A 65,130-nucleotide genomic window follows, 5' to 3' on the forward strand; every position below is an offset into this window, starting at 1 on the left:
AGGCACACGGGCGCCATCCGTGCTTTGCGGATCTGCAATTTGCGGACCGCAAAAAACGTCATGGTCATGTGAACGAGCCCTAACACAGTACCAGCATTTTCTTCTGTGCAGACTTTGAAATGTGCAGCATGTCAATTGTTTGTGTGATTTCTTACCTTCTGTACACTGGTTTTCCCTATAGACTTCAATGGGGTTGTTAACCTAAACTAAACATCTGCAGCGCCCGGGTCCGCAGGGGCAACACATGAGGCACTGTGGGCTGATGGGGGTAGTAGTAATTTTACTCACGGTTAGCAGCACTCCCTGTGTCGGTGTGCAGTGAAGGGAAGGACCGCACCAGTTCCTTCGGGGCACACTCTGTTGTCCAGGGATTCCCGCCAGACGGTGGTCTAGGTGCCCTTAATGGAATGGGTTTTTAGGTGCCTTGGAGGCAGGGTCCCCTGTTCGTGACGCCAGCACCGTTGGGTGCAAAGGAAGGTGATAGTAAGGATGAGAAGTCAATGATTGAAAGCAATGGAACCTTTACGTAATCACTTGCCTCAGTCATCAGTACAGTTCATTTATATGGCAACGATGATGATCCAAATGTTATCTCGGCTGTAATCCTAGTAACAGGCTCGGCAGTGGGTTTCTTAAGATTGTCCTTCAGTAGGCAGGAAAGGTTCTTTATTATATCTGTCTACACTATGTCCACACTCTAGCACTCAGGTACTGGATATAATAACTTCTTAATTGTAATTAGCCATCCACAGGGCGGTCTCCCTAATGGCAGGCAAAATCCTCTGCTCCGTTCTTTGTACAGGATGCTTTCCTAAACTCTGTTCCACAATGTGGTAATACACAACCACGCTTATAGTCGTCCGGTTGTGTCCAGGCGCTTTTAGGCTTCTCGCGGTCACTGGTGCTTGTGGATCCCATGAGCTAATGCTGCTTCTATCTCCACTAGACTCGCTCTATATCCATAAGAAACTCAGGTCTGTGCTAGGTAAGGCCTCATGCACACGACCGTTGTGTTTTGCGGTCCGCAAATCGCAGATCCGAATAGCACAGACAAGAATAGGACAGGTTTTTTTTTTTTTTTTTTTTTTGTGGACAGCACACAGAGTGCTGTCCGCATCTTTTGCGGCCCCATTGAAGTGAATAGGTCCGCATCCGAGCCGCCAAAACTGCGGCTCGGATGCGGACCAAACCAACGGCCGTGTGCATGAGCCCTAACTGTAATACTGTTCTCCATGCTCCCCCAGCCTGGCCACTGCCAAGGGGCTAGAATGGCAGCTACATCCTGGACAGGTGCTGCTCCACACCTCCTCACACATAACTAACTTCCTTCCAGTTCCGTTCCTAGTACAGCAGTCCCTCAAGATACAATATTAATTGGTTCCATAGCCCCAAAATGTCATCCAAGATAAGAGAAAATGAAGATTTAAGAAAAATAAGCAGATAACTGAGAGATAAGACAAGTCCTTACATATAACAGTCAGGAGTAGCTGCTAACTAGTAACTAGTATTAAGGCTGGTTACAGCCTGTATTTGTGGGCGGGGCTGCTGGCTATATCTTTCCACACGACCTCCCCCTGAGGACGGTCGCTTCATGCTGCTCTTTCTTGGTCCGGTCCGTCACTTCCGGTTCACGGCCACGTCACTTCCGGGTAAGTCTCGGCGCTCTAGACTTCCCAGCGGGGAGCAGCGTTCGTCCGCCGCCCGGCCGGGCCCGGCCAGTCTTCCTCTCCCCTCCAGCTCCGGGGAAGCCTCCTCACCACAGGTGTTTTCTTGTCCGCAGTGGGGGTTCGGCGGGACCGGCACCCACGGCGCTTCAGGTGGGGCGGACCGGTCCGCTGGGCTCAGCCTGCGCCTCAGTTCCCTAGCAACCGGCTTGTTTGGGTTAGCAGAGCTCCAGATTCTGCCAGTATACAGCCACCATATAATGAAGATCACGTCATAGATACGCCATAAATTCCCTGCTCTGCACCTGAGCAGCGTCTTCATGCTCCACACCGTGTGCCCCATTTACTTAGTAGACATGGTCCTGCAATTGTTGTGGCGAAATAATTGACCTACTACAGGCGACATCTTTTTAATAAAAAATAAAATAAAAAAAGATGTTATCTCATGTTGGTGCAGGAAGGCCTTGTCGCCCTGCGCTCAGCTGAGGTGCAGTCTGGCCCACACACGGAGCTGCAGCATCTTGCAATAATACCAGTCTGCTTGAATGAATGGATGTATTCGTTTAGGGAACGTTTTCTGTGGATCATTAAGCGCTCTGATTGCCTTCTGTCTACCTCGTTCTCTTTTTCTTCTTCTTCTTCCAATTTTAAATGCGTGTTTAAATCCTATTTAAAAGACCGTATAACAGCGTCTGATTAACCAAGGTTCATATCTCTCTTGTCGGAAATTGCCTTTAATACACAATGTGGGTGGAGGCTGCAGTTCTATCACGTCAACCGGAGGTACTGATGCCGCTTCTGCCAGCGTTCTCTTAACAACCCGTCTCGCTTAGAACAATTCAGCAGTGATGGCTTCAGGTATGGTTTATGGTACACTACATGTGGGCAGCCACAGACATGGAGCTGTAGGGCGAGATTTATCAGTGTGTGTATGCCAGTTGTACATTGTAGAGTATGATGTTCAGAATGATGTTCACTCCGGTGGGTGCTGCGGCCTCCTCAAAACTTAGAAGCTCCGCCCGCTTCATTATTGCAGCTCAGCTCCATTCACTTGAGTGAGACTGAGCTGCGCTGTGGCCACGTGACCAATGATTATAATGTCTGAGGTAGAGGCCTAAGTACCCACCGGGGTGACACAGCCTCTTTAACAGCTGTTTGGTGTGGGTACAGGCTATGCACATGCCTGTGACACCTGTTGTGCCGCCCTCCTGTTCACGCATACATCTCACCGCAGGTCATTCCACCCTCCTGAGCACTTGGTTATAGCGCAGTGGTGTGATGCCGCGCTCCTGTGCACACGTGTGCGGCACCCCTATCTTGTACCACCCTTCTGGGCACATTACATGGCTTGGCGGTGTTGTGCCACCCTCCGTGCTCGGGTACCTGGCACAGCTGTCTCATGCCGCCCTCCTGTGCACATGCGTGTGGCACTGCCATGTTTTCCGCCCTGCCGCGTATGGGGGAGGGCGCGACAACCCTCAAATGGGCCCTTCCTTTCTCAGGTGCAGCGGCGGGTTTCCGGTTGTCTTATGGGCCATTTCGGGCTCAGGGCTGTCTTCATGAGCTTGTTGTCTTTATCTAGGTGCTGATAAATTTTTCCAAAATGAACAGGGCTGCGGTACCGTCTGATATCCAGTCTTCCGGTTGGGCCAAGTTGCTGCTCAGCTTCCCGAATTTCTTCAGGTATCACGCACACGTCATTTTGTCCGTTTTCCATGCTTCTTGTCTCACTCTCACACTTCATCTGTAGTCTCCCTGGATCACCCAGGCTCGTTCCGTCTCTGTCATCCTGGATCTCCCAGGCACATGCTGTCTCTGGTACACATTGTCTCTGTCATCCTGGATCGCCCAGGCCCACGCTGCCTCTGTCATCCTGGATCGCCCAGGCCCACGCTGCCTCTGTCATCCTGGATCGCCCAGGCCCACGCTGCCTCTGTCATCCTGGATCGCCCAGGCCCACGCTGCCTCTGTCATCCTGGATCGCCCAGGCCCACGCTGCCTCTGTCATCCTGGATCGCCCAGGCCCACGCTGCCTCTGTCATCCTGGATCGCCCAGGCCCACGCTGCCTCTGTCATCCTGGATCGCCCAGGCCCACGCTGCCTCTGTCATCCTGGATCGCCCAGGCCCACGCTGCCTCTGTCATCCTGGATCGCCCAGGCCCACGCTGCCTCTGTCATCCTGGATCGCCCAGGCCCACGCTGCCTCTGTCATCCTGGATCGCCCAGGCCCACGCTGCCTCTGTCATCCTGGATCGCCCAGGCCCACGCTGCCTCTGTCATCCTGGATCGCCCAGGCCCACGGTCCTCCGTTCCCCCATCTTCCTTCTCTCCTGTCTCTCCTAAAGCGGTGTCTATTAAAATAATAATAACAAAATCTAATTGGTACAAATACTTCTTCAGTACACCGGACCTGGGGGCATCTACAGCTGTATTAGGTATAATTGCATGTATTGTTTTCTATTTTCATTTATTTCACAGTGCATTTCAGCCGAGGAGCCATGGTTGGCATCAGTTGGCAGGCACGGGGCTTGCCGGCCTGTTTTTCCCATTCCGGTGGGGGTGGGCTGGTCTTGCTTCTGCTGGGGGGGAGTTCAAGTATGAGGACGGAGAGGGGAGGGAGCGTATGCCAGAGCTTCTATTCCGGGTACAAAAAAAAAAGGGTAGCTAACTCCATGAAGGTTGTCTTAGTAGTGGGGTTTAGTTGCCATGCTATTTTCCGGTTTCCTAAATGTACCATTTTGGGCACTCTTTTCTTAAAACAAACAGGACTGCGGTACTGTCTGATTTTCAGTCCTCCCGATCAGCCAAGTAGCCGCTCATCAGCTTCCCGAACTCTTCAGGTATCATGCAGACCTCTTCTGTCTGTCTTCCCTGCTTCTTGACGCACTCTCACGTCATCCGAAGTCCCCTGGCGGGTCCGCCCAGGCTCGCTCTACCCCTGTCATCCAGGATCGCCCTGGCCAGTTCTGTCGTCCTGGGTCGCCCAGGCTCGCTCTGTCTCTGCCACCCTGGATCGCCCAGGCTCGCTCTGTCTCTGCCATCCTGGATCGCCCTATCTCTGCCATCCTGGATCGCCCAGGCTCGCTCTGCTTCTGTCATCCTGGATCGCCCAGGCTCGCTCAGCTCTTGTCATTCTGGATCGCCCAGGCTCGCTCCGCCCCTGTTATTCTGGATCGCCCAGGCTCGCTCTGTCTCTGCCATCCTGGATCGCCCAGGCTCGCTCTGTCTCTGCCATCCTGGATCGCCCAGGCTCGCTCTGCTCCTGTCATCCTGGATCGCCCAGGCTCGCTCTGCTCCTGTCATCCTGGATCGCCCAGGCTCGCTCTGCTCCTGTCATCCTGGATCGCCCAGGCTCGCTCTGCTCCTGTCATCCTGGATCGCCCAGGCTCGCTCTGCTCCTGTCATCCTGGATCGCCCAGGCTCGCTCTGCTCCTGTCATCCTGGATCGCCCAGGCTCGCTCTGCTCCTGTCATCCTGGATCGCCCAGGCTCGCTCTGCTCCTGTCATCCTGGATCGCCCAGGCTCGCTCTGCTCCTGTCATCCTGGATCGCCCAGGCTCGCTCTGCTCCTGTCATCCTGGCTCGCCCAGGCTCGCTCTGCTCCTGTCATCCTGGCTCGCCCAGGCTCGCTCTGCTCCTGTCATCCTGGCTCGCCCAGGCTCGCTCTGCTCCTGGCATCCTGGATCGCCCAGGCTCGCCCTGTCTCTCATCCTGGATCGCCCAGGCCCACGTCGCCTCTCTCATCCTGGATCGCCCAGGCCCACGTCGCCTCTCTCATCCTGGATCGCCCAGGCCCACGTCGCCTCGCTCATCCTGGATCGCCCAGGCCCACTTCGCCTCGCTCATCCTGGATCGCCCAGGCCCACGTCGCCTCGCTCATCCTGGATCGCCCAGGCCCACTTCGCCTCGCTCATCCTGGATCGCCCAGGCCCACGTTGCCTCTCTCATCCTGGATCGCCCAGGCCCACGTTGCCTCGCTCATCCTGGATCACCCAAGCTTGCCCTTCCGCTGTCATCCTGGACCGTCTCTTTACTAACTACCCAGTGCCTTCCCGGCTCGCTCAGGTCATTTAACAGCCCAGCTCCTGCCTGAATCACTCAGGCCCTTGTTACCTCCCGTGTCGGTCGGTTCAATTAACTATTTCCCTCCTACAGCGTGTGTAGTCTTTTTGCCCACTTATTTAGGCCTACCCCGCACTGGCTCCAGGCACAGTTCAGCCAGATGGATCATGGAGGGTGATAGGCATTCCTCCTGACTCCACGCCAATGTACACCTCAGCCCCTGCCACAAGTATTAAGGCTGGTTACAGCCTGTATTTGTGGGCGGGGCTGCTGGCTATATCTTTCCACACGACCTCCCCCTGAGGACGGTCGCTTCATGCCCCACCCTCCCGACCCTTCTTTCTTTCATTCCACTCTCTTGGGTGGCCCACTTATTTAGGCCTACCCCGCACTGGCTCCAGGCACAGTTCAGCCAGATGGATCATGGAGGGTGATAGGCATTCCTCCTGACTCCACGCCAATGTACACCTCAGCCCCTGCCACAAATATAGCTATCTTACCAGAGAAGTGGCCTTGATTGGTTGGATCTGAGTCTGAGACTTTGTATGTTGACTTTAGTTTCAACTTACGATGGGTCAGAAAAGTCTATTGTATGTTGAAATTATTGTATCTTGAGGGATCACTATTAGGGTACTTTCACACTTGCGTCAAAGTTTTCCGGTATAAAGTTCGGTATAGAGTTCCGTCCTAGGGGCTCAATACCGGAAAAAAACTGATCAGTTTTATCCTAATGCATCCTAAAGCAATACGGTATTTGGACAGAGAAAAAACCGCAGCATGCTGCATTTTTCTCTCCGGCCAAAAATCACTTGCCGGAATTCCGGATCTGACATATATATATAAAAAAAAAATTTTTTCCATTGGAATGTGTTAAAATTGCCGCATCGATGGATCCGGTATTCTGGTCCGCAGACCATTAAAAATGGTAAAAAAAGAAATAAATACCGGATCAGTTTTTCCAGATGACACCGGAGAGACTGATCTGGTATTGCAATGCATTTGTGAGTCGGATCGGTCTACAAATGGTTTCTGTTTGCATACAGATTGCCGCATCTTGCAGGCAGTTCCGTCGATGGAACTGCCTGCCTGAATCCAGCAACGGAAGTGTGAAAGTAGCCTTAGCAAAAACTCTGATGTAGCACCACCTAGGGGTGAATAGATATGACACTAAAACAGCCTGTTGTAAGGAATTGACGGTTTACACAGCAGTACATTGACATGGCATATACAGAAGTTTGAAGTGCCCATGACCATCACTGAGTGGGACACTGCACATCCGCAACAAAACACAACACTAAAAATGCACCAAACCTCCATAAATAGTGTGTATTTAATGTGGATTTTCTGCATACAAATCCACAATGTGTACAGGTTCCCCTATGGGGCTGCCATTAAAAAAAATTGGGGTGTGGTGGTGTTTTTAGTAACTTTTTTTTTTTTTTTTTTTTTTTTTTTCAGATTTTTTTTTTTTTTTTTTAAATATTATGCAAGTCTCCTGAGCAAGTTTGCATGTCTTTATGGTGTAACATTTTGTGGAAGTAAGGGGAGAATAAGGTTCTGCAAAGTACGGGCCCCGGACGTTCTGGCATCACTTGAATGGGTTTGCAATCTGCATGTGGCAGCCCCACGGTCGGTGCCCATGCATTGCGGACTGCAATCTGCGGTCTGCAGCACGGGCTTGGCCGGCGCACGGTCGTGTGCATGAGCCCTAACTCTGTAAAACACATACATCAGAGAATCTGTTAAAAGAAAGAAAAGTTCCTCTGTATAACCTTATAGCAGTCTATTGATGCTGCAGGATGTTTCATATGGTTGTATTCAAAACATAATAAGACCTTAGATAGAAAGTTGTTTTTTTGGGGGTTTTTTAACACGGAAAAACACTGTAGGGTTAGGAGTGACCTTAAGTGCAAATTGCAAGTTCTTGATGGGGGAAAAAGTTGCAAGTTACAAAAAAACATAGTAGAAAGGTTGCCTGCAACTTTCTTTCCTATGGGAAACAATTCTAGTCGGTTTCTTGACAGCAGTTTCTTTTTTAAGACAGAAATTGGGCCTTGAAGACTCAGAGTTCTGCGAGGCCCCCTAGTGACCGTGATTAGGATACAGTTCATAATTGTGTTAATTTTGTGTAATTGATGGTAATTCTGGTGCCTTCTATGTCACTGTGTTTGGTTATATAAAAACACAGCTGCTGATTGTTTGTTTTTTATCCACTTTGCAAAAATTCAAGCAAATACAATAATTAACAGATGTCGGTCACATGTTCTGAAGTCGACCATGCTCTCCATATATTGATTTTGTTATGTTTTGTGTAGATTTCTTTTTAGATTGTAGATTTTCAGTTGTTGTTTTAGGAAATTGTAAAACTTTGTAGTTTGATTTTTTTTTGCATCCATTTATAAAAAAAAGTACACCTCAGACAGATTGCATCTGATCCACCCAAACGCCCCAAATTCTTGCGCAGTTGCATGTTTTGTTCTGGCTTTTGGCCCATGTATATCCTGCAGTGATATTAGTTTATTCTCACCCACAGTCTGCCTCCCAGATTGTAACCAGCGTCACTCATCCCTGCATTGCAAACATATTTTACCTTATTTAACGCTTACAACCGGGGCACAAACTAAATCTCATTAGGGCGGTAACATGTCATTCAGGTAGCTGACTGCTGGGAGACTCGTGGGACACAATCGTGGCAAGGCCAAACCTTGTAGCCATTAAATCAGTAATTTGTAGTTAAAGGTCACCTGTCAGCAGGATCAACCCTATTAAACTTGCCATAATGTCTGATAGGGATGACCCTGGCAATTAAAAACATGCCTTACCAATCTGGTACTGCATTTAGGAAAAAATAGTTTTTAGAAATATGCAAATGAGGGCTTAAGTGCACCAAGGGGGTGCCTTAGCCTCTCAGTGCACCTGACCTCTTCCGCTCTGGACACTACCCTTTAACTTGATTGAGAAGGTGGAGAAGGGAGTGTGCAGAGGAGCAGAGCAGAGGACCTAAGCTACACTGACTAGGGCCCGCCCCTGGTGCACTTAAACCCTAATTTGCATATTTAAAAACACTTCTATCTCCTCGATGCAGCAACGAATCGTAGGAAGAAAGGTATGTTTTTAATCCACAGGGTCACCCCTACAAGACATTATGGCCGGTTTAATAGGGTTGATTTTGATCCTGCTGACAGATGCCCTTTTAAGTAGAAAATATTGATCTTAATTCATACTATCCTCTCCCCAACAGGATTGGTCATTAAAAAAGGGGGGTGCAATTTTCAGGGAGGTAGGGTTACGAGGTAGAGCATGTTTTAAAAGTTATGCAATACAAGTCTGATTAAATTTTTAGGAGTGTAGTACTGTCTTATATCCTGAAGATGTCGCTATTACTATACACTAAGCTGCTATGTACCCTTGTTAGTGACTCCTAATATTAGCTAATTGTCTACTTCAAAAGCTGACCTCTAGTCCTCTCTATTTCCCCATAGGGTATGGCCACACACAGGGCTGTCTTTAACGCAGGGCAAAAGGGGCAGCTGCCCCAGGCCCAGTTGCTACTGGGGGGGCCCAAGGCAACTGCCTCTTGAGTCCCGCTGGCCATTGGAGGACCTTTCATGGGTCCATACTTTATTAACTAAGTAGCAGGACATGTGGGGCATACATGGGGGATGTCCCTGCACTTACTATTATTTCTGGGCGCTGCTCTGTTACGCTGCTGTGGCCCCCGTTACATTCTCACGCGCTGTATGCTAAGTAACAGCATCGGAACACCAGGGAGGAGACATCAGCTTTTCTCTGTGGGCGCTCATTGCCTTCTCTTATTCTGCGCTGCGATTGTACAGCGCTACAGCCAAGAAGAAGGAACGCCCAGGGAGAAAAGCTGATGTCTCCTCCCTGGTGTTCCTGTGTGTGTGTGTGTGTGTGTGTGTGTGTGTGTGTGTGTGTATATGTATATATATTATAAATTTTAGCGTCCTGCTAAGGTAGCTTTTGTTCAATCACAAATAAATGCAAAGAAACGCATGCTTTATATCGCATCAGTGGTAATAAAGCGCATGAGAATATTTAGCTGACTGTATGATATTACAGCATGTAGATAGTCTCTCTGTAGTGTTGCCGACATATGATACAGCGATAGTGTATTGTATTTGTTACTCAGTTTCTAGCTGGCTCTTATGTGGCGTCCCACATGTAAGTGCTCTAAGCTCCAAATCCTTTGTCGGTTATGAAATTTTTCCTGAATTTTTTCCGAGTTTTTCTCCTTTTTTTTTTTTTTTTATAAAAAATAAAATAAAAAATTCTCTTGCAATTTTTTTGTAGTTGAAATTTCGTAATGCAGTTAATCCAGACGGTGTTTGAGTCCACAGCTTTATGCTTCAAATACCGTGGAAGCAGTCTCTACAGAGGGGCTTGAATCCTTATTCAAATTTTCATATGGATCGCATGGCCATGCTCCAAGGATTTTTTTTTTTTTATGAGCAGATGTCTCTCAATTTCTCAGACGTGTTTCGAAGTAATCGCTACTTCTTCCTCAGTCATATTTTGCATATGTGCCTCCCACTTGTTAAGGGACCAAAAGTAATGGGACAATTGGCTTCTCAGCTGTTCCATGGCCAGGTGTTATTTCCTCATTATCCCAATTACAATGAGCAGATAAAAGGTCAAGAGTTAATTTCCAGTCTATTTGCATTTGGAATCTGTTGCTGTCAACTCTCTCAAGATGAGATCCAAAGAGCTGTCACTATCAGTGAAGCCATCATTAGGCTAAAAAAACACAACAAACCCATCAGAGATGGCAAAAACATTTAGGCGCGGCCAAAACAACTGTTTGGAACATTCTTAAAAAGGAGGAACGCACCGGTGAGCTCAGCAACACCAAAAGACCTGGAAGACCACGGAAAACAACTGTTGTGGATGACCGAATAATTATTTCCCGGGTGAAGAAAACACCCTTCACAACAGTTTGCCAGATCAAGAACACTCTCCAGGAGGTAGGTGTATGTGTGTCAGTCAACAATCAAGAGAAGACTTCACCAGAGTGAATACAGAGGGTTCACCACAAGATGGAAACCATTGGTGAGCCTCAAAACAGGAAGGCCAGATTAGAGTTTGCCAAATGACATCTAAAAAAGCCTTCACAGTTCTGGAAAAACATCCTATGGACAGATGAGACCAAGATCAACTTGTACCAGAGTGATGGGGAGAGAAGAGTATGGAGAAGGAAAGGAACTGCTCATGATCCTAAGCATACCACCTCATCAGTGAAGCATGGTGGTGGTAGTGTCATGGCGTGGGCATGTATGGCTGCCAATGGAACTGGTTCTCTTGTATGTATTGATGATGTGACTGCTGACAAAGGCAGCAGGATGAATTCTGAAGTGTTTCGGGCAATATTATCTGCTCATATTCAGCCAAATGCTTCAGAACTCATTGGACGGCGCTTCACGGTGCAGATGGACAATGACCCAAAGCATACTGCAAAAGCAACCAAAGAGTTGTTTAAGGGAAAGAAGTGGAATGTTCTGCAATGGCAGAGTCAATCCCCGGACCTGAATCTGATTGAGCATTTCACTTGCTGGAGACAAAACTGAAGGGAAAATGCCCCAAGAACAAGCAGGAAGCAGTTGCAGTAGAGGCCTGGCAGAGCATCACCAGGGATGGAACCCAGCGTCTGGTGATGGCTATGCGTTCCAGACTTCAGGCTGTAATTGACTGCAAAGGATTTGCAACCAAGTATTAACAAGTGAAAGTTTGATTTATGATTATTATTCTGTCCCATTACTTTTGGTCCCTTAACAAGTGGGAGGCACAGATGCAAACTGCTGTAATTCCTGCACCGTTCACCTGATTTGGATGTAAATACCCTCAGATTAAAGCTGACAGTCTGCAGGTAAAGCACATCTTGTTCGTTTCATTTCAAATCCATTGTGGTGGTGTATAGAGCCAAAAATGTCAGAATTGTGTCGATGTCCCAATATTCCTGACTGTAATGCTGAGAGCGTCATATCTTTATGTACCTGGCTTGCGGCCACGAGGAGGGCCTAGGGTTCAGGGCAGTCCGCTCCTGACAGCCGCTATACAATGTACGGTGCTGTGCTTGGTATGTTGTGAAGAGGTGCCCTTTCAAATAGCTGATCATGGAGGTGTCAGGAGTCAGACCCCCAGCGATCTGATGTTGATTACTTATCCTGAGAATAGGTTATCAATATTGTACTACTGGAAAACCCCTTTCCCATGAGCTTCCTTTCTGGTTTCTATAACTAAACCTGGCCATGATTGCACCACCCCACCCAGATCTTCAAAGTGAGGTAAATACAGGGGCGTAGCTATAGGGGAAGTGCCCCCTTTGGGGCTCAAACTCAGAAGGGACCCCCCCCAGGAGGAGGACTAACAGATTTTATTGTAAGGGCCTCAACAGTTTTATACAATGACATTATATACAGTATATATGTAGGAAACTGATGGAGCGGCTGCCAGGATTCGTCTAAGGGAACAATTTAGAGTTGAGGTTGCACAGGAGGAGAGGGTTGCAAAAATGTTGCTGGAGGGAGGGTCATTCAAAAATTTGCTGTGGGGCCCAGTCACGTCTGGTTATGCTCAGGGGCGTCGCTAGGTCAAAACATTCAGGGCTTGAGCCGGCTGGTAGCTATAAAACTGCCTCACTGACCTAAGGACTGCAATACAGTTGAATTACTCTGGATGCCTGCTTGTAAAACGGCGCGGGCGGCCGCCAAGTGCCGAGTCTTGTCCACAGTGGGGGCTTTGTGAATGCTATGGGCACTACAGGAAAGTATTATTCCTATTGGGGGCACCACAGGAGGGCCTTATTACTACTGGTGAACTATAGAAGGATATTATACCTATTGGGGGGCACCACAGGAGGGCGTTATTAGTACTGGGGCACTGCAGGAGGGCATTATCCCTATAGAGGGAACCACAGGAGTGCCTTCTTAGAGGAGGGTATTATACCTATTGGCAGCACCACAGGAGGGCAATAAACTACTGGGGCACTACAAGGGAGCACTATAACTACAGAGGCACTATAGGGGGTATTAGACAGTAACCACTGGGGGTCTTATATGGGACATTATATGTTCTGCCCAGCAGACATGCCCAGGGGGGCCTAATTAATATTATAGAGAGCCTTATTACTGCTGGGTGCACTATGGTGGCCATTATTATTGGGCACTAACAGGGGCACTTTTAGGGAATAGTATCATTATTGGGGGCATTATAGGGGTCAGTATTACTAAGAAGGGCACTCTGGGAGGGAATTATTGCTATAAGTAGGACTTTTCTATTACTATAGGTGGACTAAACCTTTACATCAGAGGAGACATCACCTGGGAGGTACTGGATGTGAGAGGTATATAGTGCTGTATTTTTGTTAGTGTTCATGCAGCAAGTAAAATATTTTTTTTAGTCCTAGGGCGAGCTTGTGTGTGTGCGTTTAGGGCAGATACTTTGAGAATATCGCACATATGTATTGGGGCTTGGGCTCCGCATCTTTTGAGACCCTAGCAATGTATCATTCTAGGCGAAGAACAAAATTTTTATTTTTATTGGGGCTGAGGTGCAGTACCAGATGCATACCATAGACAGGGATAGGCCATCAATATCTGACCAGTGGGGCTCTGACACCCACACCCCCGCTCATCAGTTATTCCTTCCTTTCCCAAGTAGCTCTGGCATTGGAGCTCACAGCTCCCTGTAGTGGATGGAGCTGGTAACTGCAACATTGCTCCCATTGAGGAGAATGGTAACTAGCTCTATCCACTACACTGTGGCCAGACCTGTTCATTTGCAGTGCCAGAGCACTGGTGTATCACGTTTCTTTAGCCTCATGCACACGACTATATGTATTCTGGGGTCCGCAAAATATGGATGACATCCATGTGATGTCCGTGTTGCATAAGTTTTTATTTTTGCAGACAAATTGACTTCAATGGGTCCGTGGACCTCATTTTGCAGCCAATAATAGTGTTCAATCCCCTGCGGAACGGACATGCAGATGCAGAAAGCACACGGATCATCCAGCTGTGGAGCAGTGGTAGAAGTGCCCAGGTTGGCATGGTGTGATGGCAACCTGCAGACAAAACTTTGGGGCCTAAGAAATGACAAATTTCTCCCGCCTCTATTCCTAGTAAGTCATGCCCCCTTGGTGAGATAGGAGCAGTTGATTTATTTATTTATTTATTTTTTAATCTAACTGCATCAAATTGCACCAAAAATGTGATAAACTGCACCAAACTTTGCATTTGTTTTGCATTATGCGCAGTAGTTAATGTCGGTCAGTTCCTTGATGCTCTTTTCCTTCATTTGTAAACCTGCCTGACGAAGGGGCCTCTGTGCTCCAATAGCTTGCAAGCACAATAATTTTCTTTTACTTAAAGGGGTTTTTCAGGTTCAGCTCTAAACACGGACACAACCCGATCTGCACCTATTCACCAGCTCCCCTTGGGAATTTTCTTGAGATCCGGTGACGTATCCTGCTGTCATTGGGTAAGATAGGAGGAGGCTTCCTCCTAGCAGTGATCCAGGTGACATCACCGGCACTAATGGGTGTTCTTTAGCGCTGCCCTAGCCTGTTTTTACAGGCTACGGCAGCGCTAAAGACCGCCCATTAGAGGCGGTGACCTCACCGGGATCACTGCTAGGTGTAAGCCTCCACCTAGCAGTCGCCAAATGTACACAAACAGCCCTTGCCTCGTCGGCCAAGGGGGAGCATCGGAGCACAAAAAGCTCCAATGCTCCACTCATTCATGGTGACTCAGTGCAGATCGGGTGGTGTCCGTTTTCAGCTCTGAGCCTGGACAACCCCTTTAACCAATAAAGGGATCACTAAAAAGCTTGTCTTTTTTGACACAGATGTTTCCAGCTTACATGGTACCACAAGACTTGGCATACAGCACATCACAGAATGCACACATCTGCAAATACGTTAGCTGTATTGCTGGCAAAAAAAATCCCTCGTCCGCAGCGCGGGCTGCTGTGCGAGTCTCATGCCCTCAGCTCATTGTGTGAGGATAATGGGTTTAGGGCAGGTGGAAAATGCTGGTAGAAGAGGACACAAAGGTGTATGCTGTGTGCAACCTAAATATGGCCTCACACCCAGAGAGCTCACACCCAGAGAACACCTTATACTCTAAATGTACTGAACTAAGGCACTCAATAGGAATGAGATCCAGCAGCAGCAGCAGCAGCTTGTTGATGGTTTCCAAGTAGTAAAGGCTTAAAATGAGTGCACTAGTCTGACCAGTGTTAAAGGGGTTAGACTGGAAAAGATGATGATGCCCACGAAAGTATTTTTCTTCCATTTCCGTTGCGTTTTTTTACAAGTCCGTATGTGGAACCATTAATTTAAATGGGGCTTTTAAATAAATTAAAAAAAATGAACTCGCTCTGTGTGCATTCAGTTTCCGTATGTCCGCTAGAATAGAACTTGTATCTTCCAAAAAAAAAAAAAAACAATGCAACACTGACATCACAAAATACATACGGTTGTGTGCATGAGCCCACATCCTTAGGATAGGGCAGTGATGGCTAACCTCCGGCACTCTCTGTGGTGAAACTACAACTCCCAGTATGCTACATTAATTTCTGTGAAGTTCAGAGAACAGCCAAGCAAATGTGCATCTTGGGAGTTGTAGTTTTACCACAGCTGGAGTGCCGGAGGTTACCCATCACAGAGATAGATCATCGCTATCACATCAGTAGGGATCTAAGTCCCGGCACCCCTGCCGATCAGCTGGTGAGCAATGCAGGCTCCTGGCAGCTTTCAAAAGATAGTGCCATACATCGCACGTATAGTGGCAGTGCTTGGTATTGCAGCTCAGAACCATTAACTTGAATAGAGCTGAGCTGCAACTAGGCCATGTGACCAATGTACAGTGATGTCACTGGCCTAGGATAAGGCTGCTGCACTCGAGGCCTCTTTTAACAGCTGATCGGCGGGGGTCTCGGTTGTCACACCCCTGCAGATCTGATACTGATGACCTATCCTGAGTTTAGTCCTAAATATCTTTTCCTGGACAACCCCTTTAAAGGGGTTATCCAGTACTAAAAACTGCCCCCCCCCCCCCATACGCCGTGCCGCTTACAGGAAATATACTTATCCTGCTCTCCGCGCTGCTCCTGGTCCCCACACCGCCGCTGCTGCTTCTCCCCGTGCGCCGATGAAAACATCCAGTGTTCGGGGGGGGGGGGGGGGAGAGAGCAGCCACCAATGGCAGGCGGGGACGAGCCTCCCTAGATTCACCCGCAATGCTAGGGAGGCTCATCCCGGTCCTCACCTGCCATTGGCTGCACTCCCCCCGAAATATTTTTAGATACCCAAACGCCAAACTTGCAAATTGCAAGTTCGCTCAACACTGTTAGTGACCCTTCTTGGCTTGTAAAAAAAACACCAAGAATTGTATGGCTTTTTTTGTGTTGGCAAACATACTGTGATTTAAAGGGAGTCTGTCATCAGCATTTCACTTTTTTAACCCTTCCCATAGCTCCCTAGCATGCTTACAGTTAATAAAAACGTTACCTCTGGCATCAATCCTGGACTTATAAAACCATCAAAAACGATCTTTATAACATATGCAAATGAGGGCTCGCAAGTCCCCAGGGCGCCGTTACCCTCGTAGGTGCCCTGCTAGCTCAGCCTTTTCATTGCTTCCCCCGCCCCTTCCTACCCTCCGCCCGCCCATCTTTTCCCTCTGACCGCCTATCTACCAACTTGTTATTCCGCCGAGATCCCGCGCCTGCGCACTCATTCCTTTGGCCGGCGCATGCGCACTGCGATGCCCATTCCTTGTATGGCATCACAGTAACTGGCTAACGACGTGAAAATACAACAAAGGAGGAGGTCTATCGCGCATGTGTATTAATTACTGTGATGCCGTACAAGGAATGGGTATTGCAGTGCGCATGCGCCGGCCAAAGGAATGAGGGCGTGGGATCTCAGCGGAATAACAAGTTGGTAGATAGGCGGTCAGAGGGAAAGGATGAGCGGGCGGAGGGTAGGAAGGGGCGGGGGAAGCAATTAAAAGGCTGAGCTAGCAGGGCACCTACGAGGGTAACGCCGCCCCTGGGCACTTGCGAGCCCTCATTTGCATATGTTATAAAGATTGTGTGTTTTTTTTATTTTATTTTTTTATGGTTTTATAAATCCAGGATTGATGCCAGTGGTAACGTTTTTATTAACTGTAAGCATGCTAGGGAGCTATGGGAAGGGTTAAAAAAGTGACAGACTCCCTTTTAAAGAAAACCTTTTTAAAAAAAGCAAAAAACAGCAATGATCTCTGGTCTCCCTGCATCAGCATCCTATTTGAAATGGGTCGTGGCCACAGCAGTGACATTTTTATCATGCGTCATGTCACGTGACAAATGAGGAACATGTCACGGCTGCAGCCGCCACGTGATCCTGCGTCAAACCAAGTGATGACGTGGGGAGACTGGATATCTACGGGAGCGAAAGAGCTGGAGCTCAGTGATGTAGATCAGGTAACTAGGATTCCTTCTGCAGATCCGGCCACACTGGGGGATCTGCCCAAAAAGCCCACTGGGGTGTGAAGAACTCCTTTAAAGTGCAAGTACAAAAAAAAGCAGTGGAAAAAAAAAAGCAGTGGAAAAAAAAAAAAGCAATCCTCCAGCTTCTTCACTCACCCCCTCTGCAGCTCTTATCTCTTCACCTCTATGGGCAAGCAGCAGCTTGTCATGTGACCATCAAGCACCTGCATCTTCCAGGAGTGCATTGCAGTCGGCTTTTAGCTAATCCTTTCTTCCCCTGCATAGAAAATTGTTCCAGACTCAATGATTCCACTAAGAAAAAGCACTATTATCTCTATCTCATCAGTAGCAGTGGCTGTTTCACATCTTGGTACTTAGCATGGCTGTAATAGCTGATCCGGGACGGCTCTTACTGGGAGTAGTCAAAGTGCTCGGTGGGTGACTACTCCCCATGTTCCAGGCCGGGTTTGCCGGGCATAAAAAAAACAGCCAGCACTGCCAGGTGGAGAGGATTACCTCTGTCTGACAGTGAAGCTGAGGAGGTCTGTGTGCTGGGATCTGAGGCCTGTGCTGGGCTGGAGAGCAGGAGACCCATGTGTCAGGGGAACAGGCCGCCTAAAGCCTGTATTTGAACTTTCTGAGGCAGAACTGCCACCAAGCTGACTTTTGTTTTATTAACTTGCCATTGGGTGTGAAGTAACACCAACACTGCAAAAGTGACATTGTTTTTGGCATCATGTGTGAATAAACACTGAAGTTTGAATTCCGAACTTGTATTTTCCACTGAACGCAGGGAGAAGATGGACCAAATTTTCAGCCACAGGAGAAACAGCAGGGGGGGCTACAAGAGAGGAAATTGGAATGTACATAAAAATAAAGCAACATTTTTCTTGCACATCTACTGCAATAACTTGAAATACCCTATTCTTTGCACAGTAATACTTTTTTGTGGGATAATCCTTTTAAAGGATTTGTCCTATTACGACAATTTATCCCCAGAGGATGGAAGATAAGGGTCTGATCAGTGGGAGAAAAACTGCAGGGGGGGGGGGGGCCCCCCAGGCAATTATGAGAACAGGGATCCATGCTCCCTGTTTGAATGGAGATGCAGAATGGCCATCCGCTCCATTCAAACGTGACAGCATGGGCCTCCGTTCTCGTCAGGGGCGAAATCGGTCAGACCCTTTCCGAACTGACGCTTTTCTCCTGTCCTGTGGATGGGGATAATTTGTTGTAAGGGTATCTCACACAAAAAGTATTACTATGCCATGGATAGGACATTTGATGCTATCTTTTGTTTGTACTGCCCAGTAGTGCACTAGAGAAGAAGCTATAGAACAGGCTCTGCATAATTGTATTCCTATATCTGAATTTCAGCGAATTGTTGATCCTTTTTGGGCCTTTGTACTCACTAGACCATTGGACGATGGTAACCATATTAATTAATGTGGATGCAATACCATTGAGGCCTAGTGAGTACACGGGCCCAGTCTGGACCAGTGCAGGGCAGGAGGACAATTTTAATTGTAAGTATTATAGGGTAAGAATGTACAAATCGTTTATTTTATTTTGCTTTTAACCCCTTTTAATAACATTTTTGTGATCACAGCTCATCAGGTTTCATGGGGCACTGTGTGTATGCAGTAGTCTATGAGAGGCTATGCTCATAAAGCACAAAGTGCAGAGCAAGTCATCAATGCATACGAGACTGCCATTTCAGCATTTCACTGTGTGTAAAAAGATTGTCCTGAACCTGCTCGGCGGCCCATCCCCACTCACTCTCTGGTTGGAGATTAACTCTCATACAAGTAAATCCTGTATCACCCCTAGCATCCAGGGAGATGAGCACAGTTACCGGCTGGGGGTTGTTACTTTGCTCTTGGTCTCTTGAACTTGATGGACTGGTCTTCGTGCAGCCTATGTTATTTACACTATGTAGTAATGTGGTAAAAAGGCCAAACTGTGCGGTATGTGGTGCAGTTGAATAACAGTACTACCGTTTGCAGGTACCCTAATAGTTTGCTGTTATTTCTCAACACCCATTAAAGGGTTATCAAACACCCCCCACAATGCCCGGGCTCCTCCTATGGAAGATACTTACCCGGTCCCCGGCAACCGCATCCCTCCGGATCCCTGCATCTCCTCATTCCAACCAATAGCAGGCTGTGACTGTGACCAGCCCCCTTGCATCACACATGACGTCGCCCTTGATGCTAGGGAAGCAGGTCACCGTCCCAGCCAGCTTTTTTTTTTGCGGACATACGGATACTTAATGCACAGGGAGTCGTTTCCGTTTTTATAGCAGCCCCATTGAAATGAATGGTTCGGCATACGTGCCGAAAAAAAACGAATGGACACGGACAAAAAATAAGTTTGTGTGCAAGAGCCCTAAGGCTGGGTTTTCATGCTGCAATTGCTAAGTGTTGTCGAAGTCTCACCCACCTCCAACATGATACCAAAGGTAATACTCTAGTTTTCCCCTCAAAATGGTGCTGCCATTTTAGTTTTTTTAATTTATTTATTTATTTTTATTTTTTTTGGGGGGGGGGGGGAATTTTTTTCTATTTTCTGCATATGATTATTGGTTGGGGGTGGAGGAGGTGGCCATCTTGCCTGAGCAGCTGGTATTGGCATTCGGAGATACGCATTACAGCAGCCACAGACTAGAAATGATTGTTGACATCTATATTGTGCGCAAGCTCTGTGACCTGTGCAGAGGTCATAAGCTGTGACCATTACCTAATGTGAATAGTGGATCCTGTGTGCTACTTGTCATTGTAAGTATGTATGTGTATATATATAATTTTATTTTTTTGCAGCTAGGTGGGGTCAAATACCGGACCGGATTTTAATTGCCGGTCCAGGTTTTTCACAGCACTTGGCTGTCCTTAAATAGGCAGCTGGGCTCAGCAGCAGGATCTCTGTGTTGGGATCTGAGGCTTGGTGCCAGGTTAGAGGGCTAAAACCCATGAGCCGAGGAAACGGGCCCCCCCCCCCCTAAAGCCTGCCGTGGACTGCTGGGGGAAGAACTGACATAAAGGTGACTTGTCTTATATGAACTTTCCATTGTGTGTGAAGTTAACACCAAGACTGCAAAGTAACACATTGTTTTGTGCATTTGCCTCAAGTGTGAATAAACACTGAAGTTTTGCGTTAAGAACTTGTCTTTTGCCTCTGTACTGCGTCCGCTTACCCCATCTACCAGAGCAAACCCCACAATTGGTAGAGGATGCGGGCAAGCGCAATGAGGCAGGCGTGATCAGCGAAGTATTGTTGTTTTTCATTTTTGCTCCGGGCACGGTTGTATGTCTTGCATTAAAGGGATTCTGTCACGAGATTTGAGGCCTATAACCTAAACATATGGCCAGGTCCCTACTAATACGCTGAATCCGAAACTGACCTTATTAAATGTGCCTGTGGCTCTATTAGCATATAAAACAGGTTTTTATAACCTGTCATTCACGTACCTAATGTGCCCAAGGGGACGTCTCCATGCAGGGTGCCCGGCTGCAGCCATCTCCGTCTGGTGCCCAGCGCCGCCTTCCCACTAGAAATCGCTGCCCTCCCTTTCAATAGATCTGTCTACCTCACCTCAGCGCCGCCTCAGAAATTGTCCGCTCTCCTCAGCCAGATCCCGTGCGGCTGTGAGAGGATGGCTGCAATAGGGCGGTCAAGGCAGGTTTGAGCGTAGTGCGCCGGCCAGCGCATGCGCACTTCGCTCAACGAGGCCGCTGCCAGGAGTCCGCACAGGCGCATCAGGTTATACCTAGTGCGCACGCGTGGGATCTGGTTGAGGAGAGCGGATGATTTCGGAGGCGGCGCTGAGGTGAGGTAGATGGATCTATTGAAAGGGAAGCCGGCGATTTCTAGTGGGAAGGCAGCGCTGGGCACCAGACGGAGATGGCTGCAGCCGGGCACCCTGCATGAAGAGACGTCCCCTCGGGCACCTTAGTTAGGTGAATGACAGGTTATAAAAACCTGTTTTATATGCTAATAGAGCCACAGGCACATTTAATAAGGTCTGTTTCAGATTCAGCGTATTAGTAGGGACCTGGCCATATGTTTAGGTTATAGGCCTCAAATCTCGTGACAGAATCCCTTTAAAACCGCTAAATTTCAACCCGTGACCCTCGACAAAATGGAGGTCATAATGAAGGCTCTTGTGAAGGCTAACCAGCAGCAGCGAGAAACCAACCTGCAACAACAGGAGGCTAACAGGCAGCAGAAAGAAACAAACCAGGCGCTGTTACAACACGTGATTGCTATACAGACGGCAGGAACATCCCAAAGCGGTCCCCAAGATGACACCCTTAGATGATGTTGAAACCTACCGATGTACGAGAAGGTGGCCACAAGAGAGAAACTACCCCGAGACCAGTGGGCTGAGGTCATCGCTCTGTTCCTGGCATCCAATTCTCAGTGGGTGTATTTCGACTTGCCGGACAATCAAGCTGCCGACTACCAGAAAGTAAAGGGTGAGATTCTGGCAAGACTGGGGGTGAATGTGTTGGTTGGGGCCAAGCGGGTACATCAGTGGCGGTTTAACCCGACTAAGCCATAATACTAGACCCTAGTATTATGACCTGTTGCAAAAGTTTCTACAGCCTGATGTGCTGAGTCGCACTGATATGCTGGATCGACTATTAGCTGATATGTTCTGGAGGGCTTTGCCACCCCCTCTCCATCACTGGATTGGCCAGGTATCTCCTGGCAATGCCCTGGAGATGGTGGACCTGGTGGAACGCTATGAGGCTACTAAGAATCTACAGGGGGGTTCTTTTGGGAGAGGGGCAGTCAAACCCTGGAAATCTCCACCCCAGGCCTGGAGATTTGAGCCAATGAAACCCACCATGGGCCTGGCTCCATTAGTCTGCTGGCAGTGTCAGGAGCCTGGCCATGTAAGGGCTGACTGTCCTCATCGGGTTAAACCCATGGACACTAATTGTAGTTAGTCAGTCGCTATATGCCAGGAAACTGTGTGCAACAGGTACCCCGGAATCTCTAGGCCACTTGTGCCAGGTGGAAGTGGGAAACACTCGAGTGGAGGCGCTGCTGGACTCTAGTAAGGGCTACCCTAGTGCTGTCCACTGAGTATACTGGCCAGCAAGTAGGAGTGATGTGCATCCATGGAGACTTAAAAGACTACCCCACCGCGCTGGTGTCTTTAACCACGGTAGCCAGCAGGTGGACCCACAAGGTGGCAGTCGCCACAAATCTACACTACGAACTCATAATAGGGAGAGACTTTCCGGGCTTCCTGGCCTTATGGTCGGTTGTGAGTTACTGATACCCATGAGTCAGTGGTAAACGCAGGAGATTGGCCTTGTTCAGGAGGAAGGCCAGAACCCTGGGAGCCTGAGGCCGAAGAGCCAGCAGTAGGGGTGACCGCCACTTTGGTGGAAGAGGAGGAGAAAACCCCGTTGAGTGTAATTGTGAGAGACGTGGAGGACTTGCCACCGGGTCCTGAGTTGGCAGACTTCAATGTCTCCGGGCAAAATTTCGGTACAGCACAACACCGGGACCCAACCCTATCCTGAGCCTGGGAGAATGTGGTAATAATTGATGGTGAACCACATCAACCTGGGCCCAAGTCGATGTTTCCCCGTTTGGGGTACAGCATAATATGCTGTATCAGGTAAACCAGCTGCGGGGTGAACATTTTTAACATTTGGTGGTGCCCCAGGCTTATCGCAAACTCGTGTTAGTTGACCCCCGAGAACATGTTGGTGGGCTATCTGGAAATGCAGAAAACACAGGACCGGATATTACAATGGTTTTACTGGCCTAATGTTTAGAGAGGTGGACGAATTTTGCAACTAGCCCCCAGCACCTTTTCTACAGTCCCTTAGTACTTCTGATCATCGAGGTACCGTTTGAGCGAATCGCTATGGACCTCATAGGCCCAGTACCGAAGTCTGCTAGAGGACACCAACACCTCTTGGTCGTCTTAGATTACGCCACTCGGTATGTGGAGGCGGTGCCACTGCGACATACATCGGCCAAACTTATAGCTAAAGAGTTAATTGAGATGTTTTCCCGAGTGGGGCTACCTAAAGAGGTTTTGACTGACCAGGGGACCTCTTTTATGTCCAAGGTTATGAGGGAACTCCTTTAAGTTGCTACACCTCAAACAGCTACAGACATCTGTTTATCATCCGCAAACTGACGGCCTGGTAGAAAGGTTTTACCAAACATTAAAAAACATGTTAAAAAGAGTGGTGTCTAAGGATGAGAAGGACTGGGACCTCCTTCTGCCCTCTTATGTATATAATGCGAGAGGTGCCCCAGGCCTCTACTAGGTTCTCGCCCTTCGAACTGCTATATGGCAGACGCCCTCGTGGTCTGTTGGACATAGCCAAAGAGGCGTGGGAGCAACAACCCACCCAGTATAAAAGTATTATTGAATACATCATCCAGATGCAGGAACGTATGGAAATGGTGTTACTTCTTGTATGAGAGCATATGGAGGCAGCTCAGCGAGCTCAAAGTCTGGTCTATAATCGGCAGGCTCGGGTCCAGATCTTTAACCCGGGAGAACGGGTTTTGGTTCTGGTACCGACCATGGACAATAAATTCCTGGCTAGGTGGCAGGGACCCTACGAAGTAATCGAAAAAGTTGGAGATGTAAACTACAAGGTACACTAGCCAGGGCGGCGAAAGCCGGAGCAGGTTTACCATGTCAATTTACTCAAACCATGGAAAGATAGGGAGACCGGTACTGACAGCCCGTGGCAGAGTTTTCTAGGGGAAGAGGTTCCGGCCCCTCGGTCTGATGCAAGGGAAATGGTTGCCACAGTGAAGATTGCTGACATCCTCTCCACTAAACAGACTCAGGAGGCCAAGGAGTTTGTCAGCAGGAACACCAATGTGTTCTCCGACCTCCCCGGAAGCACTTCCACAATTCAGCATGACATTGTCACTGAGCCTCAGGCAAAAGTCTGGTTAAAACCATACCGGGTACCTGAGGCTTGACAAGCCACCTCGGAAGAAGTGCAGCTAATGCTGCAACTAGACTTTATTGAAGAATCTAAAGGTGAGTGGGCCAGCCCTATAGTACTGATACCTAAACCAGATAGGACGTTACAGTTCTGTAACGATTTTCGTAAACTAAACGAGATTTCCAAATTTGATGCGCATCCCATGCCCTGGGTGGATGAGCTTATCGAGAGGTTAGGACAAGCCCGGTATTTTTCTGTTTTGGAGCTCACCAACGGGTACTGGCAGGTGCCCTTGACGGAGACTGCCAAAGAGAACTGCCTTAATCACACCGGAGGGGCTGTACCAATATAAGGTGTTACCCTTTGATATGCATGGCGCCCCCGTCACTTTTCAACGACTTATGGACATTGTGCTTCATCCACATCGTTGGTACGCTTCGGCTTGCCTGGATGATATTGTCATCCACAGCACCGATTGGGAAAGTCACCTACCCAAAGTGCAGGCCGTAGTGGACTCCCTTTGGAAGGCTGGACTAACTTCTAACCCAAAAAAAATGTGTGATGGGGTTAGAAGAGACTAAATACCTGGGGTATGTCATTGGGCTCGGAGTCATCAAACCCCAAGCGAACAAAATAGAGGCAATATGGAATTGGCCCCAACCTGTCTCCGCTAGGCAAATAGTCATTACTGGTAATGGTGGGCTATTACAAGAGGTTTGTTCCCCACTTTGCTACTCTAGCCGCGCCCTTGACAGAACTCTTGAAGGGACACAAGTCAGTGATGGTTCGCTGGGATGATCGGGCAGAAGAGGCTTTTTCCCTCCTTTGAAGTCGGCCCTGTGCAGGTCCCTGGTTTTAGTGACTCCCGACTTCAAAAGGGAGTTTATAGTACAGACTGATGCCTCTGAAGTAAGCCTCAGTGTACTGTCTCAGTAAGTCAACTGGGAGGAGCATCCCGTTGTCTTCCTCAGCTGTGAGCTCACCCCAGCCAAGACCAGGTACAGCATAATGGAGAGAAAGTGCATGGCCATCAAGTGGGCACTCGAGTCGCTCCGTTATTTGTTGGGGAGAAAATTTCGCCTGGTGACTGACCACTCCCCTCTCAAGTGGATGAGCCAGGTATAGGACAGAAATGACCGGGTCACCTGATGGTTCCTTTCCCTACAGAACTTTTAATTTACAGTGGAACACGGGGCAGGCTGGTTGAAGGGAAACGCGGATGCCCTGTCCCGAGTACATTGTCTGGTAAGTGTTCACCCCCTCAGGGTTGAACAAAGAGGGGATGCGACACATTGAGGGAAATGGTCTGGGAAAACAGGTATTTTCCTCCCAGCGTGTGCTGCTGGGCTGATTTGCAGCCAGGTGAGGTCAAATACCGGACCGGATTTTAATTGCCAGTCCGGGTTTTTGGCAGCACCTGGCTGTCCTTAAATAGGCAGCTGGGCTCAGCAGCAGAATCTCTGTGTTGGGATCTGAGGCTTGGTGCCAGGTTGGAGGGCTGAGACCCATGGGCCGAGGAAACGGGCCCCCTAAAGCCTGCCGTGGACTGCTGGAGGCAGAACTGACATCAAGGTGACTTGTCTTATATGAACTTTCCAATTTGTGTGAAGTAACGCATTGTTTTGTGCATTTGCCTCGTGTGTGAAGCTTTGCGTTAATAACCTGTCTTTTGCTGTACTGCGACGGCTTACCCTATCTACCAGAGCAAAACCCCACTAAAAAAAAAATAATTAAACATCACCAAAAATTTTAAAAAATGTTTAACATAAAAATATGGTCTAAATACTAAGTTGTTAAGGTGTGGATGAATTTTGGCTTGAAATCGGTGTAAAAAAATCTGAGGACAAAAGCTGCTGTGTGAACCAGGTCTTAGTCATTTTCCTATAGCACAGTGATGGCTAACCTCCGGCACTCCAGCTGTGGTGAAACCATTTCTATGGAGTTCTGAGAACAGCCAAGCAAGGGAGCAGTCGGAGGCTAGCCATCGCAGTTATAGCACATTCCCTTTAGCGCTCATACACAGTGTGTGCCCGCACTGCAGAAGGAAAACGGCCCTATTAACTTGAATGGGTCTGCAATCCTCAAGATACTTAGGGGAGCGGAGGCACGGTCCATGTGTACGCCATTTGTGGATGCGGACCCATTGACTTGAAAGGGTTCACAATCTGCAAGTGACGGTCCACACCGTAAAAAATAAAATAGGACATGTTCTATTTTTTTTGTGGTGCGGAGGCACAGACCGAAATCCCACAGAAGTTCTTTGTAGTGCTTCCGTGGGATTTCGGTCCATGCCTCCGCACCATTTTGTTCCATTTTATTTTTTTGCAGTGCAGATTGACTTGAATGGGTTTGCATCCACAAATGGTGTACACACGGACGGTGCCTCATGAACACGGCCGTTGTTCGGGTCTGCATCTGAGCCGCAAAAACTGCGGCTCGGGTGCTCACCCATTCACTTCAATGGGGCCGCAAAAGATGCGGACAGCACTCTGTGTGCTATTCGCATCCTTTGCTCCATTCCGTCGTGGCCCCGCAAAAAAAATATATAACATGTCCTATTCTTGTCCGCGCTTTGCGGACAATAGGCATTTATATTGAAGGCTGTCCGTGCCGTTCCGTAAATTGCGGAACCCGCACGGACGCCGTACGTGTTTTGCGGATCCTCGATTTGTGGACCGCAAAGCACACCGCGGTCATGTGCATGAGGCTTAAATGCAGTTTTAATGTGCTTTTTTCATCTTACCAAATTCTGGATATGGATTTTGCATCAAGAATATGGTCACTTCTTTTTTCCAAGCTGCAGTTTTTAAAACTGCAAGCAGAAAAAAAAAAAAATGCTGCATTGACATGTGGATTCCCCATTTCAGTCAATGGAGAGGATCTTCATGTGTTTTGGTGGGTTTTTTTTGGCTAGGAATCTGCACCAAAAATCTGTTGTGTGAACATACCCTAACACTTCACCGCCAAAATACTAAGAGTGAGCGAAGAAAATGTGCCATAATGTGTCAATGTAATACTACTGCACATAGTGCATAAATAATCCCACTATTAGGGTGGGTTCACACAGGCATTGCAGGAAAAGATGCGGTGCGTTGCTGGAAAACGTGTTTTTTTTTTTTTTTTTTTTCCCCTGCGAGTGCAAAGCTTTTTAATGTGATTTGCACACGCTTGAGAAAAATCTGCATGTTTGGTACCCAGGCCGGAACCCAGACTTTTTCACAGAAGTTTGGGTTAGGTGTAGTGTAGATTTTATTATTTTCCCTTATAACATGTGCGAAAATCGCGCAGCATCCGCACTTGCTTGCGATTTTCACGCAGCCCCATTCACTTCTATGGGGCCTGCGTTGCGTGAAAAACGCACAATATAGAGCATGCTGCGATTTTCACTCAACGCACAAGTGATGCGTGAAAATCGCTGCTCATGTGCACAGCCCCATAGAAATGAATGGGTCCGGATTCAGTGCAGGTGCAATGCGTTCACCTCGCGCATTGCACCCGTGCGGAAAACTTACCTGTGTGAAAGGGGCCTTAGGCCTCTTTCACAAGAGTGATATAGATTGTGTCAGGATCCATTAAGAAAAAAAAACTGACGCAGAATAGCACGCAACATCAGTGAAAAACGCATTGCATCCAGATGCCTTCCGTTTTTCACACAAGCCCCATATACTTCTATAGAGCCAGAGCTGTGTGAAAAACTCACAGTATAGAACGTGCTGCGTTTTTTTTTTTTTTTTCCTGAACGCAAAGATGATGTGTGAAAAAGGGTCAGGATTCAGTCCGGATGCTATGAGTTCACTAAATGCAAAGCATACGGGCGGAAAACTAACGTGTGAAAGGGGCCTTAAGGGGAAGGGGGTTACGGAGGCAGTGTATCTGTTCTGCTGCACTGTTTCTGTAGCTCGCATTCATTACAATAGAGATTATGGAAACAGCGGCGCGCACGCGCCCGTCCGTTTCCATAAACCCAGCCACCTAGGGCCAGCGCTTGGTTCTCTCACGTGGAAATGGCGACCTGGGACCAACCCTTTTAAGGCTACTTTCCCACCAGCACCACTGGATCAGCAAAAACGCTTCAGTCACGATAACCGTCTGCATCTGTTATGAACGGATCCGGTTGTATTATGTCTTGTATAGCCATGACGGATCCGTTTTCTAGTGTGTCCGAGAATATGGATCCGTCCTCATTGACTTACATTGTGAGTCATGATGGATCCATCCTTGGTGCGTCCGTGATTTTCACAAACCCATAGACTTCTTTGGGCGTGCTTCGTGCTTGGTCTGCATCACGGATCAAAGTAGTGCATGTACCCGTGATTTGTATTTTACTGACCCATGGTCCGTTAAAAAAAAAAAACTGAAATGTGAACAGACCCATTTATATCAACTGATACGTGTGCGGTCCGTGGAAAATGCAGACAGCACACGTTAGTTAAAAACTGAAATGTGGACAAGGCCTGACTGTGTGTCCCTGGATATATAACGGCGACGTGCACTTTTGGTCCGTGATGCGGGGCCAGACACACCCTTTTGAAGTCTTTGGGTCTGTGAAAATTATAGACACAACACAGATGGCATCCGTGTTCGGTCCGTTTTTCAGTCACAGATGCTTTTGAAATTAATTTTCAGCTGAGCGGTCTCCACGTCTGACACACGGAGGGCATAAACCGGACCAAACACGGCTGGATTTTTTTTCATGGATGTCAAACTGACACTGAGATGTGAATAAGGCCCGTGTCACTTGCAATTGCGACTTGCTTTCGATCCACCAATGTTTTTTTGTTTTTTTTTCCTATGGCTACACAGCGTCTTTGTCATTGACAAACTTCACTCGTCCGAGGATTACAGGATAGCGCTGCCTGTGCTGCAACTGATGAAAGTCAACGGGGTCATGTTGCGCCTGTCTTGCGAATTGCGGCCTGACCCTATCGACTTCCATTAGCTGCAGTGCGGTGTCAAAAATCACCACATAGCGCCAGCCATACAAATGGTGCCCTTGAAAAAAAAAGGTTAAAGTGGCCCCATGTTGTGGCGGGGCCCGCACTACTATAAATGCTCCCTAGCAGAACCAAATACCCCAATGCAGCTCAGGCCGCCCCCTGGCAATTTCCCAGCAGGGGCTATGGCCCGGACGCTGACAGTATGGCGCTGCCATTTTTATGTCAGACTTTGAGTCAGGTGGGGACATTTCCAGAGGTGAACACAACATGGGGGGCGGGTTGGGTGACCACTTTATTTGACCTTGTCCCTTCCCTGAGGGAATACTTTCCTCCCTGTCAGCTGAGGTAATTTATGTGAGGGAAGCCGCTAATGACGCCTCCCTATCGCTGACATGACGCCACTGTCACTAACGCGTGTGTTGTGTGTGTTTTCTGTCAGAAAGCGCAACACACGGAGAGCGGGGCCTGGACAATACAGGCGCGCAGTGCAGGCCGGGACTTGTAGTCCAGCGCGCTCCTCCCTCTGATTCCCAGCCACTACCGGCCGGACTACAACTCCCATGCAGCCCCTGGCCCCGAGGTCCCGGATGTCTACCGCGCCGGAAGAGAAGCCAGCCTCTTTCCCAGCCATCTTTTGGCTTCACTAGCAAGCGAGCTCCGCGCTCCAGGCCTCGTAGAATCGGAGGACATCCACCTCTCTAGGGGCCATCATGCCCGGGCATTTGCAGGAAGGCTTCGGCTGCGTCGTCACTAATCGTTTCGACCAGCTATTTGACGACGAATCCGACCCCTTCGAGGTGCTGAAGGCGGCCGAGAACAAGAAGAAGGAGGGAGCGGGGGCACCGGGCCAGGGCGCAGTCAAGACCGCTGCCCAGCTCGCCAAGCAGCCCAAGAAGGAGTCTCAGAAGGACCGCAGGAACCCGCTGCCCGACAAGAAGGACGAGGCGCCGCAGCCGGTGCCCCTGAAGAAGGAAGGTGAGGCAGGGGCCCCCCGGGCGAGGGGCTAGGCCGCGGAAGTCGGGTGCACGCGCCCCCGGGGCCGTGGCGCACGTGCGGAGGGCCCGGCGGGCAGGCTGTAGCCGCAGGCCGCATTGGCAAATTAAAGGGGTTCGGTGGTGCCCTCTGCTGCAACAGCCTCCCCCCGCCGCCCTTGTGCTCCGAGGCTGTAGCCGCAGGCCGCATTGGCAAATTAAAGGGGTTCGGTGGTGCCCTCTGCTGCAACAGCCTCCCCCCGCCGCCCTTGTGCTCCGACCGGCTCTGCTACAGGGAACCGTTCACACCCGGGGTGGGCCTCACTGCGGCCGTTACCGAGCCTGTCCTGCGGCCTGCACGTGCTGCTGTCACCCGGGGGAGGGGGGAGGATGGCGGGAGATGGCCGCTCACCACGTGGTTCCGCGGAGAAGGGGGGGTGGAGGCTGAGCGGTGTCACAACATGATCTGGAGCACGTGCTGGGGGGGCTGAAATTGGGGGGGATCACCCACGGGGGGTTGGGAAATGTGGGGGATCACCAAGGGGGGGGGGGGAGGGTGCTGAGGCGTCACGTGGGGCTGAGCGGTGGTTACATTGTATCAGATCGTGGGGGGAGTGGTTAACTGGAGACATTGTACATAGTCTCCCCCCCATGTTTAAAAAAAAAAAAAGTTACTTTGCAACTTTTTCCCTATTTTTCAACAAATGTCTTGTGCCTTTCTTCCCCCTCCCCCACCCTGCAAAATAAAAAAACAAAGCGTAAAAAACAACCCTGCCGGGCGCTGGTTTGCAGAATGACAGCTGTCTGGAGCAGCAGATTTTGTGTTTTGGGGCGCTGTCATGTGACTGGGGAACCCCATGTGACCTCCACAGGGAGCCCCTAGTTTGGCTTAATGTTTTACTATTGGGCATCGTTCAAAGGGGGTTCCCAATATAGACGTTGGGGCTTTGTCTATCGGCCAGTTCACTGGAAGGGCTTGTGAGCACCCCAGTGTCGGGAGGTTGGGCGTCCTTCACCAGAGTAGCGGGGTTCCCAGCCCTGGGGGACCCTACCGGTCCTAACCAGTGCACAGTCCGAAGGTTACCTGCGGCCTCTGCTAATGACGGCGACCGGTTGGCAGAGCCCTCTAGCGCGACAGCTCTCCTACCGGGTGCACGTTGTCCCCCGGCCATCAGCTGATCACATGGGTTTGGATGCTTTGTCCCCTGGTAACCTGGTATGTGTGGCAACGCGTTTTTGATTCTGTGCACTGAAATTTTGCAAAGGTTGCACCAAGACCAGGAGATCCAAAGCTTCTAGTTGGGTGGGGTGTAGGGGTGCCCCCAGTTCAGAAGCTCGCCTGCTCAGATCCCGGGGGTGGGGAGATGCAACCTCTCTGCGTTTTTTTTTTGGCTTCAGTTATTTTTCCGTTGCCTAATGCCGCGGCTCATGGTCATCTTTGGATTGTGCAGGGTTTTTAGTCCATGGGCCCTAATGTTGTGTAGCGCCTTCCCGGCAACAGAAGTTGGTTTGCGGGTTTTGCGCAGACGCCCAGCTTGTAAGGTTCAGTCTGCAGAAAAGATTCCTTGCCACGTTCCTGTTAAGCTAAGCCGCAACGTTACTACAATAACACAGGCGCCTCTGAGCACCCGGAGGGGCAGCAGTAGTGCTGCAGGTTAGCGCTACAGGCAGGCGGACGTCTGCACGAAGCGCAGGTCTTGCACGTGACGTTCAGGCTTTCTTGGAGTCTGTATGATGTTAGGAGCCTCTGTCGCGGTTGCTGGGTGTGGAAGCCATTGTTCACCTCTCGGCAGCGTCTGGGGCACAGGCCGACACTTCTGACCGCGCCCAAATATAATTTTTTCTTTTAAGGTAATAATTAAGCCGCCTGCATTACACCCTCAGCCGATGAGTCCTACTACGTGTGGGACCTGCTCCCAAGTTATAATTGGCTTGGCATGGCAGCCTTCTTCTGCAGCACTTTACAGGCTTCAGCAGCTGTTGTCGGAGCCAGTTCAGCAGGAGCCGCATCGGGCGGCTATTCTCAGGCCCAGAACGTGCTGTCAATCATGGGCGGCTGCTTAACCAGAAGGCCTTGCAGCGCGCTGGTGACCTTATTCTGTCCAGATACCTCTGTAACTGTAGTAAGGTTGTGTTTAGCTGAAAGCAGCTTGTAATCCTACACCTAAACATGTGCACACCCTGTGAGGTCAGGTAGGGGGAGGGGGTGGAACGCCATATAAAGTTATCATTAATATCTGCAACCCGGCCAGTGCAGGAACATGGCTTTATTGCAAAGGTTTCATGTCTCCATGTCAAGAAATACGCTGAAATATTCTTATAACGGTCCCTTTATTTGCAGTAATAATGCAGAGGGCATCTGTCAGCAGACTTGTACCTATGAAACAGGCCAACCTGTTAAATGTGCGCTTTGCCACTGTGTTGGTCCCTGCCCGCGTTGCTAAGGCTACTTTCACACTCGCGTTTGGTGCGGATCAGTCATGGATCTGCACAGACGGATCCGTTCAGATAATACAATCGCATGCATCCGTTCAGAACAGATCAGTTTGTATTATCTTTAACATGGCCATGACGGATCCCTCTTGAACACCATTGAAATTCAATGGAGGACGGATCCGTTTTCTATTGTGTCAGAGAAAACGGATCCGTCCCCATTGACTTATATTGTGTGCCAGGACGGATCCGTTTGGCTCAGTTTTATCAGACGGACACCAAAACGCTGCAAGCAGCATCCAGAGCGGAATGGAGGCGGAACGGAGGAAAACTGATGCATTCTGAGCGGATCCTTATCCATTCAGAATGCTTTAAAGGGGTATTCCCATCTTAGACGGCTAGGATATGCCCCCATTGTCTGGGACCCGCACCTATATCAAGAGTTCCCGGGGTCGTCCACCACCAATCGCTAATTCCCGCCTCTCCCATAGAAGTGAATGATAGCGTGCCGCGGTGCAGTGCGCTTTCCTTTACTTTCGGGTCTCCGTTCTCGATATAGGTGTGGGACCCGCACCTATAAGACAATGGGGAATATCCTAGCGATATGCCCCCATTGTCTGAGATGAGAAAAACCCTTTAAGTGCAAAACTGATCAGTTTTGGACCGCTTGTGAGAGCCCTGAACGGATCTCCCAAACAGAAATCCAAAACGCCAGTGTGAAAGTAGCCGAAGATATAATTGTTTTATGCAAATGAGCCTCTAGGAGCAACGGGGGCGTTACCATTACACCTAGAGGCTCTGCTTTCTCTGCACTTTGACAGGGTCAGGCAGGTGTGATCATGATTTCACTGCCTGGTCCTGTCAGAGGGTGCGGCAGTTGCAGAGATGGCAGAGCTTCTTGGTGTAATGGTAACGCCCCCGTTGCTCCTAGAGGCTTATTTGCATATATTAAAACATCATTTTTCTCAGCAATGCGGGCACATAGGAACATGGGACCAACACAGATGCCTTCAGCTGCTAAGTGCACATCTAACAGATCAGCCAGTGTCATGGGTACAGAACTGCTGACAGATGCCCTTTAAAGGGCTTCTGTCACCCCACTAAAGTCATTTTTATTTTTTTTGGGCTAGTTACATTCCTTATAGTGCGATATATGAAAATATAATGGTGTTACTTACTTTCATTCAGCCGTTTCTTATAAAAACGAAGTTTTATAATATGTAAATCAGGTCTCTACCAGCAAGTAGGGCGTCTACTTGCTGGTAGCCGCCGCAAAAACCCGCCCCCTCGTCGTGTTGATTGACAGGGCCAGACGCGATCTCCTCCGGCCGGCCCTGTCAGCATTTAAAAAATCGCACGCCTCTGTTCATTCGGCGCAGGCGCTCTGAGATGAGGAGGCTAGTCTCCTCAGAACTCCCTCAGTGCGCCGATGACGTCTTCTCTTTCAGTGATGTCATCGGCGCAGGCGCACTGAGGGAGTTCTGAGGAGACGAGCCTCCTCATCTCGGAGCGCCTGCGCCGAATGAACAGAGGCACGCGAGTTTTAAAATGCTGACAGGGCCGGCCGGAGGAGGAGATCGCGGCTGGCCCTGTCAATCAACACGACGAGGGGGCGGGTTTTTGCGGCGGCTACCAGCAAGTAGACGCCCTACTTGCTGGAAGAGACCTGATTTACATATTATAAAACTTCGTTTTTATAAGAAACGGCTGAATGAAAGTAAGTAACACCATTATATTTTCATATATCGCACTATAAGGAATGTAACTATCCCAAAAAAAAAAGACTTAAGTTATGGTGGGACGATCCCTTTAAAGGGCTTCTGTCACCCCACTAATCTGCTGTATAGGTGATGAGTATCTGATCAGTGGTCGGGAGCAGGGACCCTCGTTCTCCTAGGATGAGTGGTTGGATCGACGACTGGTGGGAGCTGTACGCAGATGCTCTTCAGCCATCCCGTAGCGCTGTGGAGTGGCAGTTGCTCCATTCATTTGGGGAACTTTGAGGGCCCCCTGTTCTTGTGATTATTTGGGGATTCCTGGTGTATACTGGCCCATGGAGTTCCAAAGGACATTCTTTGCCCTCTTGTGTAAATGGAGCCCTATGGATGTGTCTGGTGTATACACTTGGGAGCCTTATCTGTTGTATGAACTAAACGCAGGGCGTGATGTGAACAGAACTTAGTCGGGTATTGGCGCACTAATGTGGCTTCCTTTGCCCCCATGACTCGCTTTTCATTGCCCTTAGTCTTTTTTTTTGTGTGGGCAGGCTGTCGGCCCCTGTGCCAGTGACAACTTGTTCACGTTTGGCCTTTGTATGTGACAGGGATCAGAAGAGTTGGCAGGAGGCCCGACCAGCAACAGCAGCAGCCGCCACCACCACCACCGCAGCAGCAGCAGCAGCAGCCGCCGACTTCACAGGCCCCACAGGGTGAAGGGAAACCTACCGACAGAAGACCTGTCGAGAGGCGGCCACCTCGTGAACGCCGCTTTGACAAACCAGCTGAAGAAAAGGGTGAAGCAGGGGAATTCTCTGTGGACAGGTAAATGCATTTTACACGGTGAACTACATTTTCTTGTTACAGGAGCTTTACTATGGAGAGGTAAATGTGCTCTGCTCATTGTCCATCCATCGGGATGCGTATTTGTATTTTTACACTTGATAGATTCTACCGATGCTAGCTGTACATCATATCTGGTGGGTATAGACTACTTGGTTGTGTACAACTTGGGGCCTATTGATTTGGAGCATAAAAACTTGTGCAAACAGCCTGTCCTCCATTGTGAACTGCAGGCCCCTTGGCGAAAGGCCACCTCGTGGTCGCGGCGGCCCAGGCAGAGGTGGACGCGCACGTGGACGTGGTATTGGCAGGGGTGATGGCTTTGACTCCCGTGGCAAACGTGAATTTGACAGGCACAGTGGCAGCGACCGAGCGTAAGTTGCCTTTTGCTTTTCCTTTTGTTGATTATTGTGTTTCCCCACTTAATTTTCGTCACCACTGACCATATAACTCATTTTGGTTAGTTCTTCACATTTCAGTGGCCCGAAGCATGAGGACAAGAGGGGCGGCAGCGGATCCCACAACTGGGGAACTGTAAAGGATGAACTGAGGTTGGTTGGTTCATGAAAACTTGTTTGCTAAGAATGAGGGGAAGGGATGGTGGTTTAAGTGTTAATGTGGTTTATATATGTAGTAGTCAGTGCTGAAGGTACGTTAAAGGGCTTCTCCAGGATTGTAATATTGATTGCCTATTCTCAGGATAGGTCATTAATATGAGGTCGGCGGGGGTCAGTCACAGCGCCCACCAGAGCTCTAGTGAGCACCGCAGTCTCCTCACAGCTTACTCAGCGCAGCGTCATCCATTGTATAGCGGCTGTGCTTTGTATCGCAGCTCATCTGCATTCGATTAGAGGACTGAGATGCGCCTAAGCTATGTGACTGATCAACATGACTTCAGATCTCCGAGGAAGAGGCGTAAGCACTCATAGAGCTGATCGGTGGGGGTGCTGGGAGTCAGACCCCCGCCAATCTCATATTAAAGACCTATGCTGAGGATAGGCCATCAGTTTCAAAATCCCAGAAACCCTTTTTTTAGCACCTTCTGTTTGTGCCGCTGACACATTTATTATTTGTGTATGTAGCTGCATTAAATGCAACATTCAACACATTGAATATCCAGTTACATTTTGTTGTCTGTACGGTCTTCATCCTGAGCTCTGTGCAGTGTAACATTGATAAGGGCTCAGTGAGCACTGTACCTTCTTTGATAAGCCCCCCCCCCCTGTAGACAAGCTGTAGACAACATGTTAAGACTGCAGTAAGTTGGTTTGTCTCCTGCGTCCATTGGGTCAGGCAGTTTATGCTGCAGGTTTCACCCTTTGCAGTGGGTTAAATCCACAGAAAATTCTGTACGGGTTGCATATAGATTTTGCAGTGAACTTCTTGCAAAATCTGTGTCTGTAATCCTTGGATGAATGCTTGTTGTATGCAAGACACATTTTTGGTTTGCACTAAGAAAATACCAGCTTAAAGGAATTGTCCTCCTTTGTGGCTGTGCCCCTCCCCCACAGACGCTTTGACAGACCTCCAGAGGAAGCGTACTTATCTGCTCCTTGCCGCTAGGTTCTGACTCCTTTGGTCCACATGTTACTGGGTCATGTACTGGGGGGGGGGGGGGGGCTGACAAAGCTGGACAACTCCTTTTTGCCCGGCATTTCCAATCTAAGCAAATGATGGAACATCCTAGCAATATGCTGTTTCTTGCACATTAATGGAGTATGATGGCAAAGACTCCCATGCCTGCTAGAAAGAAGAGTTGTTGTTTTTTAAAGGAGTATTTCCGTTACATTGTTAACCCCCATCTCCCTGACCCCCCACCCCCCAACGCCAATCGATACCCCCTGAAATGACTGGAGCGGCTGGTCGGGCACGTCTGTGGCCGCTCCATTCATTTCTGTAGGATAGCTCAGCTCTACTCAGCTATCTCCATAACTCCAGTAGAAATTAATGGAGTGGCCACGCGTATGTGTGACTGGCCACTCCGTTCATGTAAGGGGCCCTGCTTGTGGTACGGGGCCCCTCATTCCTGTGATCAGTGGGGTGGTAGGACCCCCCCCTGCCATTAAAGTTACCTCTTATCATGTGGATAGGGGTTAACTTAACTTAATCTAACTGGAATACCCCTTTAACTGCACAGCACCAGGAGGACAGTGACACTTCGCAGAAAGTTCGATAGAGTCCTCAGCCCCTCTTCTGTTCACGTGATTGACCTGGGTCCCTTATTTTTGGAATACTTAGTGCTAGTAGGGATTGGTGACCCAGGTTAGGCTGGTCAGTCTGTATGACTGATTTGTCAGCTAGGATTTTCCTATAAACAGAACCTGGCAGTGGATTCTTAGTACATTGTGGCATTTCATACCTATAATTAGGAAAACAATAGTTAAAAGCGCTGTGCTTAAATCTGTCCTGTTTAAAGTGTAAGTTACCTGGACGTCTATATTGGAGACTTGCGTAAACAGCACCCTAATATATAGGTGTATCTGACCTTAAATGCTTATGATGAAACCAGTCTTAGGGCTCATGCACACTAACGTATTTTCTTTCCGTGTCCATTCGTTTTTTTGTTTTTGTTTTTTTGCGGACCGTATGTGGAAACATTCACTTCAATGGGTCAGCAAAAAAAACAGAAGTTATTCCGTGTGCATTTCGTTTCTGTATGTCCATTCCACAAAAAAAATAGAACATGTCCTGTTATTGTCCACATTATGGACAAGGATAGGACTGTTCTATTAGGGGCCAGCTGTTCCGTTCCACAAAATACGGAATACACATGGACGTCATCTGTATTTATTTTTTTCCGGATACGTTTGTTGCAGACAGCAAGATATATACGGTCGCATGCAAGAGGCCTTACTGTTGTAGGCACGTGGCATATAATTTAGTTTCACCTCAAAGGGGAACGGGTCCAGTAACAGGATAATTCTCTGCCTTCTTGGGAACACTCAGGATTTATGTAATGACTGAACCGCAGATCAGAAAAAGCACTGTTTTTCCTCGTATCGTTTTCAGTGAACTGGACCAGTCAACCGCAACCGAAGAGACTCACGAAACCGAAGAACAACCCGCCGCCGACTCTGAAAACAAGTGAGTGTTAATGCAAATTTCTTGGTATTGGAAGCATAAATTCTTACATTACTAGTCTGACCAAGGTGTATTTTCACCTTGGGCTAGTTTCACACTTCTGGCAGGCTATCCTGGTAGAGAACAACCTGCCGGAGTTCTCTGGAGCTGGCATTGCCGCCCCTCCATCGCACCGCATTGACTATAATTGGGTCCGGCAGACATCAGGATGCTACCTGCCATTGTCTGCCAGACCTGCTGGCTCGAACAACTGGCGCAAGTGTGAAAAAAACCTAGTCAGGTGATGAGATCACTGGGGTATGCCTTTTAATTTATAATAAATGGTGATCTGATCTTTGGGACCCCGCGATCATGTGTGGGGCTGTAGTGCTGATATGATTCTTTGTATTTCCTTGCACCTTTGCACTCACTTGAATGGGTCCTTTCTGCATTTCCCTGCATACTAGGGGTACCGGTGGGGGGGGGGACACACAGCCGAATGCCTTTGTGATTGAGGTGTAAGAATATTTTCATAAAAAGATGTATTTGCGTAATTGCTGATGGGTTTTATTATAGGCTGGGATTCAGCATAATCTGTCAGGAAAACTAAATGTAAGGTTCATCTTATTTCCTTTTTGTCTACCTTTTTTTCATATATTAAGAAGTTATCTTTCATATTTAGATGACCTTACTGTGGATTTGGCTTTTTCTGAAGTTCTATAGCTGTATAGTATAGGCACATGGGGATTGCCCTGTTTAAGTTGTCAGAGGACACTTAATGTGTATCTATAGTCAGAAAAGATCCAGTGTTATGAACCTTTCAGGGAGAATGAGGCTGAAGAGGTGAAGGAAGAGGGGCCCAAGGAAATGACCCTGGATGAATGGAAGGCCATGCAAGACAAAGAGCGTGCAAAAGTGGAGTTCAACATTCGGAAACCAAACGAAGGCACTGACAGCCAATGGAAGAAAGGCTTCGTCCTCCACAAGTCTAAGAGCGAAGAGGTAATTGCACTGTCGCCACATGTTTGTTAATGCAATGAAGGGGGTCTCTTATATGCTTTGGAGGTGCAGTGTGGAAGACCACTGGTTGTTTAGAGGCTAGGGAGCCTATTGCCACTGTGCTACATAGATGTGTGCATGTTCCCAAAACTCAGGTTTTAACAAACATCAGATGTTTTCTTTGGAGTCTGTAAGCTGGATTGTAGAGCCCAATAAAATTCCCTTGAAGTCGGGGCTTCCAGCAGATCTGCCCAAAAAGAGACGGCACATGTATGCTAGGGAGCCCATTGCTTGTGCATTTGCTCACAGACCCCACCGACCGATGCACAGCTGGTACAACCAGAGTAACTAAGTGAGGATGACTTTTGATACTGCTTGAGTTTGCTAATGAACTAAAGATGAAGCCGATGCTGTTTCCAATGGTCTATATTTCTCTGGATCTTGTTGGGAATCTGGTGTTTAATTCAGCAGTGGTCATTTTATCATTATGGCTAATGAGTCTCTGGATATTTGACCTTGAAAGTCATGAGCAGCATAAATGGTAATTCTGATAACGTACTATATCTGTTAGCCAGACACCATTCGTGTCCATGGGCCGGTTGATATTGTAGCTAATCCTGATTTTTTTTTTTTTTTTTTTTTTTTTTTTTTTTTTTTAGAAAGGGCTGTGCTGCAATACCAGGCACAACCCATGGACAGCAGTGGCACTGCCTCTGGAGAGATCTAATCCCTGACTACACCCTGTCACTAAAACGAGCATATTGAGCTATTCACATTGTAATGCTGTCAGAAACTTGATTTCTTGAATTACCTAAAGTCTTTGTGTTAAAAATCAACTTTGAAAAAGTACCTTACGTGATGAACATGGTGCTGGTGAAGTCACTGGGGCCGGCAGCTGCCTGAGCCGAGTCGCAAAAGTCATGCCAGCAATCCCGCCCGCCTCTGTTAAGGTCCGCTCCTTCTTCTATTCTGCACATCAACACCTGGCTGTGCTAAATCTCACGCAGAGGCGCTCCTTTGCGCGGCCAGATGCTAGTGTGCAGGATAGAAGGGGCAGGCTGTCACAGCAAGGTGGGTGGGTTTGCAGCGACATGCCCCACTGACTCCACTAGAACCTTGTTCATGACATAAGGTACTTCAAAGTAGATTTTTAAAAACACTTTTTAGGTAATGAAATAAAGTTTCTGAATCTTGTTCTGATGTGGCGATGTAAATGGCTCAATATTCCTGTTCTGGTGACGGGTTCACTTTAAAAGGAGTTTGCCCATCTCAGACGTTGATTGCATATCTCAAGGATATGCAGTCAGTGTTCTATAGCTGTGGATCCTCCTTCTCTGGGACCCCATCTCCAAAACAGGACTCCCAAAGTGAAGGCGAGCACAGCACGCATGCACGGTGCGAAAATAGTTGAGCGAGCACACTAGCCTCTCTTTGGAAGTCCCATTGCAGTGAGTAGAGAGTGCATCGCGCATGCATAGCCACCCGTCCATTCGCCATTAATAGGACTGCCGGAAATAGCAGAGCCAGCACTCGACTATTTTCAGAACTCCCATAGTGGCGAACGGAGGGTGGGTGCACTCTCCTTCACTCCAGGGGGCCTGTTCTGGAGATGGGATATGCCATCAATGTCTGAGATGGAAACAACCCTTTAAGGTTTATTTTATGCAGCTGTCAGTCTCATAGGTTGCACATGTTGAGCCGTTAATTCTGTCGCCTTCCGGTCTCGGGTGAGCATGTGCAGACGGCCGCCTGAGAGGTTGTGTTCTGCCAGTCTGTCTGTGGGATGTCAGGTGTAACATAGGGCGCACCTGTTGCAAACAGTGTCAGACTATACTTGGTTAGAAGTACTTCTGACTTTTTTTTATTATTATTGTATGACTTGCGGTGAGTGCTTTTTGTTTTCCCATTTAGACAGTTATGCATTTTGTTGTCCTATTTTGTACTTTAACACACGTATAAATACTCAGTTGGGACGGTTTTGGGTAATCGCTCTACAGAAGTAATTTCGGATAGATCTGAAGGCTTGACGGTTTTTCTTTAAGGGAAATAACTGAAATCATTGCAGTTTTGCGTCTGACTGCATAGATTGTGTTTTATGTATTGGTGACAAACTACTTACAGGAAGCAAACTGTTGGACAGCTTTTTTTTGTCATATTAGTCAATCTGTACACTGTCCAGAATTAAAGTGGAATTCCTTTTCTTTTTACCCATCACTTGCCTGGCTCAGTGTGCCATGGAAAATGCTGTATAACGCATATAGGGTGAGCAGCTCATGTACAATATACGAGGCTGCATTTTCTTTTGCTTTGTCAGGGAGGTTTGCGTGCTTTGATGATTGGTCATGGATGTTTTTGAGGAAATGTTCCAGGAAAGAGCAGAAGTAAACACAAGGATTGTAAAAGTGAACCAATAACTGAGGACTGGTTGCCGGTGGCATTGGCTGGTGCGCTCTTGTTTGTGGGAATGGCTGCCTGTTATGCAATGTGTCTCTTGTAGATTATAATTGTTTTGCTTATGTAACATATGCACAGAATCTATCCCGCAGGGCTTGCATCTCTAGCCAGTCAGTATATGGATTTTATGCAATGTGTCTGGCAACACTGGGATTGCAATCCTTAAAGGGATTCATTCTGACCCTTAAAACTGCTGACAGCACTAGGGGATGGGAGTGCAGTTAATGCCTACCTGTTTGATGTTAATACGACTAGCTGCATAAGCCATAACTGAAGTTCTAATATTGCTGGGGTTGTTATTGTACTTGTATAAATTTACTTGAAAAACAATAATAAAAATTATCTGTAACTTTTTTTTCTTTTTTTCTTTTTTTGTGCGCAAATTAAGCCAACATTATGGTGCATCTTTAGTAAACCCTTCCCTCTTTCTTTTTTTGCAGGTTCATGCAGAATCTGAAGGTTTGGATCATCACTTCCGCAGGCCTGCAAATGACATCACTTCCCAACTTGAGATCAACTTTGGAGACCTTGGACGCCCTGGCCGTGGGCGTGGTGGTGGGAGAGGGACCCGCGGACGCGGTACAAGGCCCAGTCGTGGAATTAGAACTGACAAGGTAATAGTCTAGGATTCTATTTACTACAAAAAAAAAGGATGGAGCCCCTGTTACTCTTGGGAATTGTCAGTAGTTGATTGAAAGTTGAGGAACTGCCCCAACTGCATAATACTTGCCTGCATTCACTATTGCCTCTATAGCCCAATAAAACATGTTGGTTAATGTAGATGTTATGTAGGAGGGTCCCCAATTTAGGACCCCTTTCTATGAGCCAGCATTAAGAGCTGAAGCTGAGAACGAGTGTCTTACTGGTAAACTCTATCTGGTATTAAAAGGGACCGGTCGTGTAGAACCATGGTGTCTGAGCTGCAGGCAGCATGTAAGGGTCCATTCACATGTCTGCAAATTGCGGATCCACTAAACACGGCCGTCGGCTATGTGCTTTCCTCATTTTGAAGACCACATATGGCCGGCACTATAAGGCTGGGTTCTTACCTGAGCGTTTTACAGCGCGTTCCTACGCGCTGTAAAACGCAAAACAGGCAAGAACCAATGATTCCCTATGGGCATGGTTCTCACCAGTACGTACGAACGCGATGTAAAACGCCCTACGCCCCAAGAAGTACAGGAGCTTCTTTGGGGCGTAATGTCGCGCGTTCCCGCACATAGACTTCCGGGAACGCGCGACAATGTGCGTTTGCTTGTTTCCGGAGCCGCGTATGTAAACGCCCGATAAAGTCACGCATACAGAGTACGCTCAGGTGTGAACCCAGCGTAATAGAAATGCAGCCACGGACAAGAATAGGACATGCTCTGTCTTTTTTTTTCAGGGCTGCGAAACAGAACTACGGATGCGTTCAGCACACGGTGTGCTTTCCGCATCTTTTGCGGCCCCATTGAAATGAAAGGGTCTGTACCCATTCTTCAAACTTGCAGAACGGATGCGGTCCCATTTATGCGGACGTGTGAATGGACCCTTACAGAGCAGGAGGAGCTGAGCAGATTATATAGTGGCGGTATCAGTGACTGACGGCTATGTCTGTATGTGCAGTCATAGAGGAGCTGAAATTTAAATGAATGAAATACAAGTTATACTGAATCTTTTCCCATAAAACTATATATCAATCTGCGCCTCTCCTCCTGCTGCGCCAGATCCAGCTGATCTCCCTGGATCTGACACCTACAGCAAATGGCTGATTTTGCAATGGGAGGCAGATGCAAGGCTTTCCCATTGCAACCATTCACTTAACACAACACAATGTCCTCGAGCAGCTCTGTTTTGGCTTATAGAGAGTGTAATGAGCAGATTTTATCTCTGTAATGTGTATGCCTGTGACCCAGTCACATATAACGTCATTTCTCTCTGTTTCAGTCAAGCGTCTCGGCCCCTGATGTAGATGACCCTGAGGCTTTCCCAGCTCTGTCGTAAACTGGATGACTAAAGTCCCATCCTGGTGCCCCTGCGGGCCCCTCCCTTCTACGAGGCTTGCATGCTTAAGGATCCTAAACAACTACAAAATTAAAAAACTGTCGATCATACCATTCACACCTATGGACTGAATTTTATCTGTTTTAAAAGAAAAAAAAAAGAAAAAACAAAAAGGACTTCTCTCGCTACTCAGAAGCAACCATACGGTAGTTGAGTTTTGTATTTAGATACGTACTGGTAGCAGGGACGTTTTACATAATTTTTTCCAGAGATTATGCATTCTTCATGGATACTTTTTGTATGGCTGCTTGAAAATATGCGTTTCCAAACTTGAAATATAGGTGTTAAAAGTGTGTACCAGTTAAAGCTTTCACTTCATCTGTGTTTTTATTCTCTTCCCCAAAAAAAATATTTTCCCTTTTTTGACTTTTTTTTTTTTTTTTTTAATGTAGTTTTATGCTAACACTAGGATTTTTATTTTATTTTTTTTTAGGCTTTAGATTTAGCATATGAGCACTTGCCCTGCATAATTTAGAGAGAAGTTGACTTTTTTTTTTTTATTTTTTTTTTGGGATACCGAATTTCAATTTGGAAAGGTATGCAATAGTGGTAGTATAATTTTTGTTTTTAGACTTTAACAAAGGAAAAAAAAAATTGGGCACCCAAGCAGTCTGCTGGAATTTTAGCTGTTTTTTTTTTTTTTTGTTTTTTTTTTTTCCCAGTCCCATATTTTTGTTGGTTTTTTATTTTTTGTCCAAGCGCACAATAGCTTTAAATCATAAATGTGAAATGTGCAGCTGAATTTCCTGGGGGAAGGGGTGGGTGGACAGACTATAGCATATAATTTTTTATTTTTTCCTTTTTTGTTTTTAAGTACACATGAAGAAACTAGACTTCCGTTTTCCAAGTCTAATGTGTAATCCAGTGATGAATATCCAGTAATGTTTTTGCTGCAACCCTTGTATAAGGAAAAAGCGCTTTATAAATGGAACTGACGAGGTCTCTGTGTCCTCCAAAGCCCATCTTGTGCTAGGAGGGGTGAAGGGAAATGATTCCTTCTCATTTTTACCCCAAATCTTTCTATATTTTCAGCTTCTCGGTTTCACTGGTTGACAAATGAATGTTCCTCTCGTTAGGGAATGTTAAAAAAAAAAAAAAAAATTCCGCTCCCTTTTTAGTTTTTTTTTTAAATATTATTTAAATTGCTCATATTGAGGGGGGGAGAAAAAAAGACCACTTCAAAAACAAAAAAAGGACACGAAAGAAAAACACAAAAAAAATACACAAAAAGAATAAAAAAGATAAAAACGTTGTCTACAGTGTTTGTTAGGATAAGATACTCTTATTTAATATTCTTTTTACACTTTTTAGCAGGCTATGAAATTTGTAGATTCTTATCTGCATAGTTAAAAATAATAATACAGATATTATCGCCCTATTTTTATAAACACTGTACGGCCGACAAAGTATCCAGAACAGTCTAGCACCGCGAGAATGTGCGATCGTCAATGTTCCTGTGCCCCTTTGCAGTTTTGTACTTTGCCGGATGTCCTTCCAGCACTGGCGCGGGGTCAGTGGTTTTTATTTTTATTCAACTGGCTTGGCTGTTATGAGATTATTTTCTAGAAGATGTAATTTACTACGAGGCTTCAAAACCAGAGGTATTATAAATGGCAGTGCATTAACTTACACTGGAGACAAGCCTGCACAGAGCTCACGCCATTCCTTGCCGGGAAATGCCAAGCGGACTGGGACATTTTTACTCGTCTGTGGTTCCCCTTGGGTGGATAGTTGCATGCCCTCTGAGACATGGGTGTTAATCTTGGGGTGCTCATTAGGTCTCCCTAGTGCGTGTGCTGTGCTGCACCTTTATAGAGCAGCGCCTCCACATCGCAGCTGCTTTTTTTTTTTTTTGCAATATGGAATAACCCCTCTAAAGGGGTTTTCTAGTAAAAATTAATTTTATTTTATTTTTTTAGCAAGTGCCCGCAGCATGTCCCTAAAACTGTAGATTCATACTTGTCTGCTCCATGCCGCTCCAGTCCTCATGCCATGCCTATAGCCAGCCACATGTAAACAGCACGGAGACTGGAAGATGGAAAAAGAGGGGGCAGCGCGAAGGACCGGAGAGACATGAAGAAAGCAAGTGTGAATAATTTCCCTTTAAGGAATTGTGTACATTGGCATCAGTCATCTGTAGATGCGAATGAGATACTAGATGTAGGACAGCATAGGAATATGTGCACAAATTTTTCTGTATATGTCCATCTGCATTTAAACAATGTCTAATGTTAATCATTGATGCACATTTTGGTGCAGTTCAGTACCGGGCATTGCCTAAATAGTCACGTTGCTGCAGATTTAATGTGTGCAACTTACACCACTTGTGTGCACCCTTAACTAATGCCTGAACCCTAGTACAAGTCACATACAGGGCCCCGGCAGTTGTCACGGGGAGAGCCATTGCACCCTGCCCACTGAGATCATGTAGTAATGCACAGATACCAGCAGCCCTCTACTGCGAGAGCCGATGATGTGATTTTTAGGGGGCCCAGCTTCTCGCCTCCATGTGCCCTACCAAAGCATAGGGATTTAGCCTGTCCAAAAGCAGACCTCTCCTACAACCATGCTTTAGCTGTACATTTCTGAAAAGCACTGCATTTCTGATCCAGAGGTTCGAAGCTGGCCTCAGTGGCAGCAAAGAATAAGTAACGTATAATATGTTGTAAAGTTTGCAGCTCTTTTCTAATGTGAACTTCTTCTTCTGCCTGTCTGCCAAATAGTTTACCCTGTGGAAGCACTGATTACTCTTGTGGTTTCTGTGGCCGCAGCAAATTTGCTTTATTTTATTTTTTGGGGATTTCTTTAAGTTCTTAAGCTGCAATGCAATCAGGTTGCCCCAGGTCAGTGGATAAAATAAGCCCGTGCTCTGCAAAAAATAAAAATAAAATATATGTAAAAAAATAAAAATCCTGTAGCGAAAAAAAAGTTCATCTGACTTAGTTGATGATGTTTCATAGTTGTAAATTTGCCTCCAGTCCATTTTATGTGCGAACTGAAACTGTGAACCAACCTGTCTTTGGATGCTAATTGAATTGAAGGTTAATTTTCATGCTCTTGCCGGTCTGACGGGAAGTGCCGCAGCAGCGTGAATATTCCTGCACAATGAGGGCCACGCAAGGCTTTGTGCCTTCAGCTCTTCCAGATTTTGCTTTGGTCCCCCCCCATGACAGAACTTGTGTAGCTCGTCCAGGACTTGCGTGCGCAGGCATGAAAGTTGACTGCGGCTTTTGGTAACAAGGCAAAATTTACAAAAATGGAACAGAGAAAACCAGTCCAGGTAAGAGGTCTGTAGAAACGGGCAACATTTATTTTGTATATCTGTCAATGCTAAAATAAAATTGCTGTGTATTTATGGCCATACTCAGTGTTGAGCTCATTATCGCTGAGATTGAGAATTCCCTTTAATAAATGCGAGTCTGAAGCCTAAAGCTGAAATATAAAGTAGCAGTGACTGATTTTGTTCACTACCGTTCGGACGGGGTGGTTTATCATATCATGTGTCCTGTGAGAATCCTTCAGTGTGAATGGTTGGTAAAAACGAGTAACGATTGACATGCCTTTAAAGGGAAAGCATCGCTAGATAATGCTACCTATTCTTTCTCATATATATTTTTTTTATTCTGTAGATTTTTTTATTTTTCTATTGGTCTTTATTAAACATTTTGAGCCCCTTTTCTCTGTACAGCCTTGAGATTCTCTAGTAACAGGATCTGTTTTTACAGTTCAACTGACGGCATAAGACGGGGTCTTATATTTTCTTTTCTCCGAAAAAAGGGTTAGGGCTTATTTTGGCTCCATGAACTTATTTTTTTTATCGACACATGCCAATTACAGAACAGTCCCTGGAAAGTGTTTATATTAAATATGACTATAAACACCCCCCCCCCCCCCATCCACAGGAATGCACCCATATACTGCAGTACATGGGTGCATTCCTATGGATGAGGGGGGTTAGTCATATTTGCCACACATTTTTCATTCTGGTACCATATATTGCCACTGAGCTGTCCTTACCCAAGGGACCTAGGCAGCAATCTACTGTACCAGGGAGAGCAGATACGGCACAGGAGAGATGTAGGGAGCTCCTCCAGGCAGCAGAGAGGAGAAGGAGATCCTCCTGCTGCCTCCTTCATGTAAGTAAGAACGTGCGGGCTGGCGGCAGTACAGGGCATACAGAGAAGCCGCCAGCCTGCCCAATGTGAAAGTGAAGGAAGGAGCGGGCTGCCGGTATAACTTAGCATCTAGTGAAGCCGCCAGCCCGTCCGTCAGGTGCTGCTTAGTGCAGCGATGTATGTGCGGGCTGGCGGCTTCACTGAAGGCTTATTCACGGAACCCTGCGCTACCTGCCCACAGTTTCATGGCAGCTCAGGAGCCATTAGTGAGCGCTCTTGGCTGCTGCAGCCCGCACATTTACCCCACCTTCCCTTTATACTAAAATACGGCTCTATCTAGGGCTTATTTTTGGAGTAGGGCTTATATTTTAAGCCTACTCCCAAAACCCTGCAAAATAGTGCTAGGGCTTATTTTTGGGGAAACACTGGTATTACTGATAATGTGGATTTAAGCATTTTTGAGCTATTAATAAGTAAGAGATAAGAGTTTATTAGATGAGGGGCACAAAGTGAAAGCAAGTCTCGCAGCTTGGCAAAAATTAACCCTATATGACAGCCACTGAGTATTTACCCAACCACCCAATGTAAATTTACGTTTGGCTGCTTCCTAACCTTCTCTTACTCATTCACCAGCCCCAGTAGTAACTTTGTGAATTTAGCACTTGTGCTGCGATAGATACTGCTGCTGTGCGCCCCTCCCCATAGACTATTAACGTGTAATATGATACTGCTGCTGAGCGGGTCCAGACAGAACGAAAGCAAGGGGCGTAAGTAAACAACCGATGACACAAGATGCAGATGTTTCTCACTAATAGAACATTAGTATTTTTGTTTGTACCATTGATTTAAGAGAAGTCAGTGACCATTCAAGAGCATTCAGAGACAGTGGACCATAGACCGCAACAGACTGGATAAGCCCGTTGACTTTGGTGGGATAGAACTGTGGGCATGCTCTGTGACCTGTGTAGAGGTCATTATGCAGGGAGGGGGGGCAGTGACCATCGCCACCCGTGTGATAAGATGATTGGCACACGTTGTGTGAAGGAATATAAAATACTATATAGCAATAATAAAGAAATAATTATTAAGTCACCTGTTAAAAGCGGAGAACGACTGACCGCATGATCGGCTGGTAATGGCTTCTCAGCACTTGTCCTATGAAAGTTGAGGAAAGCGATCCTGCTTGTATAACTCCCCGTAACGCTGGGTTCACACCTAGGCGTTTCGCAAACACGCGTTTTTATGCGCAATTTTGTCGCGCGTTTTTCTGCGCTTTTTTTGTAATAGTAAACGCGCGTTTGGGTGATTGACAGCAGTGTTGTCCAAAGAGTCTATGGCCCAAACGCGCGTCAAACGCGCCAAAAAAAGCTTCTGTACTTGCTTGAGTGTCGGGCGTTTTACAGCGCGATCGTACGCGCTGTAAAACGCCCAGGTGTGAACCATTCCCATAGGGAATCATTGGTTCTTGCCTGTTGTGCGTTTTACAGCGCGTAGGAACACGCTGTAAAACGCTCAGGTGTGAACCCAGCGTAAGGCCTGCATATGGTAGTTTAATGGCCCTACACTTTTTTTGACTCCTGGGGCTGTTGGATAAAAAAATACTAATTTTTTTATTTTGTTAATCCCCTTACTGACAGGAATTTTTTCCTTTAAACCCTTAAGGACCGAGGACGTACCGGTACGCCCTATTTCCCGAGTCCTTAAGGACCGAGGACGTACCGGTACGTCCTGACTTAAAATCTGAATTCCGGCGCCGCGGGGGTTAATCGAAACGGGATTTCGGCTGAAATCATTCAGCCGGCATCCCGTAACAACGCAGGGGGGGGTCATTGGACCCCCCCGTATCGGCGATCGCAGAAAACCGCAGGTCAATTCAGACCTGTGGTTTTCTGCGTTTCCGGTCCATTCGGGTGTCCTGTGACCCGATGAACCGGAAAAAGACTGTGATCGGTGGCGTAATTTTACACCACCAATCGCAGTCCGAGGATTTGAGGAGGCGGTGCTGGCCCTGGTGCTGAACACTGCTGTCCAGGGTGCTGATTGGTGCAGGGGAGAGAGGCGCGAGATTCAAACTTCCTGCGCTCCTCTCTCCCCTCCTCTTCCTGTCCAGCACCCTGACCGTGCAGCATCGTCCAGCACCAGCTCCTGTGTCCCCCTAAATCGGCATCCATCACCCTCCTGCACCCATCGCCACCCAGGTAGGTTAGGGTCAGTGAGGGAGAGGCACCTTTAGGCAGGGATAGAAGGGAAAAGTTAGAGAAAAAAAAAAGCACATTTATTCCAAACTTTTTTGTTTCAACTTTCAGACCCCAGCCCCCCCCTGCCACTTGCCCCCCCACCACCAGCCCCCCGCATCCCACCCACCAACCCCCTTCCCCCACCAACCCCCTTCCCCCACCACCACTTTTTTTTTTTTTTTCTGCGTGCGCTGACTGGCTGGCACTTTTTAGCATCCATCCACTGTTAGCGCATCGCCTGCCCCACCACCCCACCGACCGCTGATCAGCGTTGAACCGCTGATCAGCAAGTTTGAACTTTTTTTTTTTTTTTTTTTCCTAACACTTGCCCATTTTTTTTGCCTGGACTTTTTAGTACGTGAACACCCGTGCCCCCACACACACGCACATAGAATAAAGGTTTACACGCACGCACATACACACGCACACACACACACACCCATGGCCCGCCGGGTGTTCTCGGCCGAGGAGGCATATGCCCAGATTGCCTCCGACTCTGAGAGCCCCAGTGAGGATGAGGATGACCCCACGTTCCTTTTGTCATCCGCATCCTCCTCATCATCGGATGACGATGAGCCACCAAGGCAGCGGAGACGCCGCCAGGCGGAGCCACACATGCTAGGGATCCTGTGGCCCACCCTAGTACGAGCCGCCCTGGGGTTCGTACTGGTTTCCCGGCCCACCAAATAAGTTCACCGGAGCCCCCTGCCGATGAACTTAGCTGGTGTCCCCCAGTGGACTTTGAGCCTGAGATTCTGGATTTCGCTGGCAATCCTGGAATCCAGATTCCCACAGTGGGGTTTACTGAAATAGACTTTTTTAGTTTTTTTTCAGTAACCCACTGGTGAATTTGATGGTGGAGCAGACGAATCTGTACGCCCAACAGTTCGTCGCTCAAAACCCAGGCTCAGTTTTGGCTAGACCCGGTGGCTGGACGCCGGTCAGTGCAGCCGAGATGAGGACATTTTGGGGCCTCGTGCTGCATATGGGTCTAGTCCAAAAACCCAGTGTCAGGCAATACTGGAGTGGGGACGTCCTGTACCAGACCCCACTGTACAGTGGTCATGACACGTCACTGGTTTGAGGCCATCCGGAAATGTCTGCATTATTCCGATAATGCAGCATGTCCACCCCGAGGTGATCCTGCCTATGACCGGCTGTATAAGATACGGCCGGTCATCGATCACTTTGGGGCCACATTTCAGCAGGCCTACGTACCTGGAAGGGAGGTCGCGGTTGATGAGTCTCTCGTTGCGTTCAAGGGGAGACTCAGTTTCCGCCAATACATTCCCACAAAGCGGGCGAGGTATGGCGTGAAGCTATACAAAATTTGTGAGAGTACCTCAGGGTACACTTACAAATTTCGTGTGTACGAGGGGCGAGATTCCCGTATTCAACCCCCAGAATGTCCCCCCACTCTGGGTGTTAGCGGGAAACTCGTGTGGGACCTTATGTACCCACTGCTGGATAAGGGTTACCACTTGTACGTGGATAACTTTTATACCAGCATTCCCTTGTTCAGGTCCCTTGCCGCCAGATCCACGTTCGCTTGTGGGACCGTGCGGAAAAATCAACGCGGCCTCCCTGCCTACCCCCTCCAGGTACCTATCCCCAGGGGTGAGACCCGTGCACTTACCAGTGGAAACCTGTTGCTGGTCAGGTATAAGGACAAGAGGGATGTCCTTATGCTGTCCACAATCCACGGTAACAGCACCACCCCAGTCCCTGTGCGAGGTACCGCGGCAACGGTCCTCAAGCCCGATTGTATCGTCGACTACAATCGGTATATGGGAGGAGTTGATCTCTCTGATCAAGTCCTCACGCCATATAACGCCATGCGCAAAACCCGGGCATGGTAAAAAAAAGTTGCGGTCTACTTGGTGCAGGTTGCCATGTACAACTCTTTTGTACTATCCCGAAGCGCTGGCAGCACAGGGACATTCCTCCAATTCTATGAGGCAGTCCTCAAGGACCTGATCTTTTCGGACCGGGAAAGAGCAGGCCGGAGTACCTCGGGAACTGGAGGCGCCCGGATCGTCCCTGGCCAACACTTTCCAGGTGTGGTCCCCCATACTGGAAAGAAGGGACGAACCCAAAAAAAGTGCAGTGTGTGTCACAAGAGGGGGATACGGAAGGACACCACAACTCAATGTGACACGTGCCCCGATCATCCGGGCCTCTGCATTATCGATTGCTTCAGGGAGTATCACACTTCCATGGAGTACTAAATTTTTATAATCCCCAACAGTTCACTAGAGAACATAAAACACTATGGCTCTCAGACTTTGGAGACACGAAAACAATTTTTCTTTCCCCAAAAAATATTAGTTTTAGTGCAGGCATCCTCAAACTATAACTCCCAGCATGCCCAGACAACCTACAGCCATCATCAGGGCATGGTGGGAATTGTAGTTTTACAACATCTGGAGGGCCGCAGTTTTAGGATGCCTGCTTAGTGTCTCCAAAGTCTGAGAGCCATACATATTGGGCATCGTCGCGTGCGTAAAAGTCGTCGCTATAAAAATAACTTTTTACCAAACGCCTCGGATGAACGGTGTTAAAAATATAAAATAAAAACGGTGCCAAAACTAAACATTTATTGCCCCAATTCTGTAGTTTGCAGAAGCACCCCATATGTGGTCGTAAATGGCTATATAGCCGCACGGCAGGGCATAGAACGAAGGGAACTCCATACGGTTTCTGGAAGGCAGATTTTGATGGACAGTTTTTTTTTTTTTTTTTACACCATGTCCCATTAGAAGCCCCCCCTGATGTAGCCTAGACTAGAAACTCCAAAAAAGTGACCCCATCTAAGAAACTACACCCCTCAAGGTATTCAAAAGTTACTTTACAAACTATGTTAACCCTTTAGGTGTTCCACAAAACTAAATAGCTAATGTAGAAACAATTTTAGAATTAAATTTTTTTGTTACATTGCCTCAAAAAAGAGTAATATAGAGCAACCAAAAATCTAATTTACCCCAAAAATTGTCCCAAAACAACAACCACCTTATCCCGTAGTTTCCTAGATGGGGTCACTTTTATGGAGTTTCTACTCTAGGGGGGCATCAGGGGGCTTGAAAGGGTACATGGTGTAAATAAACCAGTCCAGCAAAATCTGCCTTCCAAAAACCGTATGGCGTTCCCCTTCTTCTATGTCCTGCCGTTTAGCCAAACAGTAGTTTACGACCACATTTGGGGTGTTTTTGCAAACTACAGAATCAGGGCAACCCATTTTGAGTGTTTGGCAGTTAACCCTTGTTTTACTCCTGGAAAAAATTGATTATATTGGAAAATTTTCCAAAAAATAGAAATTTCAAAATTGTTTCTCCATCTGCCATTAACTCTTGTGGAACACCTAAAGGGTTAACAAAGTTTGTAAACCCAGTTTTGAATACCTTGAGGGGTGTACTTTCTTAGATGGAGTCACTTTTTTGAAATTTCTATTCTAGGGGTGCAACAGGGGGCTTCAAATGGGACATGGTATAAACAAAACCAGTCCTGCAAAATCTGCCTTCCAAAACCCATATGGTGTTCCCCTCCTATGTGCTCCCGTTCGGCCAAATAGTAGTTTATGACCACATATGGGGTGTTTCTGCAAACTACAGAATCAGGGCAACCCATTTTGAGTGTTGTTTGGCAGTTAACCCTTGTTTTACTCCTGGAAAAAATTGACTATATTGGAAAATTTTCCAAAAAATAGAAATTTCAAAATTGTTTCTCCATCTGCCATCAACTCTTGTGGAAGACGTAAAGGGTTAATAAAGTTTGAAAAAACAGTTTTGAATACCTTGAGGGGTGTAGTTTCTAGAATGGGGTCATTTTTGGGAGGTTTCTATTATCTAAGCCTCACAATATGACTTCAAACCTGAACTGGTCCATAAAAAGTGGGATTTTGAAGATTTCTCAAAAATTTCAAAATTTGCTTCTAAACTTCTAAGCCTTGTAACATCCCCAAAAAATAAAATATCATTCCCAAAATGCTACAAACATGAAGTAGACATATGGGGAATGTAAAGTCATCACAATTTTTGGGGGTATTACTATGTATTACAGAAGTAGAGAAACAAACTTTGAAATTTGCTAATTTTTCAAAATTTTTGGTAAAAAATGTATTTTTTTATGCAAAAAAATTAACTTTTTTGACCCAATTTTAGCAGTGTCATGAAGTACAATATGTGACGAAAAAACAATCTCAGAACGGCCTGGGTAAGTCGAAGCGTTTTAAAGTTATGAGCACTTAAAGTGACACTGGTCAGATTTGCAAAAAATGGCCTGGTCCTGAAGGTGAAAATGAGCCTGGTCCTTAAGGGGTTAATATTTTTATTTATTTTTTTACTACCTGCCTTGGAGCCATAGCTTTTTTTATATTTCTGTTCACATAGGTGTTTGTGGGCTTGTTTTTTGCAGACAAGAATAGGACATGGTGTGTGTGTATGTATGTATGTATGTATGTATGTAATATATATATATATATATATATATATATATATATATACTTTTTTTTTTTTTCCTTACAGGAATGCGGAATGGACATATAGATGCGGACTGGTTGCAGCCCCATTGAATTTAATGGGTCCGCATCTAGTCTATAAAAAAGGCGGATCAGATGCAGACCAAAAAATGCAGTTTGTGGATGGGGCCTAAGACAGTAATGAGACACAAATGTACCGGCATAGGATGGGAGTCTATCACTGATCTGACATTGGGGATTTCTTCTGGACTGATCAGTACCCGGTTATGACCTCCTATGGGCACATATATTTTTAGTGTGTTTACCATTTGTTACGTCTGCAGTTCACATGACTCCTGTTTCTTTACAAACCACTCGCGGATCTGGGATCTCTGCCAGGACGGCTGTTTTCGGTGCTGGGCACATGATACAATATTTGCGGCAATAACATGTCCTGTACCTGGCAATGTCAGATCAGTGGCACAATAACATGGACGTAACAGCCTGCGAGGAGAAAATTGCATTGATTCATGAGACAATGAGTTTAAAATAAGCAAATCCCAGTATTGTGTACCCATTGCCTGCAGACAAGAAGCCTTAGGCTAGGGCAGTGATGGGCAAACTGCGGATCTCCAGCTGTTGCAGAACTACAACTCCCAGCATGCAAAGACTGCCTACAGCTTTCAGCCGACAGCAGGGCATAGTGGGAGTTGTAGTTTTGCAACAGCTGGAGGGCCGCAGTTTGCCCATCACTGGGCTAGGTCTACACTGCGACGTGAAAGTCGCAAAAAAATCAATTCAAGATGGATTTTTATGCGACTGTCACATTCGCCGCATGTTGCAGTGCGACGCCATAGACTACAATTCTAAAAATTGTTGCGTGACATTGGTGCAACAAAATGTCGCCGTCTTGTAGACCTAGCCTTAGGCCACCTTCACACGTTGCGGATTATGTGTGGAAAAACCGCAGTGTATAACAGTACCAGCAAAGTGTATCAGATGGCACAAATTTCATGTACACTTTGCAGACTTTTTTTCTGTGTGTACATTGACCTTTTCCAATGAAGGGTGAGATCTGTGGTAAAAAAAACGCTGTTGGAAATTGTGGACATGGTGCAGAAACGCACGAAAATCTGTGCGGATCTTATGTGTAGTCATCTGAGCAACAGAGCTACACCTGAACAGGTGATTGGTGGGGTGTCAGACCTCTGCCGATCACCTAGCGATGGTCTGTCCTGAAGATAGCCCATCACTTCGTAAAGTCTGAACAATCCCTATAACCCATTAAAGTGTGCCTAAATCTGTTCTATATGTATGGAAATAATTTTTGTAATATAAGTGTCTATTGCACTTGAGAATCTGTACTCCTTCTTGTGGACAGGAGTATAGATTGCCCTCTGAGCGCTGCGCAGGCCGGAGCATCGCTGCACTTCTAAAGCCTGGCATACATGGGTCCGTAAGGGTTTGTAGACTAAACAGCTAAGGCTACTTTCACACTTGCCTTCGGAGCAGATCCGTCTGGTATCTGCACACACGGATCCGCTCCTATAATGCAAACGATGGTATCCGTTCCAGAAAAAAAAAATCGAAATCTGTTAGTCAAACGGGTCCGTCCTGACTTCGCATTAAAAGTCAATGGGGGACGGATGCGTTTGAAATTGCACCATATTGTGTCAACGTCAAACTGATCCGTCCCCATTGACTTACATTGTAAGTCTGGACGGATCTGTTTGGCTCCGCACGGCCAGGCGGACACTAAAACGCTGCAAGCAGCGTTCGGGTGTCCGCCTGCTGAGCGAAACGGAGTCAAACTGATGCATTCTGAGCGGATCCTTATCCACTCAGAATGCAAGTGTGAAAGTAGCCTAAGGCTCAGTTCACATCACTGTTTAGCTTACTGTTTTGATCTGTCAAAAAGAGAAAAACAAAGCGGGATCTTGTAAAAATAAATGGATCCTGTTGCATCATTTTGCATCAGTTTTGAGTCATTTTAATCTGAGGTCCGTGTTTTTTTTGACTGGAAAATAAATCTCTGATGGAAATGTCTCAAACGGATGCCAAATGATGCAACAGGATCCATATTTTTTTTTGCAGTTTCCACCCCCTGACCAGGAGAATGGAAAGCTAGACAGTGATGTTGTGAACTCAGCCTACCATGTACGTTAGGCCTCTTTCACAAGACCGTATGGCTTTTTTTTTTTTGTGTTTTGCGGTCTGTTTTTCACAGATCCGTTCATTATTTTTTTTTTTTTCTCTCCAATGTGTTTCTGTTCCGTTTTTCTGTATGGCATATACAGTAATTACATAGAAAAAAATTAGGCTGGGCATAACATTTTCAATAGATGGTTCTGCAAAACGGATATGGAAGACATACAGATGCATTTCCGTATGTGTTCCGTTTTTTTGGGCGGACCCATTGACTTGAATGGAGCCACGGAACGTGATTTGCGGGCAATAATAGGACATGTTCTACCTTTCAACAGAATGGAAAAACGGAAACGGAATGCATAGCGAATACATTCTGTTTTTTTTTCGGAACCATTGAAAGGAATTGTTCCATATACGGACTGCAAAAAACGGCCCATAAACGGAAAAAAGAAAAACAGTCGTGTGAAAGAGGCCTTAGGCTACTTTCACACTAGCGTTCGTCGGTCCGCTCGTGAGCTCCGTTTGAAGGGGCTCACGAGCGGACCTGAACGCAGCCGTCCAGCCCTGATGCAGTCTGAATGGAGCGGATCCGCTCAGACTGCATCAGTCTGGCGGCGTTCAGCCTCCGCTCCGCTCGCCTCCGCACGGACAGGCGGACAGCTGAACGCTGCTTGCAGCGTTCGGGTGTCCGCCTGGCCGTGCGGAGGCGTGCGGATCCGTCCAGACTTACAATGTAAGTCAATGGGGACGGATCCGTTTGAAGATGCCACAATATGGCTCAATCTTCAAGCGGATCCGTCCCCCATTGACTTTACATTGAAAGTCTGGACGGATCCGTCCGAGGCTATTTTCACACTTAGCTTTTATATGCCAAAATAATGCAGACGGATCCGTTCTGAACGGAGCCTCCGTCTGCATTATTATGATCGCATCCGTTCAGAACGGATCCGATCGAACGCTAGTGTGAAAGTAGCCTTAGGGCCGTTTCACACGAGCGGATGCCGTGCGTGGCATCCGCTCCGTGAAAGAGTGCCAAGACCCGCTGCAGACTGCAGAGGCACGGAGCAGTAACATGACTGTTAATGCTCCGTGCCTCTCTGTGATCTCTTTAACAGTCATGTTACTGCTCCGTGCCTCTGCAGTCTGCAGCGGGTCTTGGCACTCTTTCACGGAGCGGATGCCACGCACGGCATCCGCTCGTGTGAAGCGGCCCTTAGTCTGTGACCGGAAACCTCTGACTGTGTTTGACCAGTCAGCTCCATGGTAAAATCCATAGCTTTTAAAGGGAACCTGTCACCGGGATTACGCACAAAAAAAGCTACGGGTTTCCCCATTAATAAAAATATAAAAGATTATTATTGATGAATGAGCGGATCCTGAAAGAAGACTAGGGGTCTCTAAAGAATTTAGGAAGAGACTTCTCTTTGACCCTGCTGAATCTAAAATAGATGTTCTAGTGGCAAAAGTTGTAAAAAAAAAAAAAAGACTTCTCTGCCATTTGAGAACGCATCCCAGTTACGTGACCCAATGGAACGGAAAGCGGATTCCCTACTAAGGAAGTGTTGGGAGGAGTCTATGTTCGGGATGAAAACTAATATCGCAGCTACCGCAGTGGCTAGAGCCATGTATTTCTGGCTTAATGAGCTGGATAATAATCTAAAAAATAAAACCGCGACAAAAGAAATCCTTCAGTCTATTCCTCTCTTAAAATCCGCCATGGCATTTTTAGCAGATGCGTCTGCGGAATCCATTAGATTTGCAGCCAAGGACGCCGCTTTCTCGATTTCTGCCAGGCGCGCACTTTGGATGAAATCCTGGGGAGGAGGTGATAAAATCTCCAAATCAAAACTATGCTCCATAGCATTCGTAGGGGAATATGTCTTTGGGGCGGTACTCTATAAGATCTTAGAAAAGGCCGCCGACAAAAAGAAGGGTTTCCCTGGAACAAAAAAGGAAGTTTTTTTGCCCCTTCAGTCAGCAATCTAGGCCATATAGGGGTAAAGGAAAGACTGGTCGCTGGAGTTAGCAGAAGGGTGGCAAAGGAATAGGATTCCTCCTCAACCCCCAAAATAAACAAAGTGAAAACCAATGACTCCAGAGAAGGGGGATGTTAAAAGATTTCTTAACTCAGTGGGAAGCCATAACATCAAACCCTTGGGCTTTAGGAATTATAAAAAAAATACAGGATAGAGTTTACCTCTACCCCACCAAAACAGTTCACACAATCCCAATACCCTTTAAAAAATCTGGGTATACTATAATTAAAAACATCGGGAGTGATAAAGCAGGTTCCTATGTCAGAGAAAAAACTGGGGTTCTACTCAAGACTCTTAGTACAAAAACCGGATGGCTCCTCCAGAACCATCATAAACCTAAAAGACCTAAACAAATCTATAGTGTACAAAAAAATCTAATTGGAATCTATCTCCTCCATCGTTCCTCTAATAAATAGGGAGCATAGTATCACGTTCCTATTCATCAAAATTCACAAAAATTTCTTCGGTTTGCATTACAAAGACAAGATCACATAATTTTCAGTTCTGCTCCCTACCCTTTGGCATTTTATCCGCGCCAAGGGTCTTCATGAAACGTAGTGGAGAGGTTACCCTCCCTCAGGAAAGAAGGACTAGTAATTTTTCCATAACTAGACTATTTCCTTCTACTGGGAAATACAGAAGCAGAAACGGCCACAAAAATGCAAACCTTCCTACAGAAAATTTCCAACCTGGGTTGGCTGATAAATATAAAAACATTTTCCCTAATTCCGTCATCCAACAAAAGATTCCTCGGGGTAATGCTAGACTCGTTAGCCCGAAGTCAATTAGTCCCTCGGGAAAAAATCAAAGACATCGTAGGGAAAATAGAAAAATTCCAAACTTAGGACAGCACCTTGATCAGGAACGCCATGAGCATCTTGGGTCTCATGACCTCCTATATAACAGCAGTTGCCTGGAGCCAAGCCCACACCAGGACCATACACTCCTGGATATTAAACAATTGGAACAAAAGTCAGTCATCCTTAGATATGATAATAAAAATCCCACTGCAAATAAAACTAGAGATTTAAATTAGTAGAAGATGGAAACCAACCTAGCGAGAGGGGTAATCTGGCAAAAAGAACCAGGAATACAAATTGTACCAGATGCAAGTGCAACAGGATGGGGAGCAACGGTGGCCTCCTCAAGCTGGCAAGGGAAGTGGCCAGAAGAAATAAAGAACGAGTCATCAAATTACAAAGAATTAAGGGCGCTCTGGGAAACTCTAAAATTTAATTGGAGTTTATTAAACAAAAAACACCTAAAAATATACAACAGCAGTCTCTTACCTGAAGCATCAAGGAGGCACAAGGTCCCAAAAATTAAGATTCTAAACGGAAAAAGTATTCTCTTGGGCAGAAAAAAATGTTCTATTACAGCCATTCATCTGAAGGGATCAGAAAATACAGAGGCAGATTTTCTAAGCAGACAGACTCTAGACCCAGGGTAATGGTCCTTAAATCCAGACATATTTCAAAAATTAATAACCAGGTGGGGCCAACCACAAATAGACCTATTCAAAAAGAAATACAAAGGTCAACCAGTTTTGCTCCCTGAACCCCAGGGAAAATCCGTGGGCGGTAGATGCCGTCTCAGTAAAATGGACCTGGAATCTTGCATATGCGTTCCCTCCATGGGCATTAATCCCCAGGGCTCTACAGAAAATCCTCACAGACCCAGTGACAGTAATACTAATTACCCCCTATTGGCCCAAGAGAACTTGGTTCTCCATCCTGAAAAACTTATCTCTGGAAGATCCATGGCAGATCCCTTTTCAGAAGGATATTCTCACAGGGGCCAATCCTACATCAGAACAGGTCTCTTCAAACTATCGGCCTGGATCCTGAAAGCGAAATCCTAAGAAATAAGGGTCTTTCAGATAAAGTTATCAATTCCTTAAAAGCCAGCAGGAAAAAAATTCTAATTCTAAAAATATGGAAAAAGTACTGCTCATGGCTGGGAAAAGTCTCTCCCAATAGATTCTCTCCTTCCATACAAAAGATCTTGGAATTTTTACAAAGAGGCCTAGACTTAGGCCTAGTACTTTGAAGGTGCAAATATCAGCCCTGGGGGCTTTCTACGATACTAACATAGCGAGCCATAGATGGATTAGAAGATCTATTAAAGCCGCTTCTAGACTTAGACCTTCCCTAAAACATAGAATTCTGCTATGGGACTTAAGGCTAGTCCTTAATGGGTTGACAAATTCTCCATTTGCCCCAGTAACAGATATTTCCTTAAAACATCTCTCTTTTAAGACTGCCTTTTTAATAGCAATTACATCCGCTAGATGCATGGGAGAAATCCAGGCCTTGTCATGTAAAGAACCAAATCTATATCAGTTTTTCCTGATAGAATTGTATTGATTAGATCCGGGTTTCCTCCCGAAAGGTAGTTTAAAATTTCCATAGTCACCAGGAAATCATTTTACCTTCCTTCTGCAGTGAACTAAAGGATCCCATGGAAGAAAAATGGCATCTTCTGGATGTAAGGGAGGCAATTATTCAGTACCTTTTTAAAGCTACAGAACATTTTAGGAAGGAAAAAAGCTTTCCAAGGCATCCATAGGGAGTTGGATAAAAACAACTATTGCTTACAGTTATTCCCTATTGGTTCAGATATGTCCTACAGGAATTAGGGCCCATTCTACTAGGGGTATGGCCTCCTCTTGGCCAGAAAAGCTGGGGTATCTCTCGATCAGATATGCAGGGCTGCAACTTGGTCTAGCATTAATTGTCACGGATGTAATAGGGGAGAACACCAAAAGACAACAAGAAGGAAGGGGAAAGGCACTAGGCCTCACCGCTAGGGAAGGAAAAGGGTCACCACCTATAAAACCCTGCTCCTGCCCTAACTCCTATCCTTATGGGCACCTCTCGATGGTAGAGATGCCCAGACACAGGAACCTAGAAAACCCTGGTGAGTTTCGGATGACCTAAAGGTAATGACAGGGCAGAGACAACCCGTTCCTTCCCTGGTGAAGGAACCAGCATCTCGCTGAGGCCTAGTAAACAACCGGGGGGGGGGGGGGGGGGGAGAGAATACAAAACACAACAAGTGGAACACCTAACTTCTAAGGATGAACAGGACTTCAACACGAACCACACTCCAGCTCTTCCAAAAACAAATGAAGCTATCCAGAGCAAGGAGTGATGGGTAAAGTTAGACTAAATAGGGATGGGTAAAGGTCACATGATCCACACCTGAACAGGAGGTGGGGACATACCAGCAACACACAAAGTGAAACCAAAGGAGGCTGTCGGATCACTAATGTGCAGATAATCTTTCAGACCTTCTAAGACCTGTCACAGGAGTGACATTAATACTTTCATTAGACACTATCTGAACTTTTCTGCTTCAGTGGATTTGGCCTTTGGCCAAAGAGTGTTGCAAGCAGTTACCCCCCTACTTAGTAATCTGTTAATTCTCATCCATAGCTGTCATGGTGGATGAAATGGAAAAAAACTTAATTAGACTTACCGGTAATTCTGTTTCCTTGAATCCACCATGACGGCTCATATATTCCTTCCCATAAAGTTTAGTATATATTATGAGGATAGTAAAAAAAAAAAAAAAAAAACATATATGTATATATACCCACTTTGGTATCTGGTACACACTGAGGGTGAGAGTGGGTGGGGCTTATTAAACTATCTCTCTGTGTATTTACTGCCCCTACAGAGGTCAAGGGGTGAATCTCATCCGTAGCCGTCATGGTGGATTCAAGGAAACAGAATTACCGGTAAGTCAAATTTATTTTTTTACACCAGGGAGCCGGTCACACATATTAGCTGTTGGGTCTAAAGCACTTCTAGACCCATGTATGCAGGCTCAGACTGGCCCACCAGGGAGGCGGGGGATTCCTTGGTAAGACCCCAGTCTCCTGTGCCCGGAGATAAGATGGAGGAGTAATTATTTCTCCTTTCTCAGGAGAGATAATTATTTTAGCCACTAGGTGGCAGTATCGCACAGTGATGTAGCCTCCTACTGGTGTAAATTGTACAGGAGGCCCTGCAAGTATCTTCTAAGCTTCCCAGGCTGCTGGCAGTGAAGGAGGAGAGAACATGTCTGGCCATCCTCCTGCCCTCCCTGCTGTCAGAAAACTGTGGTTGCTGGAGAGAAGGACTCCTCTGCGGCGCTGGGCTGATTTCTCAGGTGTGTGACACTGTAGTGGGCTGTAGGAAACTGTAAGGGGGAAATAGGGGATTTGTTTATAGCAGACTCAGATCTGTGTATGTGTGCTGCTCTCTGCAGAGTTCAGAGTGGCATTGGGGGGACTCTGCCTTAAGTCCCCCCAATGCCTCTGCTTTAGGTGCATCCCCATTAGTGCCACAGATCCAAATGCCCCCACTCTAAATGCACCACTAATATTGCCTCTTTTCCAGTTACCCCTATTACCCTGCCTCAGGTGACCCTAATGCCTCTGCTTCAGTTATGACCCTCCGTTTGTGCCCTTTGCTCATGTTGCTCCTCTAGAACCTTTGTTTGGGCTTTGTTAAAGGTTATGACCTGCAAAGGGGGTTGGACTTATGCCCAAAAAATTCTGCGCAGTGCGTCACATTCTCCAGTATTGACACGTACGGTTTACATCGCGGCAGTGATGATATTCTGTATTTACAGGCATCACTGCTGCCATGTAAAGAGATACTGGTGGTGGAAGATTTAAAGGGGTTGTCCAGGTTTTCAAGTTATCCTCTGCACACCATAGGGCATAACTAGATGATTAGTGGGGTCAGATTCTGTGACCCCCCCCCCCCCCCCCCGATCCCAGGAACGGACCCTGTTCCCCCTGTCTGATGGTGTGGCAGGCCACACATACGCTCTGCTGCTCCAGTTATTCTCTTTGGGACCACTGGAAATAGCCAGCGCTGTACTCCGCCATCTCCGGCGACCCCATAGAGAATGGATGGAGAGGCAGGGCATGTGCTCCACCTGTCACTCAGTCAAGAAGGGGGATCAGTGGGGGCTCCAGCGTTCAGACCCCCAGCGTTCAGACCCCCACGGATCACTTAGTTATCCCCAATCCTGTGGATAGAGGGAGGATAACTAGAAAAGTGGACACCGGCCCTTTAACAGGCGAGCATTTCTATTTTAGTTTGACACATATTTTGGGCCAGATTTTAAATTTTTATGCAAGCGCGGCCATGGTGGTAATGACCACGGATACATGCTGTGTATAATGTGATGGAAAGAAGGCAATATGGACAATCACAATACAATAGTAATTGCCTTGTATTCACTTTCTCACCATGATAAATGTCAATTGCTGAAGGGAGACATCCCCTTTAGGGTCCATTCACACGTCCGTTTTTGTATTCCGCATCCGTTCCAATAAACGGAATGTTATACGGATCCATTCATTTCAATGGATTCCGCAAATATTCGGACTGCACACATGGTGCTCTCCGATTCCGTTCCGTTTATTCGGATCCAGGAAAAAAGTATACCCTGTCCTACTATTTGTCCGATTTTGCGTTCCGTTATGCCATTCTAGTCAATGGATCCGTCAAAAATGCGGAAAACATGCTAAAAGCATCCTCATGTCATCCAGATTTTCGGATCCGCAAAAAACAGGAACGTTTATCTGGAAAGGTAAAAATACTGCCGTGTGAATGGACCCTTAAGTCTGCTACACTTAATAGGGTTAGGCATAAATGTCTTGGCGTGTGCATTGTGTGTTTCCTATGTGTGATTGGTGTGTGCTATATATGTTCTATGTATCAGTGGTGTATGTGCAGTATGTGACATATGTATCAGTGGCATGTGAGCCACGTATAAGTGTCTTGTGTGCCACATGTGTCCAATGAGTGATTGGTGTGCTCTGCATGTGTCTTCTTTCTGACTGACTTAAGGGGGTATTCCCATCTTAGACAAAAGGGGGCATATCGCTAGGATCCGCAAAACATGGATACCGGGTGTGCGCATTCCACATTATGCAGAACAGAACAGCCTCTAATAGAACAGTGCTATCCTTGTCTGTAATGTGGACAATAATAGGACATGTTCTATCATTTTGCAGAACGGCCATGCGGCCATACAGACAAGGAATGCAGACAGTAATTTTTTTTTTTTTTTTTTATGTGGCTCCATTGAAATGAAGTGAACGATACGGACATGGAAAAAAATAAGTTTGTATGCAGGAGCCCTAAGGTGGGCCCCCAGAATCGGTTACACTGGTGGGCCCTAAGTAACCCAGTCCCAGCCTTGCTTTAGAAGAGCAGCAATGTTGCAGCCTGTAGAGCGCTCAGAGGGAAATCCGTACTCCCATACACAGCAGTGTAAGAGTACGGATTCCAAAGCACAATAGGCACCTAAAATTATTTCGCTAGGAAAAGTAAAAAAAAATAAAAATTGTACATTACAGAAATAATTTCCATCCCATTTAGAACTGGTTTTAGTGGTGTGTGTGAAGATTTAGGTATACTTTAAACATTTTTTGAGGGGAGGGGTATCTGCAGGTAATCGGCCATTTCTTGCTCTTTACATAGATTCAAGGGTAATGTAACCAATTTGTCAGTAGGTGGCAGCAC

At 47.0% G+C, this 65,130-nt stretch overlaps 1 protein-coding gene across 2 annotated transcripts; it reads left to right on the forward strand.

Moving 5' to 3' along the window:
- The first annotated feature begins 29,693 nt into the window (after window positions 1–29,693).
- Window positions 29,694–46,974, forward strand: SERBP1 (SERPINE1 mRNA binding protein 1). Of its 2 annotated transcripts, none has more exons than XM_044300414.1 (8): window positions 29,694–30,068; window positions 34,821–35,037; window positions 35,289–35,429; window positions 35,520–35,606; window positions 38,065–38,139; window positions 38,940–39,117; window positions 42,009–42,182; window positions 43,495–46,974. In XM_044300414.1, the coding sequence occupies exons 1-8, from the start codon at window positions 29,804–29,806 to the stop codon at window positions 43,549–43,551; spliced, it is 1,194 nt and encodes a 397-aa protein (XP_044156349.1). In that variant the 5' UTR covers window positions 29,694–29,803; the 3' UTR covers window positions 43,552–46,974. The 2 variants fall into 2 exon arrangements, with proteins under 2 accessions (XP_044156349.1, XP_044156350.1); XM_044300415.1 differs by having other exon boundaries at window positions 35,535–35,606.
- The last annotated feature ends 18,156 nt before the right edge of the window (window positions 46,975–65,130 follow it).

Source organism: Bufo gargarizans, chromosome 7 (assembly GCF_014858855.1).
Source record: "Bufo gargarizans isolate SCDJY-AF-19 chromosome 7, ASM1485885v1, whole genome shotgun sequence".
Taxonomy (NCBI): Eukaryota; Metazoa; Chordata; class Amphibia; order Anura; family Bufonidae; genus Bufo; species Bufo gargarizans.

What these genes read in the sequence shown, in the direction of transcription:
- SERBP1 (XM_044300414.1), top strand. Translation starts at nt 29,804, where the DNA reads ATGCCCGGGCATTTGCAGGAAGGCTTCGGCTGCGTCGTCACTAATCGT. An exon ending in CACAGTGGCAGCGACCGAGC is followed by an intron (nt 35,430 to 35,519) that starts GTAAGTTGCCTT and finishes CATTTTGGTTAG; the next exon opens with TTCTTCACATTTCAGTGGCC. An exon ending in GCCGCCGACTCTGAAAACAA is followed by an intron (nt 38,140 to 38,939) that starts GTGAGTGTTAAT and finishes TGAACCTTTCAG; the next exon opens with GGAGAATGAGGCTGAAGAGG.